General features: G+C 31.8%; 4 protein-coding genes across 5 annotated transcripts in view; 1 reads left to right on the forward strand and 3 right to left on the reverse strand.

Annotated features, from left to right (window-relative positions):
* The window catches only part of LOC125865859 (putative methyltransferase At1g22800, mitochondrial), a 9,878-nt gene extending 1,283 nt beyond the window's left edge, over nucleotides 1–8,595 (reverse strand). The window contains exons 1-9 of the mRNA XM_049546114.1: nucleotides 8,358–8,595; nucleotides 7,647–7,786; nucleotides 7,408–7,488; nucleotides 5,233–5,311; nucleotides 3,821–3,962; nucleotides 3,649–3,718; nucleotides 3,454–3,518; nucleotides 3,290–3,368; nucleotides 2,156–2,243 (exon numbers count right to left, since the gene is read on the reverse strand). Of these exons, the coding sequence (XP_049402071.1) occupies nucleotides 2,156–2,243; nucleotides 3,290–3,368; nucleotides 3,454–3,518; nucleotides 3,649–3,718; nucleotides 3,821–3,962; nucleotides 5,233–5,311; nucleotides 7,408–7,488; nucleotides 7,647–7,763 (721 nt within the window). The 5' untranslated portion in view covers nucleotides 7,764–7,786; nucleotides 8,358–8,595. The remainder of the gene's footprint in view (nucleotides 1–2,155; nucleotides 2,244–3,289; nucleotides 3,369–3,453; nucleotides 3,519–3,648; nucleotides 3,719–3,820; nucleotides 3,963–5,232; nucleotides 5,312–7,407; nucleotides 7,489–7,646; nucleotides 7,787–8,357) is intronic.
* Nucleotides 8,596–29,061: 20,466 nt separating this feature from the next.
* On the reverse strand, nucleotides 29,062–34,976 carry LOC125866025 (calmodulin-binding receptor-like cytoplasmic kinase 2). Of its 2 annotated transcripts, XM_049546309.1 has the most exons (6): nucleotides 34,591–34,974; nucleotides 30,730–30,977; nucleotides 30,454–30,622; nucleotides 30,250–30,339; nucleotides 29,836–30,137; nucleotides 29,062–29,537 (listed from the first exon to the last, which is right to left on the reverse strand). In XM_049546309.1, the coding sequence occupies exons 1-6, from the start codon at nucleotides 34,883–34,885 to the stop codon at nucleotides 29,331–29,333; spliced, it is 1,311 nt and encodes a 436-aa protein (XP_049402266.1). In that variant the 5' UTR covers nucleotides 34,886–34,974; the 3' UTR covers nucleotides 29,062–29,330. The 2 variants fall into 2 exon arrangements, with proteins under 2 accessions (XP_049402266.1, XP_049402265.1); XM_049546308.1 differs by having other exon boundaries at nucleotides 30,250–30,622; nucleotides 34,591–34,976.
* An 8,120-nt stretch (nucleotides 34,977–43,096) lies between these two features.
* LOC125863635 (uncharacterized protein At2g29880-like) lies at nucleotides 43,097–45,000 on the reverse strand. The gene is made up of 3 exons (XM_049543681.1): nucleotides 44,957–45,000; nucleotides 43,633–43,966; nucleotides 43,097–43,543 (listed from the first exon to the last, which is right to left on the reverse strand). Exons 2-3 carry the CDS (start codon nucleotides 43,963–43,965, stop codon nucleotides 43,097–43,099), a joined length of 780 nt encoding a protein of 259 aa, XP_049399638.1. The 5' UTR covers nucleotide 43,966; nucleotides 44,957–45,000.
* Nucleotides 45,001–48,959: 3,959 nt separating this feature from the next.
* LOC125865756 (ABC transporter F family member 4-like) lies at nucleotides 48,960–53,162 on the forward strand. The gene is made up of 2 exons (XM_049545992.1): nucleotides 48,960–49,075; nucleotides 50,493–53,162. The coding sequence occupies exon 2, from the start codon at nucleotides 50,505–50,507 to the stop codon at nucleotides 52,692–52,694; it is 2,190 nt and encodes a 729-aa protein (XP_049401949.1). The 5' UTR covers nucleotides 48,960–49,075; nucleotides 50,493–50,504; the 3' UTR covers nucleotides 52,695–53,162.
* The last annotated feature ends 18,927 nt before the right edge of the window (nucleotides 53,163–72,089 follow it).

A 72,089-nucleotide genomic window follows, 5' to 3' on the forward strand; every position in this document is an offset into this window, starting at 1 on the left:
GCAGTAGCTGTCTAGAATTGATAAGACTTACAAAACTAAGCCAACCTGCTCCTGCTGGATACATCACTCAACCCAGTAAAAGCTTTTATTCATAATAAAGTTCAAAATATTCGAGTGATAAAACTATTGATTTTTTTGTATAACATGTTCAACAATAACAGTGATGCTTAGTCCTCTGAAAGATCTGACATCTTGGTCAGTGGTCACTAATGATGATGTTAGCTAAGATACTAGCTGCCAAATAATTCTAGCGAGCCCAATGACAATCATTTTTTGCCCATAAAAACTATCTAAAAGGCAAAGACACTTTGGTTGTTAAGAAGGCAGGTAGATCCTCCATGAGAATTCTCAATGATCCATCAAAAATAGACAGAAATAAGAACATCAGCTGGGAATTCTAGTTTGCAGAATACATAAGCTTGCAACAATTGAGACTCATCCCGAAAAATATATCTAAAGGAAAAGGAATGAAATATACATTGCACACTGCCAAAAGAAGGGGGGAAGAAGAAGGCAACAACTGTCAAGGTTCTGAAGCTCCAGATATAGGAAAGAACTAGTGAAACAAAAGCTTTCAGATTTGACTGAAGCAGGGTTAATTTTAAATTCCTGGAAGCTGTGTTGTTTGGACTCTCCAAGATGGTGTCACACCCATGTCAGATCCTCCAAAAATACACACTATTTATAAAGTATCAAACATGCACCTATTGGCAACATAGCCTGAAAGTGTATATATCTCGCAGAACTATAAAAGAAATAATCTTTTAAGTAGATTACCTTACAATTTACATGCATTGAGTGTGCCATATTGAGAGACATATCTAAATCAAATAGAACACAAGAGATACTTAGAGTGCAAAAGCAGGGAGATAGAAAGAGGCAACAAGTTAAGCATGACCTTTTAAGCTCCATAAAATGACTGGTCACACAAAAGCTTTAAAAAGAGATTGATGTATAGAACTCTTCACTACTTTCCTGATGTGCATAACTTAAGAGAATTATTTTTTCTTCTATGTAAAGAAATCTACCAGGTCAATTCCGTCTCACCTCACAAGAAAATAAAAATTAAGAATAGTATAAAAACGAAAGAGAATTCCATTTGGAAGACCATCAGAAACTTGTGGTCAGCTTTCAGTAGCAATATCAGGATCAAAGTTGCCTTGAAGACATATTTCTAGGAAGAACACTGATTGGGCAAGGAAGTTTGAAAAACCTTTTCCCTGGCTTATTCCCTCCAAGTCTTCAACAAAAAGCACTGGTAAGCCCAAGTCTGGAGCCCCAAAGGATGGAATATGAGCTTCAGAAGATTATTGAAATGATTGGGAACTAGAAAGATTCTCTAACTTCCTCCAAACTCCAGAATCTTTTAAGGGTACATCAGAAACCATACATAAATTAGTTTGGAAGCTGAATATCAGAGATGCATTTACAGTAAAGGCTGCATACTGGAATCTAAACCATAATGCTTCAATGAATGGTGTGGCCTTGGAAACACATTTGCAGGATCAAAATCACTCTAAAAGTATTCCTGTTTTATTTGGTTAGTGGTGAAAAAGGAATGTGTAAAACATGAGAACTTACAAAGAAGAGGTTTCCAGATTTGCAGAAGATGTTTTCTTTGTGGACAGGAAGTAGAAAATAATGCTCAATACATATCTGTGGCACATGTTATCTTCTATGATTGCGGTTACTTGGTTCGTTCCTAGAACCACACTGGAGCTTCTGAACCACTGGAAGGGAATTGATACAAGAAATGAAGAGAAAGACAGATGGAAAATTCATTTCAGTTTGTATAAGGTGGATAGCGGGGAAAGAAAGGAACTCATCAAGATGTTTTGAAAACAAAAGCAACTCCATTAAGAAGACCAAGATGAATTGAGTCCTTGTTTTATTTTGGGTGTAAACAGGAATTTGTGGATGATGTGGGAGACCTGATAGATTTAGAAGAAAGTATGTCCATATATATGATAAAAGAAAACATTACAGAAAGCTAGAAAAGAGTACAAGCAAAAAGTGGAGAGCAAGGCGGCATAACAAGGGCATTGCTGTTAAAATCTTAATATCCAGATATGGATTAATGCAAGGTACAGGAGGTTCCTGCCACTGTCTGCTCGAATACAAGATTGGAAACCAAAGCATGAAGCATAACTCTTACCACTGCTATATCGAACTGTATACTCATCAACGTCAACCCCAGGAAGAGTAAAGCCTGCCCTAGTCAAGAGATTGCCAGCATCACGCACCTGCAGCAAAAAAATATATGCTCTTTCACATGATGCCTTCTCTTTTTGGTGAGTTTCTCTTCACAGTTCAACACAAACCTTTTCTTCATCTAATGAACAATATATAATATTTATCAGTTTATAGCTTAATAACCAACAATGAAGTAATAGCTGAGTCTCCAATTGCCATGATGGCAATGCTCTATATAAAATTTAGAGATTCTTGCTCATGTATCCAGTGTTCATTGTGATTGCGATATATAACTGCCTCCTTAAAGTTACCCCATTCCCCAGGGATGGAAGAGGAGTACAAGGTAAATTACAAGAAATGACACGTTACTGCCAGAGAAGCAGGTAACCCTTCGGCAGGCAATGAACCTTTAATGTTAGTAGAAAACAATGCACATTGCGGACTGCAGTTGAACAGAACTTCACTAGACCGTCCACACACTGAAATCCACATTTGACAATGAAAAAAATCCTTCCTCATTCCATATACTCTGACACTCCCTTCTCTCAAATAGCAGTTAAGTGAAAACTATAACCACTCAACATGCCAAAGTCATACTACCATGAATGCAAAACAATAGAAATTGTGTATCTCGAAGAGAAACGGTCTTATCATTTTTTTGAGAAATGTGAAACAACTGTGTTATACGGGAATGTTCATCAATTGAATTAAAACAGAAACTAAACAAAAAAGAAATTTGGTTGACCCACTGATATGAAACAAAAAAGTAAGAGCATAGTCAATTTACTAAATTTGACAAATTCAGCTCATGTAATACGTCCTTAAGCGCTAAGACCTTTCCAAAAAAAATGGCCCATGATACAGTGGCCACTGTATCTTTGATTTCAAAAGATACAGTGGCCAAAATTGGTCACCATGACAAACTGACTAGAAGCGTCTGTTGTAAGATTTTATAAATAATATTTGTATATAAGATTGTTAAAGATTCATTACTCTAGGAATTTCAAAACTACTGCTAGTGTTGATTATATTTAGAAATCCTAGACCTATGAAACAATTTTCAGAATCAGTGTATAGCCAAATTTCAAAAATATACTTGTGCCAAGGGTGATAATCGTGGACTGATGCCTCCTTCACGCTCCATTTGTGCAATAGTGCAAGCTATCCGCAGCTCCCTAAGATAATATCAACAAGATGACGAACATTTAGGTTCTACAAACATAGAGACTGTATGCACTTGATATAATGGTAGTGAAATACCTCAATGTTTCTCCGCCAAGAATAGCCGCCAAGAATAAGCCATCTGGCTTTAAAGCCAATCTGCTCTGGTAGAAGTACAGTTATAGTAAGTGTCTTTGGTGATATGCCATTTGAAGTTCAAGAATGAAAAAGGAAAATGACTAAATACTAGAGGGAAATGTAATCTGTCTGCATCCAACCAAATACAGCAAGCACCTGTATCATTGCACCAGGAAGGTCATTTGTCCAATGGAGTCCCAAGCAGCTAATGACCAGGTCAACAGAACTTCCCATGTGAAACAACAGAATGAAAAAAGGATGTTATTTCTTACTTTGTCAATAAGGTATTCCCATCATTCATTAAGGACAGCATCAAAGTTACACGTACTTTTCTTTCACGGGCAAATATTCTTCATCACCAATAATGTATGATGTTTCAATGTTATCAGTTGGCATTTGCTGCTCAGCATCTTTACACAATTTTACCATGTCCCATGATGTATCCATCATAAGTAATTTCTCGATGCCACCTGAAAAGCAACAGGTACTCCCAAAATCATGCTCTAGTTTCATGGAACAATATAAGCATGTTAATCAAATGGTTCGTGAAAGGTCAAAATTATTACTCAATTCCAATATGAGCCAAAGTTGGTTTGAGCATTATTTTTGGTTGGCGGGCTAATTTCTTCTAAGAATCATATTCCCAAGTGACTTAGTGACAGATGAATGAATGAGATCTGTCTTTATAATGGAGACATCTTATGGAGTACTGTTATTTTTGTCTTCTGAAAATGCAAGATAATTATATATGTGGTTTAAGGCAAATAGAGGATGCCCAAAAAGGTTACAAGCCTAAGTGAGGCTGAAGGATTCCGAAAAGATCTATTCAAGCATCACTGGGAGTTGCTTCTTTATATCAAAAATGAACAAACAATAGGAAAAAGGTTACTGACATGCATCTCGATAAATAGTATAGGTTACCAGCTTCCTCCCACCAGTATAAGTACCAGGTAACTCCCCCATAAGACTTAGGCAGTTGGAAACAAATCACCTAGGCCCTAGCATTTTTTATCTCTACTGGAAGTTGATCCTTGGTCTCCCAAAACCTTTCACACTTCATTGATCACTAGACCACACCTCTGGGTGCAAGAACTGTTAAATTCTTTAATTGAGCTTTTAAGTCCTTGATATGCATTTTTGGTCCTTTTTCTATCTCTTCTTTCTACTTTAATAACAATGATAAATTGGGTTTTCAAGTCCTTGATATGGCATATTTGGTCCTTTCTCTATCTCTTTCTTTCTAGTTTTTAATAACAATGGTGTCGAACCAACTTGCGTGCACTTCGTCTATTTCATTGGATACTTGCATCTTGATCATCATGTCATTCTCCTAGGAGATTGCATACCTAAATCATTTAAGTTTAGGTACCACAATTTTGTCTAATTTCGCTCCACTTACATAATAGCTATTAAAAATAATTTATCAGATAAACGCATTCAAGGATGGTGCAACCCCAGGTATATAACACCCAAAAGGAGGAGACAAGAAATCCAAAGAAGTAACTGCTTCAAGCTAGTATGATTTTCTTAAATTTATAGTGTGTAAGACATGTTTAACTACTACTACACTAACTAAATAAAATTTCACTATTTTCCTTAACAATTATGCAAAATGAAAACGTCGTTTTTTTTTTTCAAAAAGTAATGTTTAATATGAAATTTTTGGACTGACAAGTCAAAAACCAAGTAATATCAAGAAACCATAGTTAAAACATGTGACTCAAGAAACTTTCTTCTCACCGCGTCCGCGCAGTAATCGTCTGATAGCTTCTAGAGAACCCCCCATACACAATACCGTAGGAAATGTTTTCTTACAATCCTGCAAAATAAAAAAGATGTAAATCTTGAACTCTTGTTAGATGAGACACTATTAAAGCACAAGCAATTCATTAGACAAGCAATTAATGAATATCAACAACAAACTCATAGAATTGTTTTTAGTCATATGTGTAGCAACAGATCCATGGCATCCCAATCTATTAGGGGTTATTCTGCTGGCTGCATAAGGAAAGATATTCCTTGCATAAATTCAGCATACAGTATTTCTTTGCAATATTTAACTGAGCATACTAATGAAATCTCTACCTAACTAGTAGTACAACACTCGATTTTCGGCATAAACCCACTAATGCAGCTATTAACTTTTGGCATTAAACTCCATTACTAATACTGACATAACTTATGTGAGAATCTATGAATTGGCTATCTAAAAAGAAAATACCCTTAAAATAGGCAATTGCTGCATAAACAATTGAGTGCATTATTATACACTACATAACAATTCCTACATTATTTTTATTATTCAAGCATAACCATCCCTGCATTAATATTCACAGCTGATAGCATAAAAATTTGTGCAATAAAATTCACAATAATTAATCCATGAACCAAATGACACTTAAGAGAACATGAGTTATCCAGGATCCTAAAAGACATGCAGCCCAACTACCCAAGCCTAAGCAATATGACTTCCCCGCTAGGCAGATGATTTGGATAGACGACTTATTAGAAAAGAAAGTGTCTCACCTACCACTTTATCTTCTCAAAATCTAAAACTGACTGTTGTTTCTTAAACAATAGTTATAGATCTTATAGTGATAGGAAGTACATTAGTGCACACGATGTCAAAATTTACTAGTCGTATTCACCAAATTTTAAAAAAAAAATGGTAATTAGGCATCCTTCTGAACATAATATCCTAACCTTAATATGATAGGTAATCTAATCTTTATTTAAAGAACGATACAACTGAACCCATATATTTCTGTATCAACTCACTAAATTCATCGATCTTCAGAAGGGGCAACTACGCACACATTGTTATATTGTGAAGGATAGCAAATAGAGCACAGATCACAGGAGTAAAGTAGTGAAATCATGAAAAGGTGAATTAATTTTTGTTAGTTTGAACATATAGCATTCAATTGAACCAGGGGATACTCAATCTAATAATGACCCATTTGAGGTAGGATGATAAAAAATATGGTCATGGTTTGCATATGAGTTTTCAAAGTATTGGCCAACAGTTTACTACCCTAAACCCTTTCCAACCAGTTGTAATTTTATGGAGTTCATTATTAGATGGTAGAGTATGCTCATAATGTTCTAACTCACCTCCTTTTGTATGTCATTACTTTCTCCTCCCTAATAGGTGTTACTGTTTAATTCTTTTGTCAGTGTCAACCTTTCAGCATGGATAGGAAGAAAAGTTATACTCAAAGCTAGAAATGACGGGAACATAAAAAGTAAAAATTAGTTTTTTGCAGTATGGTTAAATAAAGTCCTCTTCACTGGCTCCTTCGTCATTATACCGGGATTTGTTGCACTTGAGACGAGGTCTTTCGGATGCAGCCTCTCTACCTTCACAAGGTAGTGGTAAGGTCTACATACATTCTTCCCTCCCCAGACCTCACTTGTGGGATTTCACTGACTATGTTGTTGTTGTTTCAGTATGGTTAAAACATAAATATGGTTGAAACAAATTACTGAGGACATGACCCTAATGACACTAGATAGGAAGGTATGAAGGTCAAGGATAAGGGTAGAAGGCTAATAGGTAGCCGAGTGTTGTTGCACTTATTTGAGAAAGGTAGGGGGCTAGCCTCCTCCACGCCTCTTCTCAGTATTAGTTTTATTATTATTTGGTAGTGGGCTAGTGGTGTATTCTCTTCTTCAATGTGTATTACTATATGTTAATTCATTTGCTTTGTATCTAGTTCTTTTGTTGTCATATTTTTCTTACAATTCTGATTCAAAAGCTATTCATTTGAGACGAGGGTCTATCAGAAACAACCTCTCTATCCCGGTTATGCAATTACAATAGGTATGTCACTATGTTGTTGTTGTAAACCAAAAACCTCGCGAAAATTAGTTGTACAAGAAAAAGTAAGGAAAAAAGAAGGCTAAACTAAATACCTCCAATCGATCCAGTAGATTCTCAGCCACAGTATTAACAAGAGAGTCCTTTGGCTTCATCAACCACGCCGCTCTATCACGCTGCCAACCATGTATATCCAACCGAAAATACATAGTATAAATGGTTAAGTAAACTGAAAATTTTTAAAAATTAGATTTTTTACACAAATAAATTTGGATGTTTAGGGGTGATATTCAAGGTATATGGAGTAGTGCAATAGAAGAAGAAGAAGCTTTACTTGCTTGCGCTTAAGATGGCGATCAAATATTTTGAGTTTGGAGCTCTGAAATCCATCTCCGGCATCAGTACAGTAGGATCTTAGGCCTCTCAGACACCGAGCTATGCTTCTTCTCATTGCGAATTAACTTTGCAATGGCCCTGTTTCAGGTCAAACCAACAGAGAGTCAGCTATTTATCCGTTAGCCGAAACTCCAGCCTTACCCTATTTGAACACCCTATTTTTGTTTTCAGAACTTTAACTCAATCCAAAAAAGAAACACAGTAAAGGACATGGGATATTCAGAGTTCCATCAACGAAAAAGCATTAGCTTTGCCTCTGCACTTCTCAAAAAAAGTTATAATCATCTTTCATTATACTTCATTTTGATATATTTGCCCTTGCCGTCCAACTTTGAGCACACATTTACCCCTAAACCATTAATTCCCCTTGTTTCCCACCTTCATTTCTCACAATTCAAAATCTGATCCGCATTTAAGTTACTTTAACCCCACTCACCGATTAAACCCGACCCAATTTGCAAAATAAACCCATCCAAAATTCCCAAAACCTCAACACCACCTCTGATCTGTGGACAGGCAATTATCTTTAGGTTTGTATGGAAAATATTAGCAGAATAACCTAATCACTCAGCAATTCAATAAAGACAACAGGTTTAATCATATTGAAATGAAATAGTAACTGAAATAGCAAAAATTCAAAAACAGTGACCTTTATATAGATGAATTGAGCTTATATTACAGTAAATCCTCAGCGACTGGACACCTCGCCGGTGACTTCAAATGGAGCAAAAAACCAGAGACCCCAACGGCAACCTGGAACTTGAGCTACGGCAATTATGTTCAACGGGAAAGACGAGGGAATATGGTTAACTGGTTTCGAAGCTGCATCGATGGAGTTTCTCTGTGGTTTTATGGTGGATAAAATAAATAAATTAGAGCTTAAATTTTTTGAAAAAATTATAACATTTATTTAATTTAAAGTCTATTTTTTTTGTTTTTAAAAAACGTAAAGTTTTTAGCATATTTCGTAAAAAATTATTTTTAATAGCAAAATTGTTTCTTTTTTTATATGATTTTTTCTAGTTTTTCTATATACAATACTCCCTCTATTTTAATTTATTTGTTAATTTTGATTTGATACAGGTTTAAAATTTAAGAAAATATATAAGATTACTGAATCTTATAGTCTTAATTAAAAATATATAAAATACATCAAAATCTTTAAAATATCATGTAGTGACAAAACGAAAACATTTTTTTGAAATAAGTTAAAATAAATAATAGAAACAAATTAAAACAAACTACTTAATATTTTTAAGGAAATCTATAATAATTCTTTTATTGCTAAAAAAATAAAAATTGGGACACTCAAATTTAGAGGCTTAAGAAAAGTGTCTTAATTTTTAAGGCTAAGAGTCGGCTCCAAAAAAAGGTCGAGACTTGGGTGTTTTGGAAGGAGGGATCATCGCTCTCGTGTATGAACTAGTTGCTATTATTTGTCGTGTGTTCGAGGTAAGTTTTGGTGAGTTTATGATCAAAATCATTCACTATATTTTTGTTATATTCTTATCAAAAATATTCTTCAAATTTTAATGAAAAAGTTAATATATATATATATATAAAAATCGAAATAAAGGAAAAAAAACAAGTGCCTTTCGTATAGATCGAGACTTGTAGCTTGATTCTTTACTCATTCCATACTGGGAAGAATTGCAGGAAATCGTTCGATAACACTTCTTCCTATTTCCTTCTCAATGATATTCGATATATAGCAAAAACATAGGCCTGATGTGACATAGCTAAAAAGCCAGCATTCCTATTTTCCTTTTTTACTCTCTTTTTTTTTTGCATTTTTTACTAATTATTTCTATATAAATTATATAAATTTTAAAAAGTTCAACGTATTATTAAATGAACTGTAACCAAACCCACAAACGCTCCTTTTTCCAAAACGGCTCTCCTCACTAATTATAACTTTTTCAAAACGGCTCCCTTCCACGATCTTCCAATTATTTTGACAATTCAAGTTGTCAATCATTTCACACATGTACTATATATGGAAGCATTTTTTTCTTTTCAATTATTTTTCATGTAATCTAAGTGGATTATGTATACATATTTCTATAGTTCTTACCATTGTTTATTACATGTGTTTTTCATCGTATGGATTTCATTTTGATTTGTAATTTCATGATTTTTCTACATTGCTCCGTCTAAATATGTTTATAGATGGTCATTTAAAATGATCACCACATATCTTCCCCACTATTACAAACATATTATTGGAGGATTGAATCCAAGTGGTGTTAAATTGTGGGGAAAAAATACTTTTGATGTTCAATGAAATGGTCGTGAAAAAATCATGTGAATTGCTTCAAAAAAAAATTGTCGGTTATGCTGCAAAAGTGTATCTTTGTAAGGTATGACTTCTTTGGATTTGAAGAAGGAAAAATTTGACCCTTCCATTTCAAGAATCAAATGTGGTCGTTGAACTTTTGTTACCTAAGTTTACAATAAGTTATTTTCCCGGCTTTATGGTGCGTAATTGATGGATTATAATTTTATTGGTTACTTGTAGTTTTCAAATTTCTTAATTATTTATGTCGTGACATTTGATTTTGATGACCGTATTGGAGAATTGATTAGGGACATGAAAAGATGATGGAGCATATTGTCTACTTCAAGTGTAAAGGCATCAGAGATAAATTTTTAGGTGTTCTTAGTACATGTTTTAGTAGGTCATTTTATCGATAGTGCAACCACTACTTATTTATGAATATTTGGTGCAGGAAGTTCTAGCATTTTTTAGCGCAATTCATCTGCTTAAGCAATAAAACAAGAATGACAATATTCAATAGATTTTTGCATATTTTACTTATTTGTTATTGTTTTGTTTTATTGTACCATAAATTGTTTACCTGTGAGGGTATGTAATATCTTATACTCCTTTCTTTTAATTTGTTTTGTCTTATATTTTTTTAATCTATTTCAAAAAAAAATCAACTTTCTTAAATCTTATCGAGTCAAAACGAGACAATCAATTTGAAACGAAGGGCGTAGAAGAAAGGAAAATATGGAAAGGAGATGCCTTTACATATTAACCTGAAGACATTTCCAAGTCTAATTTTGTGATTAGTTGATGACAAATACATTTGTGTAAAGTTTTATTTAGGTTATGAATTTTTCATTAAGAGAATAAAGATTTTTATAGTGCAAAAAGAAACAGGGAAGACTAGGAAGCAGTGGACAGTGGAGTTGAAAAAAGTAGAAAAAAAATCCTCTTACACAAATAAGCTTAAATTGTCTACCCTTCGAAAATTTGTTATGAGATATCATAATTATCCTTAACGCCTTAGGTTTGGTGTATTATAATTTTGCAGCTTTTTAAGTCAAGCCTGATTGTTCATTTATTTTGTGGTTTTGATTTTTTATAGACAAGCTTGCTTTGTGAACAGGTTAAAAACTTATATGTTGGCAAAGATCATGTTATGCATGTTCTGTTGTCATAGAAAATACTTGCTTCACTTACAAAAGTTCAATGCTTCAATTATCAATCTTAATTACCACGATATATTTTTTTTAGAAACTTCTTGAAGATCATAAATAACTTTTAATCATGGAAGTACTTCTCTATGATCCTTATGTTGTTACTAACTACAATTAATGGCGACTTTCCTGTCTTTTGTGGCAATATTAGTTGATCAAATTTCTTGTAGTGACATTCACATCTTTATTACTCCTAAATGTCATTTCAAGTTTATAATACCAAATAATATTTGTGTAAATTTCATATATGGCATATATTATAGTAATATTTTCAAGTTATAGCAGTAGATTTAGACTTTCGAGTTATAACATTAAAAATTTCAAGTTCTAACAAATAATTTTTTACAAAAAACTGTTTTTAATAATTAAAAAAAGTTGTTTAAAATAAATAAAGAGATAAAAGAAAAAAAACGTTTTTTAATGGAAACATGTAAAAAATTGAAATTGTGGCGTTAATTTAATTTGAATTTATTGTAGATAATAAATAATTAGCACGAAATAAGGGATTTAAACTAATTAAGATTATTTAGTATCCTTAATTCACTCAAATCAATTAAAATCAAATATAAAAATCAGATTTTATTCTTTTTTTTCTCAACGATTCTCTCTCTTCAATTTTTTGCAAATAAATTTCCCACATTCGAGTAATTGATAGTTTTTTTATCTTTGAAAATTCTTGATTTTGTTTTGATGGACAACTACGTATCAATTTTAATCAAACATGGTGGAAGATGGGATCCTTCGGGTATGTTTATATTATTGTTTAGCGTTTGTTTTGAATGATAGTGAAATGAAAAAAAAATGATCAAACTGTCGAGTAATTGAAGGTGGAATCATTTTTTGTTACATGTTGATATCATTTTTTGTTAACTGTTGTGAAATGTATAATATATAGTGATTTTTTGTTAATTTGTTTATTTTGTATATTGTTGTTGTTTTGTGAAATTATAAATTTAATGTAGATTTTTTACTAAATTAGATAGAATAAATTAAATGAAATTTGTATGAAAGTGTGTTGATTATTTTGTAAAAAAAGTTAATTATAATGTTGACAAATTTCATGAAAAGTGATTTAAGTCGATAATGAATTTGATAGAATAAGTCGAATGAAGTATGTATGAAAGTGTGTTAAGAAATATGTAAAAAAAAAAATGGAATTTTGACGAAGTGTATGACAAGTGTTTTAAGTTGGTATTAAATGTGAAATTGTTGAATTTATATTAGTTTTGTTATTTTTGTATAAAGTTGGGTGACAGTAATTAATTATTGGGTACGAGAAATGTATATAGTTTGAATGAATGATGAATTTTGTATGAAATGTGTATTAAATGAGTATGAAAATTGTTTGTAATGTATTGTCTGGATTATATCTGTATGAAAAAATAAAGACGAGTGTGTTATTATTATAATGATTTTTAAGGATGAAATTTGTAGTGTCTTTGGAATGAAAAGTTAATATTATTTAACATATTTCTCATTCGATGTCTTCCAATTGAGAATACGTGGTGTGACCATTGCAACACGGATAGCAATTTTGTTGTCAAACGGATGACAACACCATAAAACCATATCTACAACGCTAGGTGGAATTGGCTAAATTTGAATGATGTAGGATTCCTTTTCAACCTATGGCTGTAAGCTTTGAGTGTCAATCTGAAACATTCATTACCCCATGGGTAGCTCGTATATTGACCGGACTCAACCAAATCAAAATAGAATTTGGGAATTGAAGTTTTTGAGACCTCAGAAGCAGTCAAAAATGTACAAAGAATCATATAATTGGAGTATCAACTTTAACAGTACATAATGCTCCCAGGCACTTTTACCAAGGTAAAATCCTAGTGGTCCCTTCTGGACCCCTAGGAACCCCTTTTTCCGGCGATCTTCCATCGCCGGATCCTCCTCCAACCCTTTTCATTTCTATCTTTCTTTCTCTGCTCCAACCATGGGGGACGATACCATCTATTTTGCAGTAGGATTCAAATCTTTCGATATTACCAGAAGAGTTTCTAGGGCGGAAACTTGGTACAACTGGGTAGAACGAGGTCGTAAGATGATGACCAGAATGAGTATTAGCCAGAAGACAATGGAGTGGTTAGCTTTCGCTCTCAAGGAAGCATTGAAGGGATAGGGAAACTCAGTATGCAGATGGAAGTATCGAGACCAGTTTGCGGAGTTCTTTTGCTCAAGGAATTACAACAAATCGGGTCGTTATGTTAGCATCCTTAAGTTGCAGGGTAAAAGAAGAGTCGTCATTTTTATACCTGAGTGGTCTTTTAATTCTGGTTGGCTGGATAGAGCCACCAAAATAACGAGATTCATAAATGTTAAAGCATATAAGGCAGTTAAGATAATGCACAGAGAAACTGAGGAAGGTCTTTCATATTCGGATACTGTCAGAAATAATAAATGGGCTACAAGAGAAATGAATGCTGCCAAGATCCAACAAAGAGGGAAACAACTCGTTATTATAGATGCTACAACAACAAACCAAAATGAGATTCTAGCAAAAAGCGTGATTGGTAGCCTCCCAGAGGAGGTGTCAGAGGCTTCTCTTTCAGAGATTAGACGATGGGCGGCAAGCACATGAAAACACAAGCATGGCATCAACATCTACGATTTGGGCCATAACCGGTTCCTCTTCGAGTTTCCTAACAAGACAGCGGTGGACCATATTGTTAGAGGAGAGTGGTTCTGAAAATCCCACAAATTCATCATGCAATGGTGGTCGCCGACATCAACCTCTTCTCATAACAGGTTGGACCAGGTTTGGATTAGAGTAGTAGGTTTGCCTCTCCAACTTTGGTCACAAAAAGTTTTCCGCAAAATCAGAAACTTATGTGGTGGCTGGATCAGAACAGAGGAAGAAACAGAACTGCGAAACCATCTTAAATGGGCCAGGATGAAGGTGAGAGGGGACAACAACTCAGTCCCGAAGTCAGTTGAACTAGTCCATGAAAGTTTAACCTTCAAAGTTCCAATCTGGGTAGAGATGCCAGTGAAAGTGGTCGCCGATAGTCGTAGCAAAATTCCCCTAACGACCCAGTGGTATGATGAAGGGACTGTTGGTATTCAAGATGAAAGCCTTTTAGGCTTTACAGAGGTGACAGGGCACGTGGGCTCGTTTTTCGATCCTGAGATTTTGAATTGGCCAGCTGTCTCGGCACGTGTCAAGGCACGAGTGGCTGAGGTCCCACTTGCCACCACATCAAATAAGTCTGATGCTGTAGTTAAAAAGAAAAATTTGGGCCCAGATCTGCTGGCCTAATTCGTTTCAACTGGGCTAGTGAGTAAGCCCTCCTCTCTTTTAATTGACCCAATCTCAGCCGAACTTGAGGATAATAATTCCAACTTCTACATTACGCTGAACTGTAGAGAAGGAGAAGAGGCAGAACAGGATCGAGAGGAAACTGGAAAAGAAGATGACTCTCATGAAGACAGTAGAGAAGAGGAAACGAGGGTAACTGAAAATTCCCAAACCCTAGAAGACAGTGCCATGAAAGTTTCTGTTACATTAAGAAGTGAAGATAACATCTCCGGGTTGACAACAATTGTAGATGCAGTACCTCTGAATCAACATAGCCCAGGGGAAGGGGATGATCCGAATTTCGATATTCCTATATGGATCCATCAGAACATCATCAAATTTGCCAAAGAATTTGGTGTCGACATCAAGGGGTGCAAAGAGGAAGCAACAAGTTTATTCATGAAAATTGACAACATGAGACAAAAAAATTTGAACAAGAAAGAAAAGAACAGGAGAATGACCCCGGCAGCAAAGGGAGCCAAAGAATTGAAGAGTCTCGAGTGCGGAAGTAATTTCAGAAGCAATGGTACAAGGAGCAGGGGGGTTACAAAATTAATGTTGATCAATGACAGTCTCCATAGTATAATGGAATGTGAGGGGCCTGAATCAGGCAAGCAAGAGGTGTATCATCAAAAATTTAATTCACGAATGGAAAGCTGATGTTTATTGCTTTCAGGAGACCAAAATTCAAGGAGATATCAAGAATTTGGTTAAAGATTTGTGGGCAAACAGAGGGGTCAGATTTTGTCAGTTGGAAGCTAGTGGGACAAGGGGAGGTGTTTTAATTCTATGGGATGAGAAAGTTTGGACAGGAGAAGTAAGTAGTCTGGGGGCCTATTCCCTAACCTGTAAGTTCACAGGAAAGAACCGCGACTTCACTTGGAGTCTTACATGCATCTATGCTCCTAACAACAGAGTAGAAAGGGAAGAAGTATGGTGGGAGTTAGGCTCAGCCAGAGGACTTTTTTATGGGCCTTGGGTAGTATGTGGGGACTTTAACACTGTCAGATTCCCTTCAGAAAAGAGAAACTGCTCTAGATTCACAAGAGCAATGTATGATCTGTCTGATTTCATTGAGGATATGAGTCTTCAAGATCCACATTTGATAGGGAGCAAATACACTTGGAGGAAAGGGGAGATTCACGATGCTGCTGCCAGACTTGATAGGTTCTTATTTTCTGAAGAATGGAATGAGGAATTCAAGAACATTAAGCAGACAACCTTACACAAGGTGACCTCTGATCACACACCCATTTTGCTCCAAAGTGGGAACTGGGAACCTAGAAGATCTTATTTCAAATTTGAAAATTGATGGCTGCAAACATAAGGGTTTCTGGATAGAGTTAAGATGTGGTGGAACTCTATAGTCTGTGAAGGGAGGCCAAATTTTATCTTAGCTTTTCAAATTGAGAGCCTTAAAAGATAAATTGAAGGAATGGGCTAAGACCTCCAATGGGAATTTAGCAATGCAGAAACAGAACATCCTTGCGAAGCTGGCAGAATTGGAGGAAATTCAGGATCAAAGAGTTTTAACAGAAGTTGAGACACTCTCAAAAGCAGAACTCCTTGTAGATTTTGAAAGCATATCTAAATGTGAAGAAATAGCGTGGAGGCAAAGATCAAGGGTCAACTGGATGAAATAGGGTGACAACAACACCGAGTTTTTCCACAGATCAGCAAATGCCCATAGAAGATATAACAATATTGATGAACTAATGGTGGATGGGGAAGCAACCAAAAATCCAGAAGTTATAACGAAGGAGATTGAGAAGTTCTATCAAAGATTATAAACTGAAACTGAGACATGGAGGCCAGTTGGAGGATGCAGGGCAGACCGCAGAGTCTCTATTGAAGACAATCAAACGCTTCAAAAGGAATTTGAGGAACAGGAGATATGGGAATGTGTGAAACTTTGTGCTGGAGACAAAGCTCCTGGCCCTGATGGATATACCATGGCTTTCTATATCCATTGCTGGAAAGTAATAAAGGGGGAAGTAATTAGTACCATCATGAATTTTCATGAAAGATGTTTCTTTGAGAAAAGCTTCAACTCTACCTATGTGGCTTTGATTCTTAAAAAGATGGGTGCTAAAGAGCTCACACATTTCAGACCTATCAGTTTGATCAGCAGTGTCTACAAGATCATCTCTAAGGTGCTTACAGAGAGGCTAAAAAAGGTTATTCACAAATTGGTGGACACTCAACAACCGGCCTTCATCAAAGGAAGGCAAATAATGGATGTCATCCTCATGGAAAATGAACTAGTGGACTCTAGAGTCAGAAGCAATATACCGGGCATTCTATGCAAGCTAGATATACAAAAAGCTTATGACCACCTCAATTGGAACTTTTTGCTGGAGGCCCTCTCCAAAAGAGGATTTGGAGGCAAATGGATAAGATGGATGAAGTTCTGCATAAGCACAGTAAATTTCTCTGTCCTTATCAATGGTTCCCCTACCGGTTTCTTCTCCTCACAGAGAGGCCTAAGGCAAGGAGACCCATTATCTCCTTTTCGTTTCATCATTGCCATGGAAAGTTTTAATGATATGTTGAAAATTGCTCAAGAAAATAGCTGGTTGAAGGGATTCAAAGCTTCACACAGGGAAGGCTCAAACTTGGAGATTACCAATTTGCAGTACGCTGATGATACATTGATCTTTTGTGAGACTAGTAAGAACCAACTCATTATTCTCAGGGTCATTTTTGTTCTTTTTGAAGCAATCTCAGGATTACACATCAACTGGAATAAAAGCTTTCTATATCCAGTTAATGAGGTTCCTAACCTAACCTCAATGGCTGGGGTCCTTGGTGGAAGTATTGGGGAGCTACCAACTATATATCTGGGCATGCCTCTGGGTGACCAGAATAGGTCTATAGATATATGGAATGGGGTGGTAGAGAAGTGTGAGAAGAGGTTGGTGAACTGGAAAAGTCAATATCTCTCCTTAGGAGGAAGATTAACACTAATCAATAGTGTTTTGGACTCTATGCCTACCTATATGATGTCCCTTTTCCCTATCCCTGATGAGGTCATTGAGAGATTGGATGTTCTAAGAAGAAATTTTCTCTGGGAAGGGAACAGTGAAACCAAGAAATTCCACTTGGTAAAATGGGATGCACTGATTGGGAGTAAACAAAAAGGGGGTATGGGGGTCAGGAACTTAAAAACTCAGAACCAATGTCTTATGATGAAATGGCTCTGGAGATTTGCTTCTAGTGAGTTAGCTCTCTGGAAAGAAGTAATCCAGCTGAAGTATGAAATGGCAGATCATTGGACCACCAGAATGGTCACTGATACTTATGGGATCAACCTTTGGAGGTCCATTAGAAACCTGTGGCCAAAGCTTAGAGAAAATTCCAGCATAAGAACAGAAGATGGCAGGAAGGTACTTTTCTGGGAAGACAAATGGTTAGATCAAGCCCCCCTAAGAGACACCTTCAATGATATTTACACCCTAAACCAACAACAAAGGGCCACAGTGGCCGAAGTCTGGTCAAATCAGGGATGGAATTTGAGCTTTAGAAGACCTTTTAATGACTGGGAGATTTTGAGGTTAGTTGAGTTCTTCAGCAAATTGGAGCAATTCAAAGGAACTTCAACTGACCAAGATAGATTGGAATGGAAAGGACACAGTCAAGGTAGTTTCAGTGTGAAAGGGGCCTATAAAAAATTTAACCCTTATGATAATCAGATTGAGGACTGGCCTTGGAAGCTTATATGGAAAGTCAAAATTCCTTATAAAGTTTCTTGCTTCACTTGGCTTGTGGCCAAACAAGCTGTTTTAACCCAAGAAAACCTCATGAAAAGGGGGATACATCTAAGTCCTAGGTGTTTTTTCTGTGAAGAAAAGGCTGAGACTGTAACCCACCTTTTTATACACTGCAGGATTACCCTTCAACTATGGGAAATGTTTCTAAGTAAGAAGGATCTGAACTGGGTAATGCCAAGGAAAATAGATCAGACTTTGAAGATCTGGAGCAGTTATGCTAACCTGTCAGACCATAAGGATAGGTGGAAAATTATACCAGCTTGCATCTGGTGGGCTGCTTGGACAGAAAGAAACCTCAGGTGCCATCAAAACAAGAGCAACAATATCCAGAAGATGAAGATGAAGTGCTTAGTTTTATTTCATTTTTGGTGTAAACAGGAGTATAGGGAAGATCTAGAATCAAGTATGGATGTCTTAGGATCATTGTAAATTTTTGTTAAAAGGGTTGAAGATCTTCTAGATACTCCTTCTCAATTGTAATTAGGAAACCTGTAACTTGTTGTGACAGGTCTCTGTTTTTGTGGAAATAGAATACAAGTTGTTACCTTCTCAAAAAAAAAATGTACTAATAAAGTACTCCCTCCGTCCCATTTTATGTGGCAACATTTGACCGGGCACGGAGTTTAAGAAATAAATGAAGACTTTGAAATGTTTACCAAATTGCCCTTTAAAAAGTAGACTCACTTTTCTCTCTCCTCATAAATGTATTGGGGTACTATATTTAAGATTAAGTGGGACCAACAAGGGTATAAAAGGAATTGTATCTTTAAATACTTACCATATAAGGAAATGTGACATTCTTTTTGGGACTGACCAAAAAGGAAATGGTGCCACATAAAATGGGACGGAGGGAGTACAAAACACCGATCTTTAAGCGGTCTTCATCCTTAAAAGAGTTTGGCTCTTTAAACCTATTCAAGAAGAGTAATTTGAGGACTTTGGTCATTGCACCAAAATATTTTGTGATAAGTCTATTTGGAATAGACGGATCTGACACAAATTCTGAAAGTAGTCCACATTTAAGATCGGTCACTGCTGTGAATTCCTTTAATCCAAATCGTAGTTCTGTGTTATTTATTTTAACAATAAACATGTCATCTCTGACATTTTCAACTTCAAGAAGAAATAAATGTCGCAGTAATTGACATTGAATCTTTAAGTTGTTTATCTCGTAGAATACACCAAATGGTGTTTGTTCCAAGAATTTTTGGAACCTCTCTTGCCCGAGAAAAGTAACGAGATCACTGAACACATTCATGTTTGTACATGAAGACCAATGTGTGTGTACCTTCCTTTCCTATAAAATAACATTGTTTATAGAAAACTAAAACAAACTTTACACAAATCTTATTCAAGTTTCATTTCAACACTATCTAGCGATTATACCACACATGATTCAACTAAAAGTTTCATATAAACTTTCATAATTCATCTAATCAAATAATTCATACCATTATATATATATATATATACCACAATTCATGCAAATCTATCAACAAAAACATTGAAGTCAACGGTCATAAGATTATTAATCAGAATTCATACAGGTTTCATCCAAATTCACACAGCAAGAGTTAAAACAGAATTCATACCATTTGTATACACCTATTATATCACAATTCACACAAAACAATCAACCTTATTTAATAACAGTCATACATATATTAATCATAAATCATACATGTTTCATTCCAAGAAGTGTGTTTATACTAAAAAACAATTGTAATGTGATTTTTTTTTAGCAAAAATCACTAGTTTTAATCAGAATTCATACAGGTTTTATCCAAATTCACACAAAAACTGTTAAAACATAATTCATGTCATATGTATACACCTATTATATCACAATTCACACAAATCAAACAATCAACCTTAATTAATCACATTCATACATATATTAATCATAATTCATACATGTTTCATCCAAATTCACACAAAAAGTGTTAAAACAGAATTTATACCATTGGTATACACCTATTATATCACAATTCGCACAAATCAAACAATCAACCTTATTTAATCACATTCATACATATATTAATCATAATTCATACATGTTTCATTTCATTAAGTGTGTTTATACTAAAAAAAACAACCATAATGTGAATTTTTTTAAGCAAAAATCACTAGTTTTATATTTCATACCATTTTCATACAAATTTAATACTTTATATCATAAACAAAGGTTAATATACAATCACTCAAAACAGAATTCATGCCATTATCACTATTATATCACATTAACATATATCAAACAATCAATCATTAAAGTCAAAGGACATACACATATAAATCATATTTCATACACGTTTCATATAACAAATGTTTTCAAGAGACATATAGTCAAAATCAGTAGTTTGAATAATGTGCTTACCCTAACAATTTTTTTTTGGCTTTTTTTGATGTTCTTCTTGTAGATGGCTTTGAAGATTCACCAACTTCTACATTGATTGATTTTTTTTCTTTTTTTTTTCTTTTTTGATTTACTAATAAAATCAGAATCAGAATCTGAAGGGGTTTCACTAATTTTCCCCTTCCTCTTGTTCCCCTTTTGATTTACCGAACTCTTCCTTTTCTTTGATTCTTTTTTTTTTCTCTTTTTGTCTAAACCACCCCTATCCGGATTTTCAACAATTATTGGCGGTGGTGTTTGAGTTAAAATGTTGAAAGATGGGGCATGAACTTCATCTGTAGAAGTCCTTCGACTAATCTTGGGCTCTTTCAAGGAGTTACAACCATGATTTTGTTGGAAACCGAATTGAAAAGAGGCATTTTCATAGTTGGTTGGTGAGAATGATTTGAGAGAGATGGAATTTGGGAGAGATGGAATTGAGAAACAATGGTGATAGTGGGATTGTAGGTGGTGGCGTGTGTGAGTGAATAATCGTGGGTTAGGGAGGTGGGATTGACAAATATTAGGGGGTTGGGAATGACGTTTGAAATCAAGGAAACGTGTAGAAGTAAATCCCTATAATTGGGTAACGGATAATTTCAGCTTTTAAAAAAGGAAGTGAAATCAAATTAAATACTTATTATTAATTAATAATAAAAACTATAAATAGATTAATAATTCTTTAAATAATTATTATTTGATTTTAAAATTAAATTAAATTTAATTGATATGTTATAGCCTATAAATAATCTGTTATAAGCAAGAATATTTTAAAAGTATATTTAAAACTCGTAAAATTGACTCTTAAATATGTATATGGGGTGATTCTTCCATAATATTTTACTTGTAATTTTTACACCTTATCAAAATTTTCTCATCATAAATTTTTCATTTGGTCACAACTCACAAGTGAAAACCATGAAATACAGACTAGAATAAGGAAAACAGGTTCTTACCTAACTGGGGAGAAGGTGACAAATCTGAAATTGAATTTTTAACTGTTTACTTGATGATTCTAATATTATTATTTGCTACGAAGGTAAAAGCAAAACTGATCAATTAATTTTTATCTTTATATTTTAATTTTTTTTAATTTTGAAAATGTTTTCCTTTCTAATTTTAATTTTCATTCTACTAACATGTGTATTCTAATTTTTCAATAAAAAGATTTTGTGTTCTTATCTAATCGGGGAGAAGGTAAAAGGCCTGGAAATTTTTTAAAACTATTTATTGGATTATTTCGACGTCGATTATTATTAAGAAGGTAAAATAAAATAAATAGTTGTTACAAAATATATAATTTATTGTGATAAAGAATATACTATCCTTATTTTTAAAATATTAAATTTATTAAGTGTTATTTTCTGTCATCATTTTAAAATACTCTCTATAATATAATTTAAATATGGGATAATTTAATTAAAATTGATTGGAGAGGAAATATTGATTACTTAATGATCGCGCGTAGCGCAGTTAAGTTCCCTAGTAGAGAGATATTTTTGGTAAAGTACTAAAAATTTAAAAATGCTTATGGTTAAAGTGAGATATTACAAGAATGTAAAGAAAATTCTATTGATGTAATAAGGACGATTTTGAACAAAACCTCTAAATTTAGGGGTGTAAAGAAAATTAAAAAACGTGATAATAGGTGGTGTCAGATATTTTTTCAATTGTTTTTTTGTTTAACTATGGGCAAGGACCATTTATTACAGTTCAACATTGTTTTCATCTTCATCTATCAAGGTAAAGGACCTAATCCCCTTGTGCATCACCTGAATCAACCATAATCGGAAAAAATAACCTAATTCATCTTTAACTCGTGCAAATTGAGCTCAAGAGAACTGACACTACGTCATCTTAATTCAAGATATCATAGGTATTTTTCCCAATCTTGATCTATATACGCTTGAATTACAGCATACTACACTCTATGGAGAGTGACTTTTTCTTTATGTCATGTAACCTTTCCTATGAGTATTTGTTTGTCCTGTTAATAGTAGTCTTTTAATTCAATCCGTTATTTATGTTCTAACACTTCTTTATTCTGAGCTTTGGTTGTCCTTGCTTACCTGCTTGAATTATTGTTCTCGCTTGTATTGGCATATCTTCATTAGAGAGAAATTGTATTACAGTACCTGCAAAATCATACACAAGGTGGTGTCAAGGTTTGAGAATCTTTGAAATAACCTTATTTTTTAATAACTAAAATGCCGATTAGATATAAATTAAGAGAAAAAAATGTGGGCCACATAGGAAATAAAGGTTGAGACAAAAAAAAACAATTTAACAGTTTAGGAGTAAATATATGTTCAACGTAGAAAAATAAACATAAATATATCAAGAGAGTATAATAGAGGTTATATATAATTTCTTTTACGAGTATAAAAGAAAAATCTGACCACTTTTCGTTTCTTGAATATGAACAAATAGAGAAAAGGAATTATAGTTCAAACTCCAAACTTTGATTTAATCTTCAAAGGGAACTAACTACATTATTAAAACTCCAAACTTTAACCAAGTATCCAAAACTCATCTGAGACCTTCCAGATACAAATTAATAGTGGTAAAACACGCTCCAAACTTACTAGGTTCATCTTAACCGAATGTTGACCTTGGTTAACTCAAAGCTTTAAGAAAGTTAGAAGTTTCTATCCAATGGTCAAAAATGCCTATCGAATGTCTCGGAACTCATATCAATCATCCAACCAAGTCAATAATAACCTTTCAAACCTAATAAAACTGTTAGAATTCCATTTTGAGCTTGTTAACCCAAAATGTTGAGTGTGGTCAAACCTCTCAACTTTCAAAATTAAAAAACTCAATCAATTCTTATTTGTGACTCGGTGAAGACTTCTTCAGTTCAACATTGTTGCCATCTTCATCTATCAAGATAAAGGACCTAATCCCCTTGTACATCACCTGAATCAACCTTAATCAAAAAAATTAACCTAATTCATCTTTAACTCGTGCAGATTGAGCTCAAGAGAACTGATACCACGTCATCTTAGTTCAGGATATCGTAGGTATTTTCCCCAATCTTGATCTATATACGCTTGAATTACAACATACTACACTCTAAGGAGAGTGACTTTTTTTTTCTGTCGAGTAACCTTTTCTATTAGTATTTGTTTGTCCTGTTAATAGTAGTCTTTTAACTTGATCCATGATTTCTATTCTGACATTTCTTTATTCTGAGCTTTGGTTGTCCTTGCTTATCTACTTAAATTATTGTTTTCGCTTGTATTGGCATATCTTCATTAGAGAGAAATTGTATTATAGTACTTGCAAAACCATACACAAAGTGGTGTCTGGGTTTGAGAATCTTTGAAATAACCTTATTTTTAATAACTAAAATGCCGATTAGATATAAATTAAGAGAAATAAAAAAAATTGTGGGCCACATAGGAAATGAAGGTGGAGAGAAAAAAAATAATCTAACAGTTTAGGAGTAAATATATGTTCAACATATAAAAATAAAGATAAATATATCAAGAGAGTATAATAGAGATTACATGTAATTTCTTTTACAAGTATAAAAGAAAAATCTGACCATTTTTCTATTTTTCAATATGAAAAAATAGAGAAAAGGAATTATAATCCAAACTCCAAACGTTGATTAAATCTTCAAAAGGAACTAACTACATGATTAAAACTCCAAACTTTGATCAAGTATCCAAAACTCATCTGAGACCTTTCACACACAAATTAATAGAGGCAAAACACGCTTCAAACTTACTAAGTTCATCTTAACCGAATGTTGATCTTGGTCAACTCTAAGCTTTAAGAAAGTTAGAATTTTCTATGCAATGGTCCAAAATGCCTACCGAATATCTCGGGACTCATATCAATCATCCAACCAAGTCAATAATCACCTTTCGAGCCTAATGAAACTATTAAAATTCCATTTTGAGCTTGTTAACCCAAAATTTTGAGTGTGATCAAACTTCTCAACTTTCAAAATTAAAAATCTCACTCAATTCTTATTTGTGACTCGATGAAAACTTCTTTAGTTCAACATTGTTGTCATATTCATCTATCAGTGTAAAGGACCTAATCCCCTTGTACACCACCTGAATCAACCTTAATCGAAAAAATAACCTAATTCATCCTTAACTCGTGCAGATTGAGCTCAAGAGAACTGATACAACATCATCTTAGTTCAGGATATCATAGGTATTTTCCCCAATCTTGATCTATATACGCTTGAATTACAGCATACTACACTCTATGGAGAGTGACCTTTTTTCTATCGTGTAACCTTTCCCATGAGTATTTTTTTTGTCCTGTTAATAGTAATCTTTTAACTTGATCCATGATTTCTGTTCTGACATTTCTTTATTCTGAGCTTTGGTTGTTGTTGCGTATCTGCTTGAATTACTGCTCTCGCTTGTATTGGCATATCTTCATTAGAGAGATATTGTATTACAGTACCTGGCTACCTGCACAATCATACACAAGATGGTGTCAGGGTTTGAGATTTTTTGAAATAACCTTATTTTTAATAACTAAAATGTCGATTAGATATTAATTAAGAGAAATAAAAAAAATTGTGGGCCACATAGGAAATAAATGTTGAGACAAAAAGACAATTTAACAGTTTAGGAGTAAATATATGTTCAACGTAGAAAAATAAAGATAAATATATCAAGAGAGTATAATAGAGATTATACATAATTTCTTTTACAAGAATAAAAGAAAAATCTGACAATTTTTCATTTCTTCAATATGAAAAAATAGAGAAAAGGAATTATACTTCAAACTCCAAACTTTGATTAAATCTTCAAAAGGAACTAACTACATGACTAAAACTTCAAACTTTGATCAAGTATCCAAAACTCATTTGAGACCTTCCAGACACAAATTAATATTGATAAAAATCGCTCCAAACTTACTAGGTTCATCTTAACCGAATGTTGACCTTTGTCAACTCTAAGTTTAAAAAAGTTAGAATTTTCTATCCAATGATCAAAAATGCCTACCGAATGTCTCGGGATCATCCAACCAAGTCAATAATCACCTTCCGAACCTAATGAAACTATTAGAATCTATTTTGAGCTTGTTAACCCAAAATGTTGAGTATGGTTAAACTTTTCAACTTTCAAAATTAAAAATCTCACTCAATTCTTATTTGTGACTCAGTGAAGACTTCTTCAGTTCAACATTGTTGCCCATATTCATCTATCAAGGTAAAGGACCTAATCCCCTTGTACATCACCTGAATCAACCTTAATCGAAAAAAATAACCTTATTCATCCTTAAGTCGTGCAGATTGAGCTGAAAAAAACTGATACCACGTCATCTTAGTTCAGGATATCATAGGTAGTTTCCCCAATCTTGATCTATATACGCTTGAATTACAACATACTACACTCTATGGAGAGTGATTTTTTTATGTCATGTAACCTTTCCTATGAGTATTTGTTTGTCCTGTTAATAGTAGTCTTTTAACTTGATCGATGATTTCTGTTCTGACATTTCTTTATTCTGAGCTTTGGTTGTCGTTGCTTATCTGCTTGAATTATTGTTCTCACTTGTATTGGCATATCTTCATTAGAGAGAAATCGTATTACAGTACCTGCAAAAACCATACACAAGGTGGTGTCAGGGTTTGAGAATCTTTAAAATAACCTTATTTTAATAACTAAAATGCCGATTAGATATTAATTAAGAGAAATAAAAAAAAAATTGTGGGCCACATAGGAAATAAAGGTAGAGATAAAAAAAAAAATTAATAGTGCAGGAGTAAATATATGTTCAACATAGAAAAATAAAGATAAACATATCAAGAGAGTGTAATAGAGGTTATACATAATTTCTTTTACAAGTATAAAAGAAAAATCTGACCATTTTTCATTTCTTCAATATGAAATAATAGAGAAAAGGAATTAAAATTCAAACTCCAAACTTTGATTTAATCTTCAAAAGGAACTAACTACATGATTAAAACTCCAAACTTTGATCAAGTATCCAAAACTCATCTGAGACCTTCCAGATACAAATTAATATTAGTAAAACACATTCCAAACTTACTAGGTTCATCCTAACCGAATGTTGACCTTGGTCAACTCTAAGCTTTAAGAAAGTTAGAATTTTCTATCCAATGGTCAAAAATGCCTACCGAATGTCTAGGGACTCATATCAATCATCCAACCAAGTCAATAATCACCTTTCGGACCTAATGAAACTGATAGAATTTCATTTTGAGCTTGTTAACCCAAAATGTTGAGTGTGGTCAAACTTCTCAACTTTCAAAATTAAAAATCTCACTCAATTCTTATTTGTGACTCGACGAAGACTTCTTCAGTTCAACATTGTTGTCATCTTCATCTATCAAGGTAAAGGACCTAATCTCCTTATACATCACTTGAACCAACCTTAATCGGAAAAAATAACCTAATTCATTCTTAACTTGTACAGATTGAGCTCAAGAGAATTGATACCACGTCATCTTAGTTCAGGATATCGTAGGTATTTTCCCCAATCTTGATCTATATACGCTTGCATTACAACATACTACACTCTATGGAGAGTGACTTTTTTTCTGTCGTGTAACCTTTCCTATGAGTAGTTGTTTGTCCTGTTAATAGTAGTCTTTTAACTTGATCCATGATTTCTGTTCTGACATTTCTTTATTCTGAGCTTTGGTTGTCGTTGCTTATCTGCTTGAATTATTGTTCTCGCTTGTATTGGCATATCTTCATTAGAGAATAATTGTATTACAGTACCTGCAAAACCATACACAAGGTGGTGTCAGGGTTTGAGAATCTTTGAAATAACCTTATTTTTAATAACTAAAATGCCAATTAGATATAAATTAAGAGAAATAAAAAAAATTGTGGGACACAAAGGAAATAAAGGTTGAGACAAAAAAACAGTTTAACAGTTTAGGAGTAACTATATGTTCAACGTATAAAAATAAAGATAAATATATCAAGAGAGTATAATAGAGGTTATATATAATTTCTTTTACAAGTATAAAAGAAAAATCTGACCATTCTTCGTTTCTTCAATATGAAAAAATAGAGAAAAGGAATTATAGTTCAAACTCCAAACTTTGATTTAATGTTCAAAAGGAACTAACTACATGATTAAAACTCCACTTTGATCAAGTATCCAAAAATCATTTGAGACCACAAATTAATAGTGGTAAAACACGCTCCAAACTTACTAGGTTCATCTTAACCGAATGTTGACCTTTGTCAACTCTAAGCTTTAAGAAAGTTAGAATTTTCTATCCAATGGTCCAAAATGCCTACCGAATGTCTCGGGACTCATATCAATCATCCAACCAAGTCAATAATCACCTTTTGGACCTAATGAAACTGTTAAAATTCCATTTTGAGCTTGTTAACCCAAAATGTTGAGTTTGGTCAAACTTCTCAACTTTCAAAATTAAAAATCTCACTCAATTCTTATTTGATCACCTTGAAAATCGTGTCATTCCATTCTCGTAAGTCATAAATAACATAATGAAACTATGAGAAGGTTCAACGTAGGAAAATTAATTCAAAAGAACAAAACGATCATGCAAATCATTACAACTTCCGAGTGTTTAACATGTACAGTCTCCAAATACAATGTAGCTGATAACTCATACCAAATATTTAGCATGCTCAAATATATATACAGACTATCTTTTAGAAATTTTCAAGTTGATCGATTTGGAAAGACTTGAGAAAGTGAGAAATTTGAAGATCATTTGATTAAGGAAATTATTCTCTTACTATTTGTGATTCACTCCGAAGATCTAAAATATGTTCTTGAAATGAATGTGACTAGTTTTTCGACTGTATCATATAGATTCATTTAGTCTGTTGTTTCTTCACAATGAATTATAGTAAGGAATGAATTTTTCAAGCAATAAATATTGTATCATATAGTATTTTGTTTTAATGAATACAACATTTGAATAGATCATACCGTTCTCCATCGTTACAACTTAGATAAGTCATAATGTCACATCAATAACGGAGTAGAGCTACTATAAAGAGGTAGGGTAAAGAATAAAATAAGATTATTAAATAAAATAGATAAAGAAAAAATAAAAGAAAATATTAAGATAACAATGCGATCACACCAAATCGGTCATTACATAAAACGAGACTTTTCGTCGTTACCTAACAATGAATTTAAATAATACTATACAATTAAAATTAAAGTAACAACTAAAACAAACATGATATTTAAACTAACAATACAATACATTACAATAGGTAACAACTAACAACCATCCAAACAAGGTGTTATTCTAGTTAACCATAACCTGAATATCAAAACTCATATGACATTTGAAGCACTTTCTCAGATATACAATTCCTAAGAAAGACACCAAAAAGTTATATTGAGATTCCTTCTCAAATAAATCACTACATACATACATACAACTTACAAGCCAATGATATGGACAGTTGCCCCTTCAAAATTCTTTGCCAAAAGCCCAGATTTCCATGAATTACAATGTACTCATTTCTCCCTATACATTCCAATATCAATGCAACTATCACATCAGACCAAAATCTATCTTGTCTTTTTTTGATTGATATCTTTCTCATCATCAGAAATACATTCCCTGCCACTTACCTTTTATGTGTACATACAACATAAAAACACATACATTCTGTTCACTCTTAAAATAGGGTGCTCATGAGTCGAGAGAGAGCAGGTATATCAGCCGGCTAGTTCTCTGTAATTCTTGCGGATACTCCATAGAATCTCGGCACACTTTCTCATGGTAGGCCGGTTCTGTCGATGAGGAGCCAAACATTGCAAAGCTAGTTCATAAATTTTTTCCATGGCCAAACTATTTGCAGCAGATCTTTCTAACCTTGGATCCAAAGTTAAGATTGCATCTCCACTGGTGAACTTCTTCATTGCCTGTTTGTAAACCAGCTTTTGTCAATACTTCTTTGGTGAACATATAAGCCTATCTCTAAAAAGAAAAGACAGTAAATAGCATCTTGTACTGACATTATGAAAATGATTTAACTTATATACAGTGGCGGTGTGTTCTTTTTACACCATCAATGTATTTTAACCTGTTGTAGCAGATAACTTGTCTTATTTTTCATGTCACTAATCCACCACTATTTATGAATGATTCTTTTAGGTGACTTGATAGTGTAGAAATTTCTTTTACATTGTTAAAAGCTATACTCTTAAGAAAGAAGCATACCCATCTTGCGGTAATGCGCTCTTTGATTTCTTTTTTTGGCTCGATTGGGCGCCTTCCAGTAACAAGTTCCACAAGTAAAACACCAAATGAATAGACATCACTCTTCTCAGTAAGTTGATAGGTACTCAGGTATTCTGGGTCTAAGTATCCTGCTGTCCCTTTAACTTGGGTAGAAACATGTGTGGCTCCTGACTCAGTGTCAGCTGCTAGCCTTGCAAAACCAAAATCGGCCACCTTAGCTCGAAGGTTTTCAGTGAGGAGAATATTAGAAGACTTGATGTCTCGATGGATAATAGGGTGATCTGCATCCAAAGCACCCTTTTCTTTTTATGATATATCGGAAGAACAGAAAAATCCTAGATAAATAAGCCAAGAATTCAAGAAAACCTGTAATGCAAAATAATTCAGTTGTACCTGTATACATATGCAAATATGTAATTGCATGTCCTACATCTATTCCAATGTCTAGTCTTGACGCGAAATCAAGAACATTTCCACTGACACCTGCATCATTAAATGACATAAGCATTATGGATAAGCATTGAAAGCCGCAATTGTGAATGCCAGAGCCAAACATTGATGGAAAATGAAAACTCAGAAGCAAGATCAAGAACTCACTATCCAAGTGTTCCCTAAGAGTTCCATTAGGGACATACTCAACAACCAAAATCTTTTCTTCTCCATGCTCCAAGAACCCATAAAACTTTACTAAATTTAGATGTTCTATTTTTTCTAAAGTTCGAACCTCGCTTCGAAATTCAGCTCCCGAGTGTTTATCATGTATATTCTGCAAATACAAGGCAGTTAAGTACTCTTGCCAAATTTTTAGCATGTTCAAGTTCTTGAAAATATACAGGAACAAGCTTGATATTAATAGTAAGTAACTAAGTGTACCTTTTTGGCACGTTTGATTGCAACAACTGTTCCATCCGGTAGGCAACCCTTGTAAACTATCCCGAAACCTCCTTGACCAATTTTAAGGCTTGGGGAGAAGTTCTTTGTGGCCTTATAAATATCTTCCATGTTGAATTTAATACTCCCTGCCTCTTTTGTATGAATTGAATTATTTTCACTACCATAGATGCTTCGACCTCTACTGCTACTGCTACTGTGTCTCTTCTTCCTTCCGCTATCAGATGCAACTGAAAATTTCCAACCAACTAAAATGTGAAGAATCTTTTTGAAGTATTTAGTGAACTTCCTTTTCCTATAAAATGAAATACAAACTAAGTGGAGTTTTATCAGTCTTTCAGCTCGTGGAATTAAGGGAAACAGCAAATTCCAACTCAAGACTGTACAGAATTTATATCATTCAATTTTCATTACAAGACAAAAAATCAACATCAACGGGATATTTAAGAATGAAACAAGGAAAACTTTTAGAGTAATAAATCCAGCTGAAATCCCATGCAAAACAAGAAAGGGAAGGACAAACAAAATTTATTTACTTAATGCCTCCGGATGAAGTTCAGAAATCGATTATTATTATATTCTACTCCTCTTTGATTTTCAAATGGACGAAGTCAAATGGAGATTGCAAAGGCAGAAATAGAGGAAAGCAAATGATATGATTCCATAGTGCCGAATTACAATGAGTGCTCAACTACACAAAATCATTGCCTGAAAATTCCCTGTCACTATAAAATGTTGGCTAAATATTTTATGTGTTTATACCTCATCTGCAGTGAATTTCCATCAATTGTTGTCTAATTACAGCCATTGGCAAAGCATAGTGTACTTTCACCCGATAAACCTCATAACTATTGGCTAATGTTTACTAAGCTCAAAATTCATCTACTACAATTCAGACACTAAGATATTTGTTGCTTTAACCATGGGGAAATAAACTCCTCCTTGACTATATCTTTACGGCCAACATAAACAACTCATGTACAGTTGCTAGATACTGTCCAATGGCCTTGAGCATAGACGGAGACATAATTTAAGTCAATGTATACAAGCATTACTGTCCCACTTGTGGGATTACACTAGGTTTGTTGTTGTTTGTTGTTATTGTATACAAGTACCACTGTACTCATTTGTTTATGATAAATTTGAAGTAATGTGTATGCCTACACCTATGATGGAAAAGCTCCATCAACTTGTGCCTGCAAGGTTTTGTTCCCTAAAGGCATCACATGATTAACTTTCATTCTATTACAACATGATTAAAGCTCAATCCCTCAAGGAATTGGCTTAATTTTCTTCCAATCAAAACTAAGCATCCAATTTCGAACTTAGGTTGGTCTTACACTTCAACAAGAAAATCTTTTACACATTTATAACCAAAACGTTGCACTTTATCACTTCTCGAGGTACTCTATGGTCTAATCCAATCTCACTTCTATACGTCCGATGCAGAGTAAATATTAATCTTTAAATTGAATATTAGCAAGTCAAGTTTTGTATTCTTGCTGTGACAAACATACTAACTCTGCATAACTGATCAATGTGAAATGGAACTTCGAAATCAAACACATTCTTGTAGCTCCATCTAATTTACTGTAGTGCTATCGATTAATAATAAAATGAATCCAATATGTGAAATGCATTATTTTCCTTTCCATTCAAAATACAGCCTCAACATCCAAATGGTAAAAAGCTAATGCATGTTGTAGATTGACAAAGGTGTAGGCAATATTTATCATATACATGATACATATTGGAATTTTCTACTCCTTTTGTTTCAATTTGTTTGTCTTACTTTCCTTTTTAGTCTGTTTCAAATAGAATGTCTCTTTCCTATTTTGACAACGCTTTAATTCTAACTTTCTACATGACATGTTTAAGACCACAGGATGGACATTTTGGTATATTCTACATATCTTTAGTTTAGTTTAAGACCACAAGATTCAAAAGTTTGTTCTATTTTCTTAAACTCCTTGTCAAGTCAAAATCAGACAAACAAATTGAAACAAGAATATAATTTTTTTTAATGTACATTGTTTACTTCAAAGGCAAGACAATGGATACACATGAACCTGTTACTTTTACACTGGATCTATCTTTATTCATGGCTGAACCCAAATGACAAAATTGATGAAATTACTGGGTTAATAAGCCTCAAAAGCACATAGTTACTTACCCTATTTTCCTGATTGTTATGAATGCTGAACAGTTACAAGTAATTATATTTTGGGTGAGGTTATTGTGTAAAACATATTCTTTTTCTGTTGTCAGTGCAGGGGCGGAGCTAGGTAGGGGGCAAGGGGTTCATCTAAACCGCCCTTCAGCGAAAAATTACAAGATTAAGTCAATGTATACAGGTACCATTGTACTCGTTCATTTATGATAAATTTAATGTAAATGTATACGTCTACAACTATGATAAAAAATCTCCATCAACTTGTACCTGCAAGGTTTTGTTCCTATAGGCATCACATGATTAATTTTCAATCTATTATAACATATATAAACCTCAATCCCTCCAACCAAAACTAAGCATCCAATTTCGAACTTAGGTTGGTCTTACACTACAACAAGAAAATCTTTTACACATTTTCAAGCAAAATGTTCAATTCATCACTTCTCAAGAGTCAAGATACCCTATGGTCCAGTAGCGGAAGGCTAGTAGGCCTTGAACACATGACCTTAAGAAATTTTCACAGCACCTTAACCACTAGGCTAAGCCTTTAACTTGTGTCAAGAGGTATCAATACTTGTATATAAATTTATTAAACCAAAATTTGACCTCTATATACCTTGTAATTTTTCAACGGAGGGGTGTCGAGCGACACCCCTCGGACAAAGGTGGGTCTGCCCCTGCTATGGTCTATTCTAGTCTCACTTCTATACTTCTGATGGGTTAATAAAACCTCTAAATTGAATATTAGGAAGTCAAGTTTTGTATTCTTGCTATGAGAAACATACACAAACTTGGAAGTCAAACACATTCTTGTAGCTCCATCTAATTTACTGTAGTGTTATCAATTAATGCTAAAATGAATCCAATATGTAAAATGCATTATTTTCCTTTCCACTCAAAACACAGCCCAAATGGTAAAAAGCATGTTGTAGATTGTCAAAGGTGTACCCAATATTTATCATATACATGATACATATTGAAATTTTCTCCTCGTCCATTTCAATTTTTCCGTCTTACTTTCTTTTTTAGTCCGTATCAAAAAGATTGTCTCTTTCCTTTTTTGACAACTCCTTAATTCTAACTTTTACCTAACATGTGTTAAGACCACGAGATTAAAGGAAATTTTGGTATATTTTACATATCTTTAGTTTAAGACTGCAAGATTTAAAAGTCCTTTTTACTTCTAAAACTCTATATCAAATCAACATCAGACAAACAAATTGATATAATTCTTTTAATGTACATTGTCTAGTTCAAAGGTAAGAATAATGGATGCTTATGAACCTATTGCAGTGTAAATAATGGATGCACATGAACCTATTGCTTTTACACTGGATCTATCTCTGTTCATGGCTGAAACCAAATTGCCATAATTGATGAAATTACTGGGTTAATAAGCCTCAAAAGCACATAGATGCAGAGACTTCCAAGTAAAATTGATTGTGTAAAGCATATTCATTTTCTATTGTCAGAGGGCAGGGGCAGAGCTAGGTATTCATTTGAATACCTTTTAGCGAAAAATTATATTGTATATATACAAGATTAAAATTATTTTTTATATACATATAGTTGAATCATTTCGCTTCTTCATCTATTTACTTCTTCATATTTTTAAATCCTTAATGAAAATCATGTTCCATGTGTCGGTGTATAAAAAAATTTCAACATACCTGAAGGAGCTTTAAATGAATCGGAATCACCAAAATTAGTACTCGAAGATTTAGGCTCCGGCGGAGTGAAACAGGACGCAAAAGCTTCTGCAATGGATTTGACGGCGATTATGACCGGATTCCTGCCGGAATTTGACTTTTGAGAAATTGTAGTAGTAGTTGAGGAGTAGGTAGATGTACTAGGTGAATGAGGAAGACGATCGGATGTACGGGAACCCAGGGAGTTGGAAGACATAGATACGGCGCCGGAACTAGATCTCCGGCCACCGGAAAATTGGGTATTTGGACTTTTCATGGTTAATGAATAGAAAAGAAATGGCGGGTAAGCAGTAGTAGTAGTTGGGTTGTTTGATTTTCGCTAAGCTGTGTGGGGACCACTATGGGGTTGCCAGTTTGCTACTCAGTCAAGTCAATAAATACAGTACGAGAGATAAATGGATATTTTCTTAGTTATTACCTCCTACATTTTATAAAACATTTTAATTTATAAGAAATAATTTGAATTTTGATAGTCAACTTCTCTATTTTTCCTAAAAATATAAATTACTTTATTGGACAAACAATTCTATCATATTTATTACTTGAAATAATTACATATTGTATCACTAATATAATTTTATATTAGATTTTAAGTCAGATATATGTATTTTACTACCAAATACACCAAAGTGGGAAAAGAAGTGAGCGAGATATTCTATGTATACCAAATACATGTGATTACACTAAATACATGTATCTGGAATATCAGATACATAAAGAGATGAGTGAGAGAGGAGAGAGGCGAGCGAGAGAGTCAAATACATGTGAATCCACTTAGATATAGTGTACCTAAAACAAATTACACCTAATTGACTTTATGCATCCGAGATACATGTATTTAAACATGGTAAATACATGTATGTGAAATCTAAATCTGGTAAGTTTTGTGATAATGAAAAGTGGAGGGAAGGGAGGTAATTAGGTACTACTAAACTTATTGGGATTTTTGTAAGTTACATAGTTAGAAATTACATAAAAGTACTATAAGCTACCAGAATTAATAATTTAAAATATTTAAAGGATATACGAATAAATTGCGGTAATTTTTTTTTATTGTTTGACACTCAAAATTCGAACTATGTCATATAAATTAGGACAGGGGTGCCTATTTATGTGGCATGGTTGAAATTTTGAGATTCAAACTCTTAAACTTTAATCGTGAATTCAGATATATAAGCTTTAAGTTTTTTTAAAAAACTAAAATTTATGTATATGAAAATTACATAAAAATACTATAATTAAAATAATTAATAACTAAAAATATTTTTAAAAAACTGATAAGCTTTCAAAATTTTAATTGTGTCACATAAATTTAGACAAAGAAAATACTCCAAAATATCATTATATGTAAAATTTTAATTCTTCACTCTTTTGCCATTTAGTGGCAGAAATTATAAGGAGGAAACTGCACATTTAAAAATCAAATAAAAAGACTTCACCTCTTATTATTTTGAGCAGGAAAATGATAAACTTTCTATTTCCCTCATCTAACTTATCCAACACACTTAAATTTAGCGGATTAATAATTTTAAATATCAGATTATTTAGTTAAAAAAAGAAATATTAAATTAGAACTATAACATTTTCTTATACAGTGCTAATAAACTATAATATTGTACTAAAATTATAACATACGCACATTGCCTTAAAATTTAACATACGTGTTTTTACTTTACTTAAAATTAATTGTACTTGTCAATTTCATTTTGCCAATAAAGATTGTGATGGATAGATAAGATTTTTTCACTATTAATCAAAAGTTTTGAATTCAAATATTAAATATGAAAAAATTCTTGTGTTAGAAAGCATTTCTTTCTTAAATAAGTGATAAATCTTACGTAATGTAAATTTGAATTAATTCTTACGATTATCATCTGATGCTCGATGATGATAAAAACACATCAAACTTATATGATTTGAAGAATATTTGTATTTGCAAAAAATGTTTTAATGGGACCATTTTGGATAAAAATCTACTCAAAACATTTATTAGTCGATCAACTTGCTCCCCTTGCCGGCTGGCCCTCAATCTGGCTCTGTCCAAAGCTTATTGCTTCCCTTTGTTTACGGACAAATTTAAGAGATTGTCGATATATTCGGTTTTTAAAATAAAGATATTTTTGAATTTATTATCTTAAGTTAAAGTTGTGTTTAATGCTTTAAATATATTTTAAATTTTGTGATTTTAAATATCAAATATTTAAAAAAATATTAAATATAAAAAGTGGCATTCCTTTTATAAACAAACTAAACAAAATAAAACACCTACATCAAAACAAAAGATAATAAAAAATAAAATCTAGCAAATTGTACAAAGTAAATTTAAAAAGTACTAAGTTTCGTGGATAAATATAGAAGATAAATTGATCTAATTAATCAGACTCTAATATATATGTATTTTGACTTTTTATTACACTAATATTATTTTTTACCGTAGCAAAATGTCCCAGAAATTAACCTCATGGTAGGTAAAAAGATTCATAATAGAAGAAAGAAATAAAAATATATGAACCCCATAAAATTATTGTTGAATACTGCATCATTTCTTCGTTCTTAATCAAATAACTCTAGTTCGAGTTATAAATATGAAAAAAAAATCATGTTAAGTAAGATGCATTTCTCTTTTATAGGCCGTAACATGAATTCAAATTAGTCAATAATTTAATAATAAACCACCACTAGATTAAAAAACGAAACACAAAAAAAATCATTCTTCTCAACTACAACAACATATTAAGTGTGAAAACGATAAAATATATGTAGATTTTAAAATGCTTAACTCCAATTTTATGTAATCAAATAAGTAATACTCTCTCTGTCTAACAATAGTTGTCCACTATTGACTTGACACATCTCTTAAGAAACAATAAATAATAGTAGAAATATTAATTATTTTATCTTTTGACTTTATTAAATTTAATGTTTTGAAAAATGTGTTCGATATTCTTTTTTATTTCTCATCAAACGAATGGCATCTTCACAAAAGATAAATTATCTCTTGATTTTTTAAACTGAACAAGTATTGTTGATAATTATTTTTAATATAATAGATAACTATTATTAAACGGAGAAAGTACTTGATTATCAACGATCATTGGTTAAACAAAATTACGAAAATACACCATACAATACAAGAAGAGATGTAGTAATAAAATATGATCCATTTTCTTGATTGTAATTAATGACAGCCCAGCAATCATCAAACTCCAACTTAATTATAATCTATGCAAGGAAAAAATGGCTGTGATCCAAATTTGACTTTTCAGTGGCATATGTATTCCTTACGTCTTAATTTATTTGCCCTATTTTAATTTAGCATGAAATTTATGATCTTAATTTATAGATATGTCAAATGTATAAAAATAATTTTTAGTTATATAATTTTTAATATGTCATGTGAAAATTAAAATAAAAAAATTATTATAAGGAAAATAGTTATTCTTTTTTAAAACGAATTAAAAAAAAAAACAGATCAAACAAATTAAAACTAATGAAATAGTGCATATTCAATTTAGCCACGTATTATTCCTTTATTTATGTCAAATAAAAAACAATATATAATCAGATTCTTTATTCCTTTATTTATGTCATATCAAAAACAATATATAATCAGATTCTTTAAGGTCTAGAGTCGTAGTTTTTCAAAAATAAATTATTATTTTTTTCTGGAAAGGGGTTTTTAACGTTGAAAAGTAGGTTTGTTTTGGCTTTTTGTCAAAGTCAACCACTAGTTGCACAACACGGCAACAGACAGATCAAGACCAAGACTGCAAAAGTGTTAGTAATAAGTCCAAATGGACCTTAAGTATTGGATTTATTATAAGTTATAATATAGTATATATATATATATATATATATTTCATTCGATATTCGAAAGTTAAAGTTCGGTTTAATGTGAATTTGCATATTAAAGATTTTATTTCTACTACATACTTGAATAATTAAAAATGATTCAATCTCTGAAATAAATAAAAAAAAAAGGTTTAAATATATAACATACTCTTTCTTCTTGGTAATATGAAATTTATTCATTCCATATAATTAAGAGTCATTACATAAGGAGACTAGTCTAGGCAACATTGTATTCATTCGATCTCTTTTAATAACATAAATACTAAATGTAGGGGGATTGGGGGTACAAAATTAAGCTTCTAAAAGTATCTATCTCGCATCTATTCTTGGTTAACTTATTCGGAACTCCATTAGCTTCTCGATATATATGTTTGATTGATACCTCTTCTATTTTAGACAATAGGTACCTAAAATCATCATCATATATATATATATATAACCTACTTTGCGTCCAGCTAGCGAAATTTTCCTCTATAAAAACATTATAGAAAAATTACATTTGAGATGAAACATCACAATAGAGATTTTTTTTATGAGACAAAACAAAATATAAAATTAATCGCACAATCAAATGGTATAGTTGAATTATTTTTCCTAAATATTACTATTTACTCCCTTCATTCCATATTAGTTGATCATTTTTCTTTTTACACACATATTAAAAAATAAAAAGATAATTTTACTAAATCACCCCTTAAAAAACATTTTAGGAATTTTACAAACAGATATAAACACTTACAAAAAGAATCAATTGCGAGGGCAATATAAAAAAATTTTAATTAATATTTTCTTAATTTAGTAAGGTGATTAACTAAAACAATTAATGATCAACTAATATGAAACATACTTTTAAAGCAATAATATATAGTAACATCATATTTATTGGATTATTAATAATGAGAAAAACTTTGCTGTTTCCATAATTAATGTTCAACCAACTGAATTGGCTCAAGAAGACAGCAACGTACAGGACATTTGTCTCAATTTACCATGTCAAAATCATTTGTGGTTATGAGGAATATTAACTTGACGAGTGACGCCTACTTCAATATATGTGCATGAGGTGGGTGGCAACATATCCTTTTCATTTTTTCTTTTTTTACCAAGCAAGAGAGGTTTTAGATGTGGTAATATAATATATTACTTTTTTTTGTCTTAATTTATGTGATATTATTTAACTTAACATAAAAATCAAAAAGAATTTTTTTTTTAAAAAAAGTTATGATTTAAGTGAAAAAAATGATTTTAAAGTTATACTTTTATTAGATCCTTTATTATAATAAAAATAACTTTTAGCAATAATAGATGCAACATTAATAAAAAAATATTAAAGTTTTTATCAACATTAGTTAATTGTCACTCGATTCAATATCACTATAAACTTTAGCGACATTTACAAAGAATGCTAAAATGTAATTGTCACTAGTAACTGCCTCTAAAAATATATATTTAACGGTAATTAAGCTATTACCACCGTTAATTAATGTCAAAATAAAAAGTGGTAGCAAGAAAAAACAATATGTAAGAAAAGTGAGAAAAAAAGAGGGAGCAAAAGAATAAAAGTTGCTAGGATATGAGTAAAAGAAAAAAAAAATAGTGTACTTAAAATGTGTAAGATTGAAGCTGGTCCTTTTTGAAATAATAAAATTCAGATCATACACAATTAATTGTGTTCAATAATACTCAATATTTGGTATTATATCATAATTGGGCAAGATAGAAAACAATTCAAGAGAGATCTTGCAAGTTAGGGGTATTCAAAGAATATCGACAAATCACATCAAATTGATAATTTGAGAAAAAATCGACTAGTGATTTAGTATTGAAAAAAAACAGCTGCTCATAATTGGTTTGATTTGATTTCTAATTAGAATATGAGTGAAAGAAAAAAAATTGAATGTAGAGAAATATAAAAAATTGAAGTTACTCCTTTTTTGAATAATAAAATTAAAAATTGTAGCAATTAATTGTGCTTAATAATACTCAACATTTGATATCAAATCATAGTTAAGCCAAGAGAGATCCTGCCATTGCTTGTCAGAGGCGGCAAGTCAAGATACATTAATGTGATTCTTAAAAATTATACTTAGGGTCTGTTTGGAAAACCACCTGATAATTGGAATTGGTGTAATTACTAGGGTAGTAATTACCAGCCTAGTAATTACACTGTCTAGTAATTACATTGGCCTGTTTGGTTGCCACAGTGTAATTACACTGTAATTACCCATGTCCTGTTTGGATGCCACAATGTAATTACACAGTTAAATTTTAAAATAAATTAGATTTTAAGTAAATAATATTACTACTTAAATTAATTAATGAATACAAAAGTTTTTTCAAGCCTAGATTTTCCAGCATCACACATCAAAATTATGCTTGAGATGGCAAAAAGAAACTGATTGCACGCTCAGTGATAATAGTTGTGCTTGCAATAATGGCATAACTTGGGTGACATACAAGTGGTGTAGCAGTGAAACAAAAAAAAATATGGAGTTAACAAGATTTGCCATCATGAATGACATCAGACCAAAAATATTTAAAGAAATGTTGCTCTATCATTCATGAGTTGTGATAACAGACTACTCCAAATACATATGAACTTAAGTCCCTTGCAACCTCCATCCACAAGCTAGACTACTCCCATTCCTTTTCCCCACCAATCCGTCCAACGACTAGGATAATTGACAAAAGACAATTTCTTACAATGTTGGCAACTTGTATTGCACATGATTTACATCCTTGATCTATATGGCATATGCGTACATATGTACTTAGAAGTATATTTTTTGCTACAACATAACTTTTTTATACAGTCAAGTCACAACAAAACTAAGAGAATCATTCGATCTATGATATTCACCTAATTGCTCTAGCATTCCACATTTGTTGAGCTATTTCATCTCTCAAATTGCACATATATTGTTTATCAGCATATGTCGGTCCTCGTCCAATGTCTTCTTCATCAGAATCAGAATCAGAGTCAATATCATTCAAACCGTGAGAATCTTCTATTTCCTCTTCCATGTGTTCTTCAAAATATGAATCCTGCCAATTCCACTTACGAATGAAATTATGAAGTATGCAACATGATAGTACAATCCAACCTTGTTTTTTGATGAAATACGGAGGAGGAGTCATTAATATAGGAAATCTTTTTTTCAAAACAGCAAATGTCCTCTCTACGACATTTCGAAATTTTGAATGTCTCAAGTTATAGAGCTCACGAGGATTTTGTGGTGCTTGTGTTTGGCTCCATTCTCTCAAATGATATCATGCACCACGATAAGGTGCTAGAAAGCCCTTTGTATTTGCATAGCCTGCATCAACAATGTAATATTTTCCTACAAAATTACAAGTATCAGCTTGAACTCTTTAGAAAAATAAATAATATCACTATTTGAATTATTAGTAAATTACCATTCGGAATTTTCAATCTATTTTGTGATCTTTCCCAAACAACATTTCTTAACACTCTAGAATCCGAAGTAGAGTCTTCCCAATCACTAAGCACGTATTGAAATTTCATATCAAAATCTACAACAGCAAGGACATTTTGAGAAAGAACTCCTTTACGATTTCTATATCTCGGTTGTTCTTCCATGGGTATTAGTGCAGGAATATGAGTTCCATCTATAGCTCCAATGCAATCCTTCAAAAAGCTTACAATAAATTTTAAAATATGACACAAAACAATTATAAAATTTTAACTAGTAAAAGTAAATGTAATGCTAAAAACTAACCTTGAACCAAGGATAAAAAAATGGATTAGAGGATATTTCATGCGAAATATCTTTTCTTGCCTGTTTCACATAGTATTTCCCTAATCGGAGACAAGCTTTCAAGCACTTGTTAAAATAACGACTAATTGTTTCTCCCGAATGTTGAAAACGATTTTGCACAACTCTATTCCTTTCATTATGAGCTAACGTAAATAAAAATATAGTCAGTTGTTCTTCAACTCTAACCATTCTTGAATCAGTTAATAGACCTCTTGTTTTCATCTCATCTGCAAATTGCAAGAAACATCCAACATTCATACGTAATAGGTCATAGCATCCACGAGGATGTCCTTCAATCAAATATTTAATAAAATCTGCTCCAGTTAAAATTGATCTGTGCACTCTTTTTTTGGATCCAACACCAAAATAACTTGCAATGATACTAATTAAAATTACACATTTTGCTAGAATTACCATGACATGATCATCCTTTGCCATCCTATTTGACAAGTAAATGAATTAATTCTAGAATAGATAATCTAGAAGAGAAGAGATAATATCATATACAATCTTAACAAAACATAAGATAAGTAACGTAATTTCAAAACAAAGAAGAGATAATATCATATACAATCTTAACAAAACATAAGATAAGTCTTAGGATTAATTCTAGAATAGATAATCTAGAAGTAAGATACTAGCCCAAAACGTCATTCGAACAACAAAATATGCTTTTAAACGACATCACTCAATATAAACCAAGTTTGCGCATGACCCATTTCTTTCTAAGCTCTGGAGGATAGCAGCAAAAAATTCAGCATTTCTCTTATCTACAAGGAGGTCAACAGTTTGCATAGTCCATTCATCATCCAAGTCTAATTCCAATATCAAAGGCATTAATTTTTCAGCGGAAGTGTTTTTGGTTCATGTTGTAGCCTTATTTGTTCTTCAGCTATTGTTGTCCATCGATCAACAGATTTTGCCAAGCTATTTCCAATAAAATTTTTAATTCTCTTTGGACGTGATGTCAAAGTTGGTTGCTCATCTAAATGCCTTTTTCCTGCTCTCTTTTCTTGATTAGATGATTGAGCTATTTCAGGACTAGTAAAGTTCATGTTCTGAACAAAATATCCATCATCCTGGTCAACAAATTGTGTATCTTCAGCAGATATAATAACTTTTTCAGCAGCTATATCATCGTCAGTGAATTCACTTTGAAAATCCTCGACATCATTAATTTCACACCCATTCCTACCATCAGCGACAGTATCTCCAAAAATTAATGCCAAAGTATTATAGTCTGGCAACCTCTTCGTCCTATACTTAGAATCTTTTGGGTGTGCCTATTATATTATCAATAGTCTTAAATCAGAAAATAAATAACATAAATTTAAACTATATCGAGAAAAAAATAAGAATATATGTAACTCACTGCAAGGTATTGCTCCCAGACATCATCTTCAACATCAACTTTTCGAGTTTCTTCATTCCACCCAAATCCACTATGTTGTGACATTCTCTTCATAGTAGCATATATCTTCTTCAAAGTCCTCATCCTATTTTTCATTTTAGTCTTATCTAATTTGTCCCCATATAGCTTGTTCATTTCTTTTTCTACACTATCCCATCCTTCAGTGGTTAAGCCTCCTGGTTGCGTTCGTCCTAACTTAACTTGTTCAGCAATAAAGTAAATGAAATGTTCATCTTGAACTTCACTCCATTTGGTGTATGGTTTTCCAACCTTAGGTGTTTGGTTAGTTGTCATCCTACATAAATGAAAATATTAAAAATTTCAAGGCAAAAAAATACTTCACTAAAGTAGGCTTTGATGTTAATTTGGCAAGGTGAACTTGATTGTTCTTAGAATAACATGAGAAGTAATTTACATCATGCTCACATTTACCGAATGACTATGACTAATCACATATATCAAGTGTGGCAAGAGAGGAATCGAAAATTATTTTGATTTGACGCATCATCCAGGAAGTGATGTACAAGGCCAGTTTCAAGCCCAAGCTAGCAACGAGGACAGCAAACCTGAACTGTTAACCCATTTAAAGTTTGTTTGGTAGGCTGACTAGGAGTTGATATTTTGTTTTGCTACTTACCTTAGCTACCAGTGATAATATTATGCACTGTAACAATCAACTAATATACAATTTTAAATACAAATAGTGTAAATGGAAAGAAACCAAGAGCAGAGGTGTATCGATTGATGTAAACTTCACAACCTGAAGTCGTCAAATTACAGTTCTCAGTCACTCTTATACCAACTCGCTAATACATCAACAGTTGCACAGATGATAACATAAACACCAACCAAATCAACAAGATTTCCACCCATACCAACTGACATTCACCGATCAGAACCAATCATAAAAATAAAGTAAATATGCAGTTCTTATCTTTAGTATTTCTATAATATCATGTGCCCCTTCATCAACTTAATACCTAGAGCTTACAAGTAAATACGCAGCCCAATCTCAATAGAAACAAATAGTGAAAACAACCATAAAAATCCTCAACAAATATTGGCACAAATCATGAACTCAATCAATCTCCAATTAAATAAGGCCTGATTTGACTTTAGACACCAAACCCAGTTTCAATTTATTATAAAAAAATAAAGAAAAAATTAATTCTCATATTTATTTTAATCTCAAGAACTAATAGGAGAAAATACAAAGATCAAACTCATACATAATCTACCTAGACATCAAAATTTGAAAGTAAAATGAATTAGAAAGAAGTCTTACTTTGAAAGAAGATGCACAAGGTTTGTTCTTGTCCCGTTGAAAGAAATGGAAATGTCTAGACAAAAAGAAAGAAGTGACCTTTTGGTGTTTCAAATAAAAATATATTAAAAAAGATAATATTAAAAAATTCATGTAATTACATGGTGTAATTACACTCAATTCCTTACCCTCCCCAAGGAATTGAGGAGTGTAATTACACCCCTTCAATTACACCCAATTCCCCTCTTACCATGTAATTACTTGGTCTACCAAACATGACAAAGAGAGTAATTACACTAAGGCGGAATGACCTGAAAGACCCTTGTACTTGGCTCATTTTGTCAGTTGAACCCTCATACTCATCACTTTGCCAACTAGACCCTTAAACCCATCAGAAAACAACATTTTAAACCCTTTTCTCCTCCGGTCAGAGTGCGTGTAATGGACGCGATTACATGTGAAATTCCACATCATTTTTAGTGCCACATGCGAAATTAAGTGCTAAAATTTTTTAAAAAATCAAATAAATCAATTTTTTTATTTCTTTAACTTTTCAAATAGTCATCTTCTTCATATTTGGTCACAAATTGAGCACTAGATTCATACCCATCAGATCAAATTCTTCTTGATTTAACTTGTAAATTCAACTACAAGTTCACCAACACAAACTCAATGAACCCCAATCAAAAAATTTAAGTAATTTTACAAATTCACAAGACCCATTTATTATTTTTTAAGCTTTTTCAAACTTATCAATGGAGTTTTAAAATTTTCAATAGTCACAATCATTCTTCACATTATCTGCATCTCCTCGTTGAAACCAACTAATAAAAGAATGATACTAATATTTTTCAAACCTAAAAAACGAAAATTTTAGAAGAAGTTGAGGCTACTGATTTGTATTAAAAAAAAGAAGAAGAAGAGGCGGAGAAGAGGCGGAGAAGAGTGAATGTGGGGGTGGAGAAAGAAGAATGGGCTGGAGAAAGAAGAAAGGTGAGGGATGTGGTGAGGGGTAGAGGAGAGAGGGCTGGTGGAGAAGAAGAAATGGTGGGTGTGGGTGAAGGAGGGTTGAAGAAGATGATTTTTTTTTTTTAATTTTGTTAAATTGTTTTTTTTTTAAAAAAAATATTGTTTTAACTCGCTTCTAAGCGCGTGTAATCACGCATATTTCCAACTCACCAATATTAATGCCACATAAGCTCGGTCAATGGTCAGAGGGGTTTAAAATATTGTGTTTTGATGAGTTTAAGGGTTTGATTGGCAAAGTGATGAGTAGGAGGGTCCAACTGACAAAAGGAGCCAAGTACAAGGGCCTTCCAGGTCATTCCGCCTTACACTAATTACACCAATTTCCAATTCCATTGTGTCCTTTCAAACAAACCCATAGTGTAAGAGTGAAATTACCTCCTATCCCTATTCTTTTTTCTAATTACATAAATTTCATATTTTTAAGGCCATCCGAATACATAGCTAATTGACTTGATACATTATTGTTGATACATCATGTATCCGTCTGTTGCACATAGTTAGGGAAAAAATTTAAAAATCAAATTAAGATTTCATAAATTACGTTATTCAGTTACATATTACTATCAATTATTCAGTGACATAGCGTAACAGATCCAAACAATTGAAAATTCAAATTTATCAAATTTCTTCTCCCTATTCTTCGTTATCTCTATTTTATTCATTATCAGAAAATTTGATAGGATACATAAATAATTATTTCAATTTTACTAAGGCATTCAGGAATCTGAGAAAGTGAGGTTAGATATCAACGATACCAAAGTGAATGAATCGTTATTGGGAAAAATATATCATTCATGAACTTAGTTTCGGCCATTATAGTTCAATTGAATATTGATGAATTAAGGAAAAAAAATATGATACATTGTAGAAGGTAATTCTTCTCCATCGATTATTAGAAATGATATGAGAGTAAGGTTGTACGTCGAGGTAAAGAAACATGAGGTTGAATTTGCTATGTATCCACTCTATATTGATATAAGAGAATAAATAATGTAGAGATGCAAAGCTTTGATGTATCAATCGGTGCAATTGTGTGCATAATCCATTACTTTCTTTAAATGGAAGGGAAACTAATGTACAAGATGTGGACCGCAAGCCCAGTTTGCTGAGGATTTGGGTCAAGAAGATTCATTATCTTTTTTATTTATTTATTATGTTCAATTATATTTGTTTGTAAATTATTTGTTTTAAATTTTGTTTAGGACAAACAACACAAATTTCAAGTCAAGAATGATCCTGATTTTTCTTGTATGTTTCCTCTCTTGTTCAAATGATTTGATTCTTTTCAATAGACCTCATATAACTTTTTTTTGTTTGAGGAGATATTTCATCATCGTACCATAAAAAATAATTGCATTCACATCTTGTCTACAAAAATTATTAAAATAATTGGACTATAATTAGCGGTTTATTTTACCAGATTTGAATAAAAATGATAAAAACCTTATTTTTGTGTTTTTGCAATAAAACAATTGACGTCCGATATTAAATTGTGTCCATAAGATTTTCAATTCAGCATTGATTCCACATCAAAAGAACAAACTGGCACTTGAAGAAGATGAAATTGAAAAATTCGACATTGATCCTTCGTTGTGGAGATGACGAAAGAAAATTTTTTTTTATCTCCGCTGGCACCAATGCCGAGATAGAGAGAAGAGAGAGGAGGGAGATGATAGATTTCATTAACTTTTATTTTAGGCTAATTTTAAGGAGTGATGTATCTCAGAGTCTGTTTGACATTGCTTTAGCAAGACCAAAATCACTTATTTTGAGGAAAAAATAAGACATTTGACAAATCAGTAAAATTACTTTTAAATGAAAGTAGAAGTCGAAACAGTTTTCTTCTATTGGGAATAAATTAAAAAATTTTGCTTCTTCAAAAAAAGCAAGCAAAAGCAGATTTTTTTTTTCAAGATCAAAACATCCTTCCATATTTACATATTTACTATATGTCCCTTATTGATTTATTAGCATATCTCATAAGTATGGATAAAGTTTCATTTAAGATTTTTCATATATAATAATATTTTTATTTTATTTTACATTTATTATTATTATTATTATTATTATTATTGTTTCAATTTTGTATTTTTAATTATATTTAAATCATCATGTTCATATTATATTAATATTTAATTTATATTTTATTTATCTATGTATAATATTGATTATTGATTGAAAAATTGAATATGTACATTTTAATTTAATAAAAAATAAGATTGATTAAAATTTATATAATAGGTATTTAAAATAGATTTTTCTCTATAAAATAATCTCAATATTAAAAGTACATTGATACTTGTACTTTGTTGTAATTTGACTCTTAAAAACACTTTAAAAATTTTTTTAGCCAAACACAATTTGCTTATAAAAATCATTTTTTTTAATGGAATCAACCAAACATAAATTCCTTTTTTCAAAAGCACTTGATTATTTTTTAAAGTATTTTTAGAAATAAGTAGTTTTTAGTAGCAATGCCAAATAGACTCTCTATATAGCGAACTCCAAATCGGATATATAATTATATAGTTGGATAATATGTAATTATTTAGAATTCATAGATATAGTATGAATATATGTTTAATTAGATATTTTTTTTTACAATTTTTATATAATATTCCCTCTGCCAATCATACTTGTCTAATATTGATTTTGCACACTTTTTAAGAAACTATAAATAGAATGATAATTTTACTATATCACCTTTTGAATATAATAATAAAATGTCTTAAAAACTGTAATAGAAAAATAAATATAATTAACGATAAAAGTTAATTAGAACCTAAGTATAAAATTATCCATTGATTTAATAAAGTGAATAATGACATCCCAAAATTATATAATGAACAACTATTATTTAACGCAGAGAGTAATATATTTACGTGAACCTCATGAATGTGTGTCTAATTAGATAATTTTTTCAATCTTAGGGTAACACTTGCTTTCGTTTAAATTTATAAAAATTCCAAAAAGCCCAAACCCAAATTTATATAATTCGGTTTCTTTTCCAATTGCTTAAACTCCCACCACTCTCTTATCGTCCACCACCTTTACTCATATCTCCGGCGAACTCATCGGCCGCGATCTCCCTTTTCCGGCGAATTCATATTGGTAACCTTCTTCTCTATTACTCATCGGTGGTGATCTATTGGAATAATAATAATTCAAAGTTGAAATAGGATTTGCTGTTTTTGTTATTTATTTAATTAATGTCTAGTTAGGATTTATTTGTACTAGAGTTCATATAGAAATATATTTTCTAGTGCTGTTTTAATTTGGTTTCTAACTATTATAAATAGGAATGTTGTTAGTTATTTCAATATACACATATGCAGAAATATAGAGAAATAGAGAAACTGAAGTAAGATTGAAGAACTTTTGAGTTTAGTACTGATCAATTTTATTAGATTATGATTTTTAAAATTTTTTATTCTTCGAAGCGTTACTAAAGATGAGATATTTATAATATTATTGGGACTTTTAGCTGCTGAGTATAGAAGTATGAGTGTAGGTGTTTAAGAGAGAACAAAGTAAGGCCACAAAATGGTTCTGTTTAAGACTATTTTTTTTTTAATTCTTATTATTGTTTTTGAGAATTCTTTAATACAAGAATAGCTGTGGTTCAGTTTGGAGTAAAACAAACAGAAACAAACTTAATATTTATAATTGCATTTAACTTTCGTTTTACAGTATTTTTATTTACTAGAGGAATGTAGTTGGGGTATGATTGAAATTTTATACCAGAACCTTCTTGTCTTTTTTGCTGGCTTGCGCAAATAGGTGGGAAACAGCCTCTCTACCACAAAATGGTTCTGTTTAAGACTATTTTTTTAAAATTCTTATTATTATTTTTGAGAATTCTTTAATACAAGAATAGCTGAGCTTCAGTTTGGAGTAAAACAAACACAAACAAACTTAATATTTATAATTACTTTTAACTTTCGTTTTACAGTATTTTTATTTACTAGAGGAATGTAATTGGGGTATGATTGAAATTTTATACCAGAACCTTCTTGTCTCTTTTGCTGGCTTGCGCAAATAGGTGGGAAACAGCCTCTCTACCTCAATGAGGTAGGGGTAATGTCTGCGTACATCGTACTCCACTCGTGGGATTACCTTGGGTATGTTGTTGTTGTTGTTAAGGTGTCTTAGCTATTCTTTGACTTTTGGAACGATTGGATATGTCACCATGTTGATCTTTCTCTTTTCCTGTAACACATGTTCTAGTGTTCGAATCTGTATAATGACATTAAAGCTTTTCGTATTTTTCTGGTTCGTTCAAATGCACATATGCCATAAATTTTCTTATTGCCCTTCTGTCCTCTTCTTCTTTCAATGTGATTTTATGCTGATTTCTTCTCTATTTATGCTGCTGTTCTAATTTCTTGCTATAACGTGCTTTATTTTGTGTGAAGTCTCGATATTACTATTTTGGATGTGTTGTTTCTTGTTCATTTGGTTGAGCTGACTGGTGTATTGACGATCTATTTGTTCAAAATTTCTAACTACTCCTGTTTGGTAACAACAGATTGTAAATACAATGGGGAAGAAAAAAACAGATGAGGCTGGTGTAAGTGGGAAGGCTAAGGGAAGCAGCAAAGATTCCAAGGAAGGGAAAAAGGAGAAGCTTTCTGTCTCTGCCATGCTCGCCAACATGGACCAGAAACCTGAGAAACCCAACAAAGGATCTTTAGCCACTGGTGCTAGTAAGGCCAAGCCTAAAGCAGCTCCAAAAGCTTCAGCTTACACTGATGGTATTGATCTTCCTCCCTCTGATGATGAGGAAGAGGAGTATCTTCCTCGCTCCGAAGAAGTGGAAGAACAGATCAATGTTCATAGAAGGCATGGAAGGAATGAAGCAGGTCCAATTGATACCTCCATAAGTTATAAAGAGCTAAAGAAGCGAGAAAAGAAGGATATGCTTGCTGTTCAGGCAGCTGAGGTGGCAAAAAAGGAGGCCCTTAGGGACGATCATGATGCTTTTACTGTTGTTATTGGTAGCAGGGCGTCTGTTCTTGAAGGTCAAGATGATGCTGATGCAAATGTTAAGGATATAACTATAGAGAATTTCTCTGTAGCAGCTCGTGGAAAAGAACTTCTAAAGAACACATCAGTTAAGATATCTCATGGGAAGAGATATGGTTTAGTTGGTCCCAATGGAATGGGCAAGTCAACCCTACTAAAGCTCCTTGCTTGGAGGAAGATTCCTGTACCAAAAAACATTGACGTACTTTTGGTCGAACAAGAGATAGTTGGTGACGATAGGACTGCACTTGAAGCTGTTGTTTCAGCTAACGAGGAACTCATCAAGCTCCGAGAAGAGGCTGCATCTTTGCAGAATGCTGCTGCATCTGTTGGTGAGAATGAAGATGATACTGATGGGGACAACGTTGTAGAAAAACTTTCTTCACTGTATGAAAGGTTGCAGGTGATGGGATCAGATGCTGCTGAGGCCCAAGCATCAAAAATTCTCGCTGGGCTGGGTTTCACCAAGGAAATGCAGGGGCGCGCTACCCGATCTTTTAGTGGTGGTTGGAGGATGAGAATTTCTCTAGCACGGGCTCTTTTTGTTCAGCCTACTCTATTGCTGTTGGATGAACCTACTAATCATCTTGACCTTCGGGCTGTTCTATGGTTAGAGGAGTACCTTTGCAGATGGAAGAAAACTCTGGTTGTTGTTTCACATGACCGAGACTTTCTGAACACTGTCTGCGGTGAGATTATTCATCTCCACGACATGAAACTACACTTCTATCGGGGTAACTTTGATGATTTTGAAAGTGGATATGAACAACGTCGCAAAGAGATGAACAAGAAGTTTGAGATATATGATAAGCAGTTAAAAGCTGCCAAGAGATCTGGAAATCGAGCACAACAGGAGAAGGTAAAAGACAGAGCCAAAATTGTAGCTTCCAAAGAATCAAAGAAAAAGGGCAAGGATAGAGTTGATGAAGATGAAACTCCACCTGAAGCCCCTCAGAAGTGGAGGGACTACAGCGTGGAGTTCCACTTCCCTGAGCCTACTGAACTGACACCTCCACTTCTTCAGCTAATTGAGGTCAGCTTCGGTTACCCTAATCGACCAGACTTCAGGCTCTCTGATGTTGATGTTGGTATTGATATGGGGACTCGAGTTGCTATCGTTGGGCCCAATGGGGCAGGCAAATCGACCTTGCTTAACCTCTTGGCAGGTGATTTGGCTCCTACAGAAGGTGAAGCCCGCAGGAGTCAAAAGTTGAGGATTGGACGGTACTCACAGCATTTTGTTGATCTTCTCACAATGGATGAAACACCTGTCCAGTACCTGCTTCGTCTTCACCCAGATCAAGAGGGACCTAGTAAGCAAGAAGCTGTTCGTGCAAAGCTAGGAAAATTTGGACTTCCCAGCCATAACCATCTTACCCCCATTTTAAAGTTGTCTGGAGGACAAAAGGCTAGAGTTGTGTTTACATCTATTTCCATGTCGAAGCCTCACATCTTGCTATTAGATGAGCCAACAAACCATTTGGATATGCAGAGTATTGATGCTTTGGCAGATGCCCTTGATGAATTCACTGGTGGGGTTGTGTTAGTCAGCCACGACTCGAGGCTCATATCGAGGGTTTGTGATGATGAAGAAAGAAGTGAAATTTGGATAGTTGAGAATGGGACCGTTGAAAAGTTCCCTGATACATTTGATGAGTACAAGGCAGAACTTGTAAGGGAAATCAGGGAAGAAGTTGATGATTGATGTTGTAACTGGCTTATTCTATTGTAGTGTCTTGAGGGAGAGTGTAATCTTCTGTTGAGGGAGGGTTTTCTTTTTGACTTCATAACGAAGGGAGAGTGTAATCTTCTGTCGCGGATATAAAAGAACATAGTGACTAAGTTATATGTACTGTGTCATATTCTATCTATTTCTTGTCATGGTTTTGCCTCAGACAATAACGTCAGGTATGTTGATATTTGCTTCACACTCGTAGTGCATTTTTGGAGGATTTAACATGGATGTGGCAACATTTTTGGAAAGTCCGAGCAACTTAAGTTTGCATCACTGTTTTGTTTTGAATGGCTTGTTGGAATTATTGGAATATGAGCATATGGTCTTTGTTTGTTCCTGACTAAGAAAATCTGCAACTTAAAGATTTTCGTATGCCATTCCTTACTGGAGAGAACTGTTGTTGCCCTTACAACAGGCTTATTCTTCCTTTCTCTCTGGGGCATTGGAAATGGTTTTTTCTTGTTATATGACTTTTTGCTGCTAGAATGGCTTAGTTTGAGTTGAATATCCAGTTGTGTGTGAGTAGGCTCTGATTAATTGGTTCGACAACGAATGTAATTCCCTGTCTAAAACTGTAGGATTCATCGATATGTCTGTAACTAAGATAGTTCAATTTTTTTCACTTCTGATTTTCGAAAGTTATACAAATCTATCCGTTACTTGACCCTATTTTCCAGCGTTCATCACCCAAAATCTATTGTTGGGGTTTTGGTGGCTCGCCAGGTTTTTGATGGTGAGGAGAAGAGCACAATGAAGAACAGAAGGTTATCCACTGGTTTGGTGGAGTTTTTGTCAGAGACGACGATTTCATAATGGCGAGGAAATGAGCAATGAAGGTGACGTTGGTCTCTGGCCGAAGAGGAGAGAGAGATACGAAGGAGAGACGGTTAAAATATGTAAAATGTAATTGATTAGGTGTACATGTATTTGACAAAATATACACATATATCTTGTTAAAAGTTCATGTATTTATAAAGTGTATACAGCTCGACTAAATCAGGATTCGCTCCAGGAAGTCCCACATTGGGGGTAAAACACTCCTTCTAACAAAGGCGACTCTGTATCCAAGGAGACTCAAACCCGAGACCTCTTGGTTAAGGATGAAGGAGTACTTACCATTCTACCACAACCCTTTTTGGTAATACTAGATACTTCTATGATACATATATATATATACTTGTGCACCCATGTATCATAGTCTATTTGTTCATATGGAATAAGAGGTTAGTATGTGTTCATGATACGTCTGAATGTATTTGTGTCCATCTTATCAAAGTCCATTAGTTTTTTTTTTTATGTATCTAAGAGGTTAGTATGCATTCATGATACGTCTGAATGTATTTGTGTCCATCTGATTAAAGTTCATCAATTTTTTTTTATTGTATCTAAGAGGTTACAAGTGTTCATGATACATATAAATGTATAGGCTTAAGTCATATGCGGCCCCTTAAATTTGTCCGCATATTTCATTTAGACACTTTAATTTAAATTTGTACCTATTGAACACTCTAACCTTAAGAAATTTTTACCTAATTGACATAAACTGACAAACAGTTGAAAAATAAAAATGCGTGTATCCCAAGTGTGAATACAAAATCGATTTACCAATAAAATGATTACACATGGTATTGTATTATTTTTAAAAACCTCTATTTAAATAAGGGAAAATTGTGCATAATGGCAAACTATTAATTCAAATTAAATGGTATAATCACACTTTGATTTAATTGTGTCCTGTAGCAAACTGTTTGTCAGCGCCTCTCTCCCTCAAACTCTCGCTCGCCACTCTCCTCTCTCGCTCGCTCCCTCTGTGCTCGCCTCTCGCTTTATACAACAGAAGTGTATAAATTGTGTTTCTGTTTGTATAAAGTGAGAGAAAATTGTATATAACTGTTTGCCAGCGCCTCTCTCCCTCAAACTCTCGCTCGCCACTCTCCTCTCTCGCTCACTCCCTCTGTGCTCGCCTCTCTCGCTTTATACAACAAAAGTGTATAAATTGTGTTTCTGTTTGTATAAAGCGAGAGAAAATTGTATATACACATGCAAATACATATATATTCGTTCTATACACTTATAATTATACAATAAAAATATTCCCCTGCCTAGTTCTCTTTTGCCTTTCTCTCTTTCTCGTTTTATACAACAGAATTGTATAAATTGCGTTTCTGTTTGTATAAAGCGCGAAAAAATTGTATATACACATGCAAATACATATATATTCGTCCTCTACACTTACAATTATACAATAACAATATTCCTCTGCCCAGTTTTATGTTTGTATAATGTATAATTTATGTTTGTATAAAGCAAAAGAGAGCGATTTTAGATATACAAATACTTTTGTCAACGATTTATACAAACGAGAGGCTAACAACAATTTATACAAATGGCCTGCCAGCGAAATTATACAATTCTGAAGAGGAGCCAACGAATTATACAATTGCTTCTTTTTGTATATATGTATAGCGAAATAGACAGCTTTCAATTGTATATGTATAGCGAATTATACATATATATGTTTGCTATGGAGCGCAATTATGCAAACTTTGCTATAGCATACAAATATGATTTTTTCGTTTGCTATATGTGAAAGTTGCTCTTTAAATAATCCAAAAAGTATTTTAAAAAAATTAAGAAGCTTTTTTTATTTAACAGCCCCCCCCCCCCCCCCCCCCNTCCTCCTTCCCTTTCCCTTTCCCTTCTTCTTCAATAGACCCAACTCAGATTTCCCCGATGGAACCGGTGTCGACGCCGGTGACGTCAGCAAACCATCTCTCTACCTCTTTCTTCACTTTCGTTGATGTCGGCAGTACAAAATACACCACTGCTATCCACTCAAGCTAAATACTCATTTTCCTTCATTTCGATAGCATGAAAATCTTTTACTCATTGCCTTCATCTTCTATCAATTAGTAACTATTTATTAGAATTGGAAAAAAAATATTAACAAACTTTTGCCCAAAAAAATCAATTCATATTTTTTTCATGTAATAAATTGAGCTTCATCGAGATATTTGAGATGGGGAAGAAGACGACTGCTCTTTTTTTTTGTTAATTAATTTTTTTTTCTTTTTTATTAATTCAGGGGCATAAGTTAAGAGAAAACAAACGAAAAATAATTATTTTTTGATAACTTAACGCGCTCAAAGAAAGTGAACCACACGTTTTTTGCCATGTCAGCATTTTGTGTCTAATAGGAATGACTTTTGAACAAATAAGGTGTTCAATTGGCACAAACATAAGTTGAAGTGTCTAAGTGAATTATGCAGACAACTTTAGGTGACCGAAAATGACTTAAGCCAAATGTATATGTGCAACTGTACACTATGTATCTAAGTGTTTTATTTGTTAGATACATCATATTGATAAATAATACATCAAATTAGTGAGTTTATTATTTAAAGAGTAATAAAATAAAATAAATCAAATTACATAATCAAAATTTACATGTTTTCGTATTTTATTAATGAATTTATTATTAAAGAGTAATAAGTTAAAATTAATTTAACATACATACATTTCTTGATTTCCACCTTATACTAAGGAATTTGATTAGTTTAAATTTTCAGAATTAATTGTCTATATATTTGATGAAGACTTTCTCCCATTATTTATGAGATTTTATGTAATAAGACAAAGTTATGGAAAAAAAAAAGTAATTAGCTTCTAAAGTAGTGAAATTTACGTAAGTTACCCATTTAATTTCACTTGAAAAAATATGGAATATTATAATTTTTTTTACAAAATTTAAAGTAAAAAAAAGAAAGAAGAACTATCTACTTCTTATTAGATATATTTTAGAACTTTGAATTAAATAATTCAAATCTTCATATTAATTAACAAAGTTTTTATAACAACATCCAAGGCAATGTATTGCAAACAAATGACTACCTTCTTATTAACTAGAATTAATCCTTATTTTTATAAATAATAGTATTACTATGTGAAGTTAAAAGTTGAATAAAAGGTGTCAAATAAGTCTTGATTTTGTTTTTGGTAACACTTTAACCAGGAAATGATCAAACTCACTTAAAAATGTAATTAAGTTTATTTGGGACCAAATTAATATTTTCAAAACTTTCTAATATTTTATAAATTACAAAAAAAACCCTACATTTTTCAACTACTCTAATTCTGACCAAACCATTTTAAAAAGATATAAAAGAAAATAGGATTCAAAAGTTCTTCTTCTCTCCAACGTTCTTCTCTTCTTCTTCCTTAGAAAATCCGACCATCAACAAATATTCACATTCTCTTCCTCCTCATCTCCGACCGTCACTCTCTCTTTCTAAACTGAATGTCGTCTTCGACTGTCACTCTTCTTAAAATGAGTAAGTCTTTTTTTTTTTGAAAGATTTTAGAATTTTTGAACAACACACTCTTGATACTTAGTTCTTTTCTTGGGTTATTGAACAAGAAATCATTCTATATATGTGAAAATTGAATAATGGTGTAATGATACATATTATTTTTTGTTTTTGAAGAAAATCGACAAACCCAAAAAAATCTTAATTTTGAGGAAATATATATGTATTGTTGTCGTTCAGTAAAAAGTCATTTTTTATTGCTTTTGTTCTTCTTTTTGTGAGCATTTTATTCGTATGATTGTAGAAATATAGTTTATTCAGTTGTCCAACATATATTTCATTTGTTGAAAGAAGTGTCGTATGCTGCAACATATTAGTGATATGTTGTTACATATTCCAACATAATTGTCATATGTTGAAATATGTCACCTATGTGTTAGAGCAACAGAATGGTCATCCGTACTAACCGATTACTCATATATTGAAACAAAAAATTCATCTGTGGCAACAAAAGTTTCATTTGTGGCAACAAAAGATTCATTTGTGGCAACAAAAATTCATCTGTTGCAAGAAAAGGTTCATTGATTAGATTTAGTTTTGATGGTTACGTATATCATTTTGAATTATCTTATTGTTATAAGTTGTAAAAAACAATTGTTGAAGTGTTTTTTTTGGCTAATATATTAATGGTTCTTATTGTGTTTATTTTATTGAAACAAATGTTAATTATATAGGAAAAGAGAAAACTATGTGGTATCTGTGGCAACATATATAATCTCTGTTGTAAAATATCATACAATTATCTGCATGTGACCCAATATAAAGGTGATATGTGACAACATATGTAACTTTGAATTGACATATGTTGCAACATTACATTGCCAAAATTTAAAAAAAATTAAAAAGAAAGAGAAACACAATCATCTATATAAAAGGCATTTGGGGATGAATAACACTTTATATTAAAAAAAAACTCAACTTTTCATTTCTCTTTCTCTCTCTTCTATTTTGTTTCCTTCTTCTCTTTTCTCTCTCTCTTATTTCTTTATTATTTCTCCACATATCCACTTGTTGTTGCGATATTTTCTACAACATAAAATGTAATCTGTTGCAGTTTTTATGTCTCTACAAAGTTCCAACCGCCTCGTCGTTATCGTGCATTTCTTTTATTGTCGATATATTCTTAGATTAAATTAAATTAGGGTTTTGAAATATTTTCTAATATTAAATCAGGAGGTTTTTATTAGCTAATGGTTGATTGTTATTGCTTCTTCTGAAATATTATCTGATTTCAAAAAGCTTCAATTTGTATTTGGTTGGTTAGGATTTAGGGAGGGTTTTGTGGTTGGTTGGTTGGTTCATGCGTGGTATTGAATCTTATTTGGGATTTTGTTAGGGTTGATGTGTTGTTGTTTGTGTTGTTGTGTTTGATTGTTGTTAATTTTGTTAATTAAGCAATATTTGATTTTGTGTTTGGTTGTTGACAAATTTTTGTAGATACAAATATAATGCCTCCTGTAAAAAGAAAAATTATAGTAAAAACCGACAAAAAGATCAAGAAGAAATCTAGGAGTAAAACTGGTAGGAAGAAGAAATAAAATTTCAGTTTCTCTCTTTTACAAGAGTTTGCATCCGAAGCAATTTCTTCTCAAGTAGAATCAGGAGTTTCTTCCGAAGTAGGAGTTTCTCGAGAAGAACTTGAAATTCTCCATGAAGTTGCTGTAGAGGAAGAAGGACAAGAAAAAATTGAGAATTATGAAGACAGACAAGATAAAAATGAAGCTGATGAAGAAGGACAAGAAAAACTTGATTATGAGTAAGAAAGACAAGTTAAAAATAAAGCTAAGGAAGAAGAAAGTGAAAAAAAAATGAGGATAAAGAACACAAACAAGAAAAAAAAGAAGTTGAGGAAGAAGAAGAAAAAAAAAGTTGAGGAAGAAAAAAAAATGAAGTTAAGGAAGAAGAAAAAAAAAATGAAGTTGAGGATAATGTTATTATAATTGTCAATGCACATTTCTGTGTATTTTCAGCCTAATTCTATCAGTGATAGCATTATAAGGTCAGTCGAGAGAAAATCTTTCGATTTCGTCAGGGAAATAATCCAGGAGAATGATTTGGAAGATTTTTTTTAGGAATAGTTATTTTGGAAAATATATTGATTTGCTTCTGAATAATAATGCACGTTTTCAAATAAGCATTGTCTATGAACTTCTAAAAAGAAGGTTCATGTTCGAGAATAATAAAAAGAAGGATGTCATTCTTCTTTGGTAAAAAGAAGTTTGCCATAGTTACAGGTCTAAAATCTTATTCTCCTTCTCTACCAACTTATATGTTAATTGTTACTGGGCCAGTTATGGGTTGGGGTCTGCCCATGGAAATGGAACAATTTGTATTTAGTTGCAACTTTTTTGTATTATGTTGCAACTGATTCATATTCTATTCCAATTTTTGTACATTATGTTGAAACTGATTCATATTCTGTAGCAATTTTTGAAAATTCTATTGCAACTTTTGTAAATTATGTTGCCACAAATGCCAATTAGATGGATATATTAATTGATAAATTATGTAATTGAATATGTTAAATTAGACTATATTTTATTACATTATACCATAATTTAGCAATTAAAAAAAAATGCTATAACACTATGTATAATGTTTCTCTATTGTGTTATATCACTATCATGTGGAATTACTTAGTCATTTGATGATAAACTAGTGGTATAATACTATATGTATTAAATAGTTGATAAATTGATCAAAGTTATTGCATTAGACTATCATTTTGTAATTGGACATGCTATAACACTATTATATAGTGTTATTGTATTAGGTTACAATTTAATTGAATTAATATAAAAAATCACATGTATGGTTATTCATATGTTGCAACATATGGCCTATCTGTGGTAATTTCTACACAAAATTTACCATATGTTCCAACAGAATATACATATGTTGCCACATATGCCAATTTGATGGATATATTAAATGTTAAATTAAGTAATTAAGTAATAAAAATGTTAAATTAGATCAATTTTATTACATTAGACCATAATTTAACATTAAAAAACAAATGTTATAACACTATGTATAACGATTTTCTTTTGTGTTATATCACTATCATATGGAATTACTTAGTCATTGGATAATGAACTGGTGATATAATACTATATGTATTGAATANTTAGTCAACCAAATTTCTTATATGATTTAAAAATATTTTTAATTGCTAATTATTGTGATTTATAGCATCTTTTATGTAACTTTTAATAATATATAATTTGTTCAAATTCATATGACAATGATAAGATTTCAAGAGTCAACGCAATAAAAATTTAAATTTTTTAAAAAGTTGTACTTCTAATATATTTTGTAGCTAAAATATACTCTCTCCGTCCACTTGTATTTGTCATGTTGCGCTTTTTAAAAGTCCATTTGACTAATTTTCAAAGTTAAATCAGATTGTATTAATTTGATATTTTAAACAAAAAATTTAAATATGCAAAATCTATACAAAAAGTACTATAAATTGTAATTTTTTTTGCCTATGAATATGATGAAAAAATACATTGTAAAATATTAGTTAAAATTCTTATAGTTTGACTCTAAAAAGGAAATCATAACAATTAAAAGTGCATAGAGAGATTAATAAATAGGTAATTAAATTTCAAGAAGTTTAAAATAAAAGGTTGAAAAAAAGAATTAGATAGACAACATATATTGAAAATTGAAAACATATAAATAATAAATGGGCCCAAATGAGGTCAAACTTTTCGGCTAATAAAATAGTAGGTAATTAATGGTGTTAAATTGTCCAATAATATAAATTTTAAAGGTACAACCATAAAAAAAGAATGTACAACACTATCTAAGCACATATCATCCAACACTTGTCATGTGCTAAGTAGTAGATATTCCCACTTATTATATATAGTAATATGTGCAACTATACACATATGTATCGAAGTGTTTTATTTGTTGGATACATCATATTGATAAAGAATACATCAAATTAGTGAGTTTATTATTTAAAGAGTAACAAAATAAAATAAATCAAATTACATAATCAAGATTTACATGTTTTCGTATTTTATTAATGAATTTATTATTAAAGAGTAATAAAATAAAATTAATTTAATATACATACATTTCTTAATTTCCACCTTATACTAAGGGATTTGATTAATTTAAATTTCCAGAATTAATTGTCTTATATATCTGATGAAGACTTTCTCCCATTATTTATGAGATTTTATGTAATAAGACAAAGTTATGGAAAAAAAAAAGTAATTAGCTTCTAAAGTAGTGAAATTTACGTAAGTTACCCATTTAATTTCACTTGAAAAAATATGGAATATTATAATTTTTTTACAAAATTTAAAGTAAACAAAAGAAAGAAGAACTATCTACTTCTTATTAGATATATTTTAAAACTTTGAATTAAATAATTCAAATCTTCATATTAATTAACAAAGTTTTTATAACAACATCCAAGACAATGTATTGCAAACAAATGACTACCTTCTTAACTAGAATTAATCCTTATTTTTATAAATAATAGTATTACTAAGTGAAGTTAAAAGTTGAATAAAAGGTGTCAAATAAGTCTTGACTTTGTTTTGGTAACACTTTGACCAAGAAATGGTCAAACCCACTTAAAAATGTAATCAAGTTTATTTGGGACCAAATTAAAATTTTCAAAACTTTCTAATCTTTTATAAATTACAAAAAAAACACTACATTTTTCAACTACTCTAATTTTGACCAAACCATTTTAAAAAAATAATTAAAAAAATAGGATTCAAAAGTTCTTCTTCTTCTCTCCAACGTTCTTCTCTTCTTCTTCTTCTTCCTTAGAAAATCTGACCATCAACAAATATTCTCATTCTCTTCCTCCTCATCTCCGGCCGTCACTCTCTCTTTCTGAACTGAATGTCGTCTTCGACTGTCATCTTCTTAAAATGAGTAAGTATTTTTTTTTGAAAGATTTTAGAATTTTTGAACCACACACTCTTGATACTTAGTTCTTTTCTTGGGTTATTGAACAAGAAATCGTTCTATAGATGTGAAAATTGAATAATGGTGTAATGATACCTATTATTTCTTGTTTTTGAAAGAAAATCGACAAACCCAAAAAAATCTTAATTTTGAGGAAATATATATGTATTGTTGTCATCCAGTAAAAAGTCATTTTTTGTTGTTTTTGTTCTTCATTTTGTAAGCATTTTGTTCATATGATTGTAGAAATATAGTTTGTTCAGTTGTCCAACATATATTTCATTTGTTGAAAGAAGTGTCGTATGTTCCAACATATTAGTGATATGTTGGTACATATTCCAACATAGTTGTCATATGTTGAAACATGTCGCCTATGTATTAGAGCAACATAATGGTCATTTGTAGTAACAAGTTACTCATATATTGAAACAGAAAATTCATCTGTTGCAATAGAAGATTCATCTATGTCAACAAAAGGTTCATTTGTGGCAACAAAAGATTCATTTGTGGCAACAGAAGGTTTATTGATTAAATTTAGTTTTGATGGTTACATATATCATTTTGAATTACCTTATTGTTGATAAGTTGTAAAAAACAATTTCTGAAGTGTTCCTTTTGGCTAATATATTAATGGTTATTATTGTATTTATTTTGTTGGAACAAATGTTAATTATATAGGAAAAGAGGAAACTATGTGGTATCTGTGGCAACATATATAGTCTCTGTTGTAAAAAATCACACAATTATCTGCATGTGCCCCAACATAAAGGTGATATGTGGCAACATATGTAACTTTGAATTGACATATGTTGCAACATTACGTTGCCAAAATTTTAAAAAAAATTAAAAAGAAAGAAAAACACAATCATATATATAAAAAGCGTTTGGAGATGAATGACACTTTATATTAAAAAAAAACTCAACTTTTCATTTCTCTTTATCTCTTTCTCTCTCTTCTATTCTCTCTCTCTCTCTCTCTCTCTCTCTTATTTCTTTATTATTTCTCCACATATCCACTTGTTGTTGCTATATTTTCTACAACATAAAATGTAATCTGTTGCAGTTTCTATATCTCTACAAAGTTCCAACTGCCTCGTCGTCATCGTGCATTTCTTTTATTGTCGATATATATTCTCAGGTTAAATTAAATTAGGATTTTGAAATATTTGCTAATATTAAATCAAGAGGTTTTTATTAGCTAATGGTTGATTGTTATTGCTTCTTTTAAAATAATATCTGGTTTCAAAAAGCTTCAATTTGTAGTTGGTTGGTTAGGGTTTTGTGGTTGATTGGTTGGTTCATGCGTGGTATTGAATCTTATTTGGGATTTTGTGAGGGTTGATGTGTTGTTGTGTGTTGTGTTTGATTGTTGTTATTTTTGTTAAGAAATATTTGATTTTGTGTTTGATTGTTGACAAATTTTTGCAGATACAAATATAACGCCTCCTGTCAAAAGAATTTTTTTAGTAATAACTGACAAAATGATCAACACGAAACCTAGGAGTAAAACTGGTAGGAGGAAGAAATAAAATTTTAGTTTCTCTCTTTTACAAGAGCTTGCATCCGATGCAATTTTTCTCAAGTAGAATCAGGAGTTTCTTCCGAAGTAGACGTAGGAGTTTCTCGAGAAGAACTTGAAATTCTCCATGAAGTTGATGTAGAGAAAGAAGGACAAGAAAAATTGAGAATGATGAAGACAAACAAGATAAAAATGAAGCTGATGAAGAAGGACAAGAAAAAATTGATTATGAGTAAGAAAGACAAGTTAAAAATAAAGCTAAGGAGAAGAAAGTGAAAAAAATAATTGAGGATAAGGAACACAAACAAGAAAAAAAAAAAAGAAGTTGAGGAAGAAGAAGGAAAAAAAGTTGAGGAAGAAGAAAAAAAATGAAGTTAAGGAAGAAGAAGAAAAAAAATGAAGTTGAGGATAATGTTGTCAAAATTGTCAATGTACACACGTTTTCTGTGTATTTCCAGCCTAATTCTATCGGTGATAGCATTATAAGGTCAGTCTTGAGAAAATCTTTCGATTATGTCAGGAAAATAATCCAGGAGAATGATTTAGAAGATTTTTTTAGGAATAGTTATTTTGGGAAATATCTTGATTTGCCTCTGAATAATAATGCACATTTTCAAATAAGCATTGTCTATAAACATTTGAAAAGAAGGTTCATGTTCGAGAATAATGAAAAGAAGGATGAGGTTTAGATTACTTATTGTGGCATGTCATTATTCTTTGGCAAAAAGAAGTTTGCCATACTTACAGGTCTAAAATCTTATTCTCCTTCTCTGCCAACTTACATGTTAATTGTTGTTGGGCTAGTTATGGGTTGGGGCCTGCCCATGGAAATGAAACCGTTTGTATTCAGTTGCAACTTTTTCGTATTATGTTGTAATTGATTCATATTCTGTTGCAATTTTTGTAAATTATGTTGAAACTGATTCATATTTTGTTGCTATTTTTGAAAATTATGTTGCAACTTTTGTAAATTATGTTGCCACAAATGCCAATTAGATGGATATATTAATTGATAAATTACGTAATTGAATATGTTAAATTGGATTATATTTTATTACATTATACCATAATTTAGCAATAAAAAAAAAATGCTATAACACTATGTATAACGTTTCTCTATTGTGTTATATGACTATCATGTGAAATTACTTAGTCATTTGATGATAAACTAGTGGTATAATACTATATGTATTAAATAATTGATAAATTGATAAAAGTTGTTGCATTAGACCATAAATTTGTAATTAGACATGCTGTAACACTATATATTAGTGTTACATGTTGTATTAGGTCACCATTTAATTGAATTAATATAAAAAATCACATGTATGATTATCCATATATTGCAACATATGACCTATTTGTGGTAATTTCTACACAAAATTTACCATATGTTCCAATAGAATATACATATGTTGCCACATGTGTCAATTATTTGATGGATGTATTAAATGATAAATCAAGTAATTAAGTAATAAAAATGTTAAATTGGACCAATTTTATTACATTAGACCATAATTTAACATTTAAAAAAATGCTATAACACTATGTATAGCGATTTTATTTTGTGTTTTATCACTATCATATGGAATTACTTGGTCATTAGATGATGAACTAGTGATATAATACTATATGTATTGAATAATTGATAAATTTAATGAAAATTGTTACATTAGACCATAATTTTGTAATTAGAAATTGTATAACACTATATATTAGTATTACATATTGTATTAGGTGACAATTTAATTGAATTAATGTCAAAACCACATGTAAGGTAATCAATATGTTGCAACATATGACTTATCTGTGGCAATTTCAACACAAAATTGAACAGAATATACATATGTTGCCACAGATGTCAATTTGATGAATGTATTAAATGATAAATTAAGTAATTTAGTAATTAAAAATATTAAATTAGACAATATTTTATTACATTAGACCATAATTTAGCAATAAAAATGTTATAACACTATGTATAACGATTCTCTATAGTGTTATATAACTATCATATGGAATTATTTAGTCATTAGATGATGAACTAGTGGTATAATACTATATGTATTGTTTAATTGATAAATTTGATGAAGGTTGTTACATTATATCATAATTTTGTAATTAGACATGCTATAACACTATATATTAGTGTTACATGTTGTATTAGGACACGATTTAATTGAATGAATATAAAAAATCACATGTAATGTTATCCATATATTACATCATAGGACATATCTGTGGTAATTTCAACCCAAAATTGACCAAATATTTCCACAAAATGTACATATGTTGCCACATATGTCAATTTGATGGATGTATTAAATGATAAATTAAGTAATTTAGTAATTAAAAATGTTAAATTGGACCATATGTTGCAACATGTAAGTCATATGTTTCAAAATTGAGCATATAGACCAACACATTGAGCAATATGTTGAGACTTTTGTCACTTCCGTGAGCATATGGATAATATTTTGTTGTAAGTAGTAACACATAATTGACATATATTATAACAGATACACAATTATGTTTTAAAGATACATCAGTTCAAAATAAATCACACATTTTATATAAATAACACAAGTTGATTAAAATTAAGATAAGATACATCCATGAATAAAAAAGACATTAATTAAAATTCAACAATAATTATGAAGCATTTCGATTTGGACATATAGTTTTTTTGTTGCTAAAGTCCTTATATACGAACACTTATTTTTTTCTTGTTGAAAATGATTCACCAACTCCACGCCTTCTCTTATATCTCCTTCTTTCAGGTGGATCAACATATGAATGAGGTATTTCTCTATATAAGATATCCAAAGGGACAATCCTTTATGAAAAGGTAGGACCTAGGCTGATCAGTTGTTTTAAAAGGTAGAACCTTCTTATTATGAAAAATGCTGGGAATGTAATCGATGATAAGATATTTCGATTGACAATTGAGTTGAAAACGATGGATGATTAAATTCACAAAATTATCATACAAAACATTTCTTTCGATAGTCATTCCTATCGACTGTTTAGCGATATCATCCTTCCAATGCCAAATATATCAATTTTTCTTCTTGATCCATTCACCGAAACAATCAACCCCTATGAATAATCCCTCAATTTATTGTACCTCAAGAAATTAATTCAAAAAATAATTAGTACTAATGATAACATACAACTTTGACATCTGTTGCAACCTATGACTATTAAGGTGCGACATATAAGTCATATGTTGTGAGAGGTAAGTCATATGTTCCAACATATGACCGTATACGAGAGATAAATCACATGTTGCAAGAAAGGTAAGTAATCTGGTGCAACATGTGCCCATTCTGTTGCAACATGCAAGTCATATATTGCAACATATGAACATATTGTTGTCACAAATAAATCATATGTTAAAAAATATGACTATTATGTTGTGATAGATAAATCATATGTTGCAACATGTAAGTTATATGTTGCGAGATGTAAGTCATTTGGTTCATCATATTGTTTACCTGTGACAATATGTAAGTTATATATTGCAACATATGACTATTTGGTTGCAACTGATAAATTATATGTTGCAACATATGATTATTTTGTTGCGACAACTAAATCATATGTTAAAGTGAGAAGTCATCTAGTGCAACATATGACTTATCTGTTGTAACATGTAAGTCATATTGATGTGAGGCCAAACATATATATTTTAATTATTATTTACCTAATATTTATTATTTAGATTTGTCCTTTTTGAACATGAATTTTATGAATTGTGCTAAATATTGTATTTTATTTGTAGAAGTAAATTGATGTTAAAGTTGAAAAAGTTTGAAGCTAAAACGAATTAAAGATGAAAAGTTGAAGAAGGAAATCAAACAAACAACTTAATATATTAAATTTAATAAAATAATATACAAAATGTAAAGTTGCAGCGTTCAAATTGAAAAGGAGGAGGATGCCTCGTGGCAGGCAATGCCCCTCAAATTTTGAGGCGGTTCACGCGAAAAAGAAAAGGAATCCAATTCCTCTTTGGTTTTGGTTCCTACTTTGTTTTGAACTCAGTTATTTTATTTGAGGTTTTATATATATATATATATATATATATATATAAAAATAATTCATAGAAATAATTATTATGGGAGAGAAATTATAGGGCATCAAGTAGAAAGTCGTCAATATTTTTTTTGGTTCTCTTCTTCTTCTTTTCTTAGAGATTAGTGGCTAAATGTCCTTGTTCTGGGACTGTAGCTACGGATTGAATGTTGAATATTAAAGGTTTTTGAATTAATTCTTGGTTATCGTTTACGTTACTTTTATATTCTTGCTTTAATATTTCTCGACTGGCCATCTAAGGATAAATATATTGTCTATTCTTAAAATCAAGAGATGATAAGGTAGTTAGACCAGAGAATATAGAAAGCTCGATCTTCCATTGAGTTGTGTGTGTTCAGGAGTGACGCCCGAACACTTGCTTGGTTATGAAACATGATGAAATATAAATGCTCGCCAGTTAGGTCCCCGCTCAATGATGTAGTTAGACAACTAACTGGAGAATGCGACTAGAGGTCGAGAGACCCGATTCATACAATTAACCCTGTAAATCAGTAACTTGATAACTGAACTTAGTTCATTGCCTGAGATACGATACATGAAGTCCAATGTATGCTACAATCCTTAAATTTTACAACCATTGTAAGTAATCTTATTATTTAATTCCTGCATTTTTTTCTTTATAAATAAAAATCAAACACTTTTGACACTCTTAAATAAATAATTAGACTAGTATAATTTAGTAAATAGTTAATTGACAAGTTATTTGGGTTCGATAATCTGGTTATTTTAAGAACCACTATATTACTTGCACGATCACGTACACTTGCGTGTGCAATCGGGAGCAACACATATGTTACAACATATGACTTTTTAGTTGCAACATAAGACTATCATCTGTTCAAATATCAAACTTATTTAACATGAGTCAATTGTTGCAACAAATATAATCATCTATTGGAAATACAGATGTAAATTATTGAAAAAACTACAAGTATACCTAAATGATGAATAATTCAAAGAACTATTAGTTTTACTTACGAAACAAAGTGGTCTGTGAACACAATCACCTATGAAGTAATGTCAATTGATATAGAACGAATTTTGGTCCACTAATTAGCTAAATCTGATTCAAGAANACTTTAGTATTTCTTGACTGGCCATCTAGGGATAAATATATTGTCTATTTATAAGCTCGATCTTCCATTTTGTTGATGTGTGTTCAGGAGTTACATCCGGACAAATGACTTGCTTGGTTACGAAACATGATGAAATATAAATGCTCGCCAGTTAGGTCCCCGCTCAATGATGTAGTTAGACAGCTAACTGGAGTAGGCGACTAGAGGTCGAGAGACCCGACTCATACAATAAACCCTGTAAATCAGTAACTTGATAACTGAACATAGTTCATTGCCTGAGATACGATACATGAAGTCCAATGCATGCTGCAACCCTGAAATTTTACAACCATTGCAAGTAATCTTATTATTTAATTCCTGCATTCTTTTTTTATAAATAAAAATCAAACACTTTTGGCACTCTAAAAAAAATAATGAGACTAGTATAATTTAGTAAATAGTTAATTGACAATTCATTTGGATTCGATAATCTGGTTCTTTTAAGAGTCACTCTATTACTTGTGCGATCACGTACACTTGCGTGTGCAATCGGGAGCAACACATATGTTACAACATATGAATTTTATGTTGCAACATAAAACTATCATCTGCTCAAATATGTGACTTATTTAACACGAGTCAATTGTTGCAACAAATATAATCATCTATTGGAAACACGAATGTAAATTATTGAAAAAACTACAAGTATACCCAAATGATGAATAATTCAAAGAACTATTAATTTTACTTACGAAACAAAGTGGTGTGTGAACACAATCACTTATGACGTAATGTCAATTGATATAGAACGAAATTTGGTCCACTGGTTAGCTAAATCTGATTCAAGAATAAGAAGATAAGAAGAAGAAGAAGAAGAATCACAAGGAATAGAATCCATGAACAACAATGACAAGCAACAAAACAATCTTTTTAGCAAGAATGGTCGAACAAGAAGAAGAAGAAAAAGATGAAGAGAACATGAAGAAAGCAAAAACGAATAAGAAGAAGAAGAAAAAGAGGGCTACCGACGGCGATTTGGCAGTATTGATTTCCCCTTTTGGTTGGTTTTCCTCCATTTTTGGTTTCCACCATTTTTGGTTAAATTAGGTTTTAGTCTTTTACCGTTTACCCCTCATTTAATAAATGGATCAAACTGTCAACTTAAAAACTTGAGGGGAACTCCCACACATGCCTCATAAATCCTTAATCCTTAATTACATAATTGTCACCTAGATTCAATTAAAATAACTTATGTCACCGCCATTTGATTTTGAAACCTTAATGTCACTCTTAATTCAAAATCCCGAGGTGAGAATAAACAAAGACATCCTAAATTAATAATTTTTATGTGTATGTACTAATTTGTCTTTAGGTCACTAATTTTATTTAGAAGGCAATGACTCTAACAACTTCATTTGACTAATTCCTTTAATGACACTTCCATTGAGATAAAAGATTCAAAGATTTCAATCCTCTTATCTTAGCTATTTTTCAAAAATGACTCTAACAGATTCATTACTTGAAAGCCAATAGTCTTTAGATATAATAAAGACATAGTGAACTTGATCGCGCTTTGCGCAATTATAAAATACCTCGTAAAATTTATAAAATACATTTTAAAAATACTGGGTGCTAATATTTTTTTACGAAGAGTCATAATTCAATTTATTATTAGTATTTATATTTTACAGTTTTAGTAATTTTAAATCATGTAAAAATATCTGCTTTTATGAAGATGTTTCTTACATCGATGAAAGTAATATCTTTATTTTTATTAAGAATAATTTGATTTTGTAGGGTTAAACTTTCTATGTGCACAAGTATACATGCACAATGAAATTTATAATTTGTCTATAAATTTAATTGATAAAGAAAAATAATTTAAAAACTATAACAAAATAATCACAATTAGATATTTTAGTAGATGGAGCTTAAATGAATTGTATAATTTTATTATTTAGAGTTTATTAAAATGAAAAGAACAATATGTTTTAAATAATTCATATTATGAGGTTTATACATTTTTAAATTTTTTTTATTATAGTTTAAAAATATATTTATTTAGAAAAAAGAAACTGCCTTCATCAAATGATAAATCATTTGTTCGAATAATCTTTCTTCTATTTCATTTTGTTTTTGATATTTTATTCTTTCATTGTCTTTGTTTTTTTTTTTAAAACTTTCCATTAACTAAATAAATGTTTGTATTGCTAATTGTCTATTTCCTCTAGTAGAGTATTTGTTTTTATATTTTTCATTATTTTATTCCCGTTATTTTACTTATCGATAATTCTTGATAGTAATAAAAAGGCAAAGTAGTCAGCCAGGTCAAAGGGTCGCTTGGGAATCAACAATGGTTTTCAAGTTTCGGCAACACATCTAAGGTGTAGGCTCGGGGCATGAAAAATTTGGTATCAGGACATAGAATTCAAGTGTCCAAGGGTGTCTATGAAGCCATGTCAGTAAGATCTTATTTATTGTTGTGAGGGCCCTACTTCTATAAATGACAGACTACAAACATTTAAGAAAAATTTCCCTTCTTTCATACTCTAAATTGTGCAATAGAACTATACCTTAAGGAACTTATTCATACTCATACATTTCTCAAATCCATTCGACTACCCTTCATACTCAAGGTGGTTGAAATAGCAAATCCCAGATCCCTATCGATGAGTTACTCTCAAAATAAGTCTTCATAAAATCAAGAGACTGCAAAGGTGTGCTTGAGAGAAGCCCGTTAGTGTGCTTAAGTGTATTGATTTGAAAAAATACACACTTATTCATATGAATCATGCATTCGAGCTAAAAATGATATGTCCTCTCAGATTCTCTTCTTTAAAACCTTGTTTCTAGTGATACTCCTTAAGAGAGGAGTATGTTTTAGAATGTTTGGGTAGTATTTTTGCCCAAAAAATGGTGTAATTTGCAATAATATGAGCCAGTAATAGTAGAAGTGCCCAAAGTTAAAAGTATGCATTTGAAAGTATAGTAACTTAAGAGATGGGGATAGTTATTGAATAGAGTATGTAAGTTGTAGCCATGTACCTAGCAAGTCATTACTGAGGTGATTTTCCCTTATGTGTAGGCTAAGGAGTAATAATATTGTGTGGAAGGGAGAGTAATAGTTACTAGTTAGAATGAGTTAGAGTATATTTTAACCAAAAGAGCGTTTATGTTGATGTGTCATTGTGTTAGTGAAGACCAAGTATAAGTGTTGAATAGAAGAGTAGAGTATTCACGAGGTGATTGATCTAAGATAAACTTATGATTTTGAATGGAGAACCCCTTGATATTCAGATGGTTATAGAATTGATTAGGCGATGATGTATAGTAAATGAGTAAATAGTACTTAGATTGTGAAAGAGAATGTGACAGTAATCTATAA

This window comes from Solanum stenotomum, chromosome 5 (genome assembly GCF_019186545.1).
Source record: "Solanum stenotomum isolate F172 chromosome 5, ASM1918654v1, whole genome shotgun sequence".
In the NCBI taxonomy this organism is placed as follows: Eukaryota; Viridiplantae; Streptophyta; class Magnoliopsida; order Solanales; family Solanaceae; genus Solanum; species Solanum stenotomum.

What these genes read in the sequence shown, in the direction of transcription:
- LOC125866025 (XM_049546308.1), bottom strand. Translation starts at nt 34,885, where the DNA reads ATGAAAAGTCCAAATACCCAATTTTCCGGTGGCCGGAGATCTAGTTCC. An exon ending in CAATCAAACGTGCCAAAAAG is followed by an intron (nt 30,623 to 30,729) that starts GTACACTTAGTT and finishes TTGTATTTGCAG; the next exon opens with AATATACATGATAAACACTC. An exon ending in ATATTTGCATATGTATACAG is followed by an intron (nt 30,138 to 30,249) that starts GTACAACTGAAT and finishes CTTTGGATGCAG; the next exon opens with ATCACCCTATTATCCATCGA.
- LOC125863635 (XM_049543681.1), bottom strand. Translation starts at nt 43,965, where the DNA reads ATGACAACTAACCAAACACCTAAGGTTGGAAAACCATACACCAAATGG. An exon ending in TCTGGGAGCAATACCTTGCA is followed by an intron (nt 43,544 to 43,632) that starts GTGAGTTACATA and finishes ATAATATAATAG; the next exon opens with GCACACCCAAAAGATTCTAA.
- LOC125865756 (XM_049545992.1), top strand. Translation starts at nt 50,505, where the DNA reads ATGGGGAAGAAAAAAACAGATGAGGCTGGTGTAAGTGGGAAGGCTAAG.